The following is a 71,960-nucleotide window of genomic DNA, read 5'->3' as shown; positions in this document are numbered from 1 at the left end:
GTGTTTTTTCACAACATTTCTTTTGTCGCCGCTGGATTTTGAAATGTTCAAAATCTTTTGGCGATCCTGACATAACGTTTGGTGCAAACCAGTCGCCGAAAATAATCGCCAAGTGTGACAGGCCCTTAATAGCCCTGTCCCACGGTACGAGTTCATTCCAAGAGCTCTACCTGCCACAGAAGGTAGTTGAGGCCAGTTCATTGGCTATATTTAAGAGGGAGTTAGATGTGGCCCTTGTGGCTAAGGGGATTAGGGGGTATGGAGAGAAGGCAGGTACAGGATACTGAGTTGGATGATCAGCCATGATCATATTGAATGGCGGTGCAGGCTTGAAGGGCCGAATGGCCTACTCCTGCACCTATTTTCTATGTTTCTATGTTTCTATGCAGAGTAGTGGAATCGTGAACCATTGATTTAAGGTGAGGGGGGAAAGATTTAATAGGAACCTGAGGAGTAACTTTTTTACACAGAGGGTGGCGGGTGTATGGAACGAACTGCCAAGGGAGGTAGTTGAGGCAGGTATTATTGCAATATTTAAGAAACATTTAGATAGGTACATGGATAGGGTAGATTTAGAGGGATATGGGCCAAATTTAGGCAGGTGGAACTAGTGTAGATGGGACATAGGTTATACGTTATATGCGCAGAAGTAAGCCGCAGTAGCATTTAAGAGACTTTTGGATTGTCCAGTTAAGTTTAGTTTAGTTTATTGTCATGTGTACCATAGGTACAGATAAAAGATCTTTTCATAAGTTCATGTAATAGTGGCTGAATTAGGCCATTCGGCCCATCAAGTCTACTCCATCATTCATTCATGGCTGATCTATCTCTCCCTCTCAACCCCATTCTCCTGTCTTCTCCCCTTAACCCCTGACACTCGTACTAATCAAGAATCTGACGAATGGCCTACTCCTGCACCTATTGTCTATTGTCTATTGACCTCTGCCTTTAAAATATTGAATGACTTGGCCTCCACAGCCTTTTGCGGCAATGAATTCCATAGATTCACCACCCTCTGACTAAAGAATTTCCTCATGTTGGTCGGTGTGGGCGAGTTGGGCCGAAGGGCCTGTTTCCACACTGCACAACACTATGCTCTATGACTTTATGAAAAATAGTACACATACCAAAATTACCCAAAATTCCAGTGAACATATCTGAATCAGTGGGACCTTTACACATGGAAGGCAATAGGTTAGAGTCGCACCCTGGCCACTCCATCTTCTCCCCTCTCCCATCAGGCAAAAGGTACAGAAGTATGAAAATGCACACCTCCAGATTCAAGGACAGTTTCTTCCCAGCTGTTATCAGGCAACTGAAGCATCCTACCACAACCAGAGATCAGTGCTGAACTACTATCTACCTCATTGGTGACCCTCGGACTATCCTTGATCGGACTTTGCTGGCTTTACCTTGCGCTAAACGTTATTCCCTTATCATGTATCTGTACATTGTAAACGGCTCGATTGTAATCATGTATTGTCTTTGTGCTGACTGGTTAGCACGCAACAAAAGCTTTTCACTGTACCTCGGTACAGGTGACAATAAACCAAACTGAATTTTAACGAAATATTTTGGATGAAAACCCGGAAATTATTTTCAACGGTGCTGCAATTAAAGTCAATTATTCCTATTGCTGCAGCTGCTGTAATTAATATCAATTATTCCTATTACTCCGAGCTGCAGAAAATTGGACATCGCCTCCTAGTGAGAAGATAATTGCATGAAAACAGAGACATGATCATTTCTTGTCTAGCCCTGTTGTGCCTTTGTTCGGTCTGCCTTCACCAATTCCCCCCCATGGTTTTTTTCAGTAGATCTTCAACAGGAACAGATCGGAGCATCAGCAGAAAGATTTAAATATAGCAGGGTTAACGTTTCATAGAACATCTCATTTCCTAACTCCATGGGTGTTATCTGATCTGCACAATGTTATGTGGAAAATCCGTTTACAATGTGCGGGGAAATTACATCATTAATTTACACAGAGGGTGGTGGGTGCCTGGAACGCACTGCTGGAGGTGGTGGTGGAGGCAGATACGATAGTGGCGTTTAAGAGACTTTTGGATAGTCAGGTTTATGCCCCTGTCCCACTTAGGCGATTTTTGTTTAGGCGACTAGGCTGTCACCACATGGTCGCCGGGGTGTCACCTGTAGGGTCGTGAGTCGTCTCCTCAGTCGCCCAAAGAATTGTAGCGTTTTCCTGGTTGTCGCTGGATTTTGAAATGTTCAAAACTCTTCGGCGACAGTTGGCTTGACGCCAATGAGCGTAGCTCGACTTCTCCTGACGTAGGTGCTGTTGTAGGTTGTCGCCAGGATGACGTAGGTTGTCGCCGGGTGCTGACTTTGGTGAATTCCATTGACAACTACCTACGTCAACCAGCGACTGAATTGTCTTACTTGTCGTAGCTTGTCGCGGGTGGACGTAGGTTGTCGTGGGTGTGGTCGTAGGTGGACGTCCTAATGGGTCGCCGGTTGTCGGTAGCTTGCCGTAGCTTGACGTCGACTAGGTGGTAGGTTGTTGTAGACATTGTCGTAGATATTGTCATAGGGAGGGTCCAGGCACCGGTTTTTCGGCGACCTGCTACGACCATGATAGTCACCGGTAGTCGCTGAAAAAATCGCCTAAGTGGGACAGCCCATTAGATTACTTTAGTTTAGTGTCATGAGTGGAGCGAAATGCTTTTTTCCATGTGATAGGAGCAGAATTAGGCCATTCGGCCCATCAAGTCTACTCTGCCATTCAATCATGGCTGATCTATCTTTCCCTCTCAACCCCATTCTCTTGCCTTCTCCCCATAACCCCTGACACCCGTACTAATCAAATATCTGTCAATCTCTGCCTTAAAAATACCCATTGACCTGGCCTCCACAGCCATCTGTGGCAATTAATTCACTGCCCTTTGACTAAAGAAATTCCTCCTCATCTCCTTTCTCAAGGAATTGTCCTTTTAATCGGAGGCTATGGCCTCTGTTCCTAGACTCTCCCACTAGTGTAAACATCCTCTCCACATCCACTCTGTTATCAGGCAACTGAAGCAAGCAAGCAAGCAAGTTTATTTACATAGCACATTTCAGCAACAAGGAAATTCAAAGTGCTTTACACAAAGCACTAAAAATCAATCAAAAGCAATTAAAAACAGTCATTAAAAAGAATAGAAAATAAAAACAAGCTAAAATAGAATAAGACAAGCATAAAATACAAGAATAAAAGTTACGTTCAAGAAGGAACTGCAGATGCTGGAAAAATCGACGGTAGACAAAAATGCTGGAGAAACTCAGTGGGTGAGGCAGCAACTATGGAGCGAGGGACTAGGTGACGTTTCGGGCTGAAACCCTTTTCAGACTCGAATAGGTAACCTTTCAGGTATGAAACCCTTCTTCAGACTGAAGAAGGGTCTCGACCCGAAACGTCACCCATTCCTTCGCCCCGTAGATGCTGCCTCACCCACTGAGTTCTTCCAACATTTTTGTCTACCTTAGAACAAAAGTGACAGTGCAGTGTAAGAAATGAATAATTATTTAATTAAATTAAACGCAGCATCAAACAGAAAAGTCTTCAGCCCCGATTTAAACGAACTGAGAGTTGGAGCGGGACCTGCATTTTTCTGGAAGTTTGTTCCATATATGTGGTGCGTAAACACTAAACGCTGCTTGTCCATATTTAGTTCTGACTCAGGGGACAGAAAGCAGACCTGTCCCAGACCACCTAAGAGTAGGTATGTTGCAAAGCCTACCTGAAGCGTCCCTGAAAATCTGTCGCTGCGGGTGTGCGCGATTTTGGCGCCGTTTAGAGGGGGGCGGGTTTAAAACGCGATTTTCTCTAGTCTGTTCCAATCGAAGATGTTCAGCCTAGTTAATTATTAACGAAAAATCGCTGAAAGACCCCGTCACAAAAGCTATTATTAGTTTTAAAGGCCTTGAATAATAGTTATAGTAGTTTAAAAATCAATCTCTAAACCCGCGACCACCAGCAACCGCAGGGTCTCATAAAGCAGACAATTGAAGGTAAGCTGTATATTTTTACATTAAAAAGGGCTTCTAAAGATCCCTTTATACAAAGTTTAATATTGCGAGTAGCTCATTTTGGGCCCATTATATCCCGCAGTATTTTTCTCGGCATTTGGGGCACAAATCTACCGCAATGTGAACGTTCTAAACCAGCGCGTTCACAGGAACCCACTGGAAAGCTGATTTAAATGGGCATTTATTTACAGCAATTGAACACTAAATTCCTTCCATTTGGTCTATAAATTAATGTAAATGAGATTTAAAAATCATGTTTTATTGTGAATTATTTGTGAATATTATTTGGACATTTAGGCTATTTAAAAATGTTAATCATTTATTAAGAAATGGATAGATGTTTAGATCTAGTAATTGAAGTCTGAAATTAGCTACAATTAGGTAACTAACTAATTATATGCTTTAATTTCAGGTCATCCAAGTAAGATAATTTTATATTTGTTTCAGAATGCTTCAATCTATGATAACTGAAATTTCATTCAGTTCTCTTAATTTTTAAGAAAGTTATGGGCTTTTGACTGTTCACGATCACAGCTTTTTTGTTATGTCCATAGAAAATCAATAGGGAACAAGATGCTCATTTCCGAGTATGAAAATGGCCATAACTTTTTAAATACTTGAGATATGAAAGTGAATTAGGTGTCAAATTAAACTTATTTTTATGCTTTATCTGATGGGATAAATTGCAGACTTGATTTTTAAAATCTCAAAATTTTGTAACATTGCTACTAAGAGGTCTGGGTGGTTCATAATGTAGCAGAAGATCAGAAATGTATTTTGGCCCCCGAATTTAGTGCTTTATAAACCAACAGTAAAGTGGGTAAAGATACGAAGTAGGTATATCCCTTTCAATTTCTCTTTTTTCTTCTCTTTTTTTCTTCTCTATTCCTTTTCTTTCTTATTTCACATCACCCTCTTTTCTCTTTCAGGCTATAAGGCCTTATGAGTTCTTTTTTTTCTTCTCTATTTTCTCACAAATTAACAATATTATTACTTTATATAACATTCTCTTCCTCTCTATTTCTTGCTTTTCTTTTTTACTATTAAATTTAAAATAATAAGTTGTACATTAAATGTAATATGTTATTCATGTCTTATATTATTGTACACTGCTTCTAATAAAAATATTTTTTAAATAAATAAATAAATAAACCAACAGTAATATTTTGAAATCAATTGAACCATCCAACCAACAACTGGAGAGCAGTTACTGAACTGCGATCCACCTCATTGGAGACCCTCAGACTGCGTTTGATCGAACTTTACTGGTTTTATCTTGCACTATACGTTATTCAATTTATTCCCTTGATCTTGAATCTGTGCGCTGGTTAGCACGCAACAAAAACTTTTCATTGTACCTGATTGCTCGTGGCAATAAACTAAACTCAACTCCATCCAGGCCTTCCACTATGTGGTAAGTCTCAATCGAGGTCCCCCTCTTTTGTTGCATGCTAACCAGTCAGTGGAAAGAATATACTTCATACTTTATACATTATTAGCCAAGTATGTTTTGCATCATATACGAGGAATTAGATTTGCCACACAGTCGTATCAATAAAAAACAACAAGACACACAAAATACATTTTAACATAAACATCCACCACAGTGACTCCTCCACATTCCTCACTGTGATGGAAGGCCAAAAAAAGTTCAATCTCTTCCCTTAGCTCTCACGCGGTCGGGGAACTCGAGCCTTCCGATTACAAGCGAGCCAGGGTACAGGGCAGCATTTCCTACTTTCCAAAGTAGAGGTTTAAATGAGTGGAGTGATTGTAATGAGGGATTTCAGCTCTACCTCTGGGACCAGCATGCAGAGACTCGTCTGGGTTGAATGTCATACCTTATAAGCAGGGGATGGATCAATATGGATTATGTGTACGCTGATAAGAATTGGTCTTGGGATTATGTTTGACACAGACATAGAGTGATACAGCGTGGAAACTGGCCCCCCTGGGTGCTGGCTCGAAGGGCCGAATGGCCTACTTCAGCTACTATCGTCTATTGTCACCCACGCCGACCAACATGCCCCATCTAGACTAGTCTCACCTGCCCACATGGCAAGGATATGGAACTTATTCTTACACATTCTAAAAATGTAAACAATTTCAACATCTTTAGCAGAGTATTTAATATAACAGGATTAGGAGCAAAGAGGTCCTTCTGCAGTTCTACAGAGCCCTAGTGAGACCACACCTGGAGTATTGTATGCAGTTTTGGTCCCCTAATTTGGGGAAGGACATTCTTGCTATTGAGGGAGTGCAGCGTAGGTTTACAAGGTTAATTCCCGGGATGGCGGGGCTGTCATATGCTGAGAGAATGGAGCAGCTGGGCTTGTATACTCTGGAGTTTAGAAGGATGAGAGGTTATCTCATTGAAACATATAAGATTGTTAAGGGCTTGGACACGCTAGAGGCAGGAAACATGTTCCCGATGTTGGGGGAGTCCAGAACCAGGGGCCACAGTTTAAGAATAAGGAGTAAGCCATTTAGAATGGAGACGAGGAAACACTTTTTCTCACAGAGAGTTGTGAGTCTGTGGAATTCTCTGCCTCAGAGGGCGCTGGAGGCAGGTTCTCTGGATGCTTTCAAGAGAGAGCTAGATAGGGCTCTTAAAATAGCGGAGCCAGGGGATATGGGGAGAAGGCAGGAACAGGGTACTGATTGGTGATGATGATCAGCCATGATCACATTGAATGGCGGTGCTGGCTCGAAGGGCCGAATGGCCTACTCCTGCACCTATTGTCTATTGTCTATTATCTATTGATTTACATACAGTAGCAGTCAAAATGTAGAAATAAGGAAATGCAGGTTTACATAAAAGGATATAAAGTGCTGGAGTAACTCAGTGGGTGGGGAAGCATCTCTGGAGGACATGGACTGGTGATATTTCAGGTCAGAACCTTCTTCAGACATCAGACCTGAAACGTCACCTATCTTTGTTCTCCAGAGAGGCTACACTAGTTTCACCAGCCCACGTTTGGCCCTTATCCCTCTAAACCTGTCCTATCCATGTACCTGTCCAAATGATTTTTAAATGTCATGATAGTCCCAGCCTCAACTACCTCCTCCGGCAGCCTGCTTCATACATCCACCACCCTTTGTGTAAAAACGTTGCCCCTCAGGTTCCTATGAAATCTTTCCCCCTTCACCTTGAACTTAAGTCCTCTGGTTCTAGATTCCCCACTCTGGGTAAAAGACTCTGTGCATTCACCCGATCTATTCCTCTCATGATCTTATAATAATAATAATAATAATGGATGGGATTTATATAGCGCCTTTCTAATACTCAAGGCGCTTTACATCGCATTATTCATTCACTCCTCAGTCACACTCGGTGGTGGTAAGCTACTTCTGTAGCCACAGCTGCCCTGGGGCAGACTGACGGAAGCGTGGCTGCCAATCTGCGCCTACGGCCCCTCCGACCACCACCAATCACTCACACACATTCACACACATTCACACACAGGCAAAGGTGGGTGAAGTGTCTTGCCCAAGGACACAACGACAGTATGCACTCCAAGCGGGATTCGAACCGGCTACCTTCCGGTTGCCAGCCGAACACTTAGCCCATTGTGCCATCTGTCGTCCCATATACACCTCTATATGTTCACCCCTCACAACTCCTGCTGTCCGAGGAATAGAGTCCTAGCCTGCTCAAACAGGCTAACCTGGCCCACTCCCTATAGCTCAGGTCCTCGAGTTCCTGGCAACATCCTCGCAAATCTCCTCTGCACCCATCCCAGCTTATCCCAAGTTCCTAACTCCAAATCCGTTCAAACAACTGCGAATAAATACCATTTGTTTTACCTGTAATTCTCCGAGTTAGATTGAAGGGGAAAACTCGAGAGAGAGTTTGTGAATGACTCGGGAAAGTGGGACAGGGCCTTTACTGCACTATTGAGGTTTGAAGGAGAACACAAGACTGGAGAAGTTTCGTTAAAGGAAGAAAACACAAGGTTGCTGCTTGAAGGGCGGGGGAAATATTGTTTCAGTTAGCTGAGGCCTGCTGCTTTTGGCCCGAGGGGAGGCAGCGTGAGAGTTGTCCGAGCTGCTGCCCCCTGGACAAAGCAATGCAATTCCCCCCCCCCCCCCTCATTCCAAGAGTGGAATATTGTGAGCGGTTTTTGGCCCCATTTCTGAGGAAGGATGTGCTGGTGGACACAAAATGCTGGAACAAATCAGCGGGTCAGGCAGCATCTCTGGAGAGAAGGAATGGGTGCCGTTTCTGGTCGAGACCCTTCATCAGGCTGAAGAAGGTTCTGCTGCTAGAATTTACGAAGTTAGGGGCCTGTCCCACGTACGAGGTAATTCAACACCTCTCCCGAGTTAAAAAAAAAAAATCAAACTCGTGGTAAGCACGTAGAATGTAAGTTGCGGGTATGTCTTAGCTCGGGACGTCTCTTAGCGGCTCGTAACGCTAACGGCAGGTACTCGGGAAGACTTGTGAAGATTTTTCTTCATGTTGAAAAATGTCCATGAGAGCCCCGAGTACCTACGAGCGGCTATTACCGTAATTCCCCGAGTTCGAATCAGGGGAAACTCGGGAGAACTCTTGAATTAGCTCGTACAGTGGGACAGGCCCTTTACGCTCAGTTTTCACTCCAGCCCAGTCACAGATACCGGTGACTCCAGATTTTTCTGGCCTCAGCCAACTCTCATCATACGATAATCCACTCATTCCTGGAATCATTCTTGTAAACTCCTCTGGACCCTCTCCAGAACCTGCACATCCGTCGTATGAAAGAACTGCAGATGCTGGTTTAAATCGAAGGTAGACACAAAATGCTGGAGTAACTCAGTGGGTCAGGCAGCATCTCTGGAGAGAAGGAATGGGTGACGTCTTGGGTCGAGAAACGTCTTCAGACTTACTCCAGCATTTTGTGTCTACCTTCGATTTAAACCAGCAGTTGCAGTTCTTTTCTATGAAGGATGTGCTGGCTCTGGAGAGGGTCCAGAGGATATTTACAAGAATGATTCCAGGAATAAATGGTTTAGCTGAGGCTAGATAAATCTGGAGTCACTGGAATCTGTGACTGGGCTGGGGTGAAAACTGAGCATAACTTTGTAAATTCTAGCAGCACAATTAGGCCATTCGGCCCATCAAGTCTACTCCACCATTCAATAATGGCTGATCTATCTCTCCATCACAACCCCATTCTCCTGCCTTCTCCCCATAACCCCTGACACCCGTACTAATCAAGAATCTATCTATCTCTGCCTTATCCATTGACTTGGCCTCGCACAGATTCACCACCCTCTGACCAAAAGAAATACCTCCACATCTTCTGTCTGAAGGTACGTCCTTTTATTCTGTGGCTGTGGGCTCTAGTCCTAGACTCTCCCACTGGTGGAAACATCCTCTCTACATCCACTCTATCCAGGCCATTCACTATTCGGTAAGTTTCAATGAGGTACCCCCTCATCCTTCTAAACTGAAAGCATAGATCAGTACAGCATCACTGCAGGTGCTGGTTTACCCATAAGGACACAGTGGCACGTTGGTGCAGCAGTAGAGTTGCTGCTTTACGACACCAGAGACCCAGGAATGATCCTGACTATGGGTGCTGTCTGTCCCTTCTCCCCGTGACCACGTGGGTTTTCTCCGGGTGCTCCGGTTTCCTCCCACACTCCAAACACGTACAAGTCTTGTAGGATCATTGGCTTCTGTAAATTGTTCCTAGTGTGTAGGATAGTGCTGGTGGACGGGGTGATCGCTGGTCAGTGCAGACATGGTGGGCTGAAGGGCCTGTTTCTACGCTGTATATCTAAAACTAAATATACAAAGTGCGGGAGTAACTCAGCGGGTCAGGCAGCATCTGTGGAGAACATGGATAGGTGACGTTTCACAGAGTGCTGGAGTAACTCAGCGGGTCAGGCAGCATCTGTGGAGAACATGGATAGGTGACGTTTCGGGTCGAGACCCTTCTTCAGACTGACTCATCAGACTGAAGGATGGTCCCCCACTCACACACGCGCTCACACACGCGCTCACACACGCGCTCACACACACGCACTCACTCACACGCACTCACTCACACGCACTCACACACGCACTCACACACGCACTCACTCACACGCACTCACTCACACGCACTCACTCACACGCACTCACACACGCACTCACTCACACGCTCACACACACACACTCACTCACGCGCACTCACACACTCACTCACACGTATTCACACACACGCGCTCACACACGTACTCATACACGCGCTCACATGCGCTCACACACACGCTCACATACACACTCACTCTCACACACACGCACTCACTCACACGCTCACTATTTATGAATGATCCACAGCAACACCCATATGGTGAAGATCAATCTTTGTTCCATAGGCAAACAGGACCATTCAAACTGCCAGCTGCTCGCATCTAGCTCCGCTGGCTTGTGAGAGAGAGCGAGAGCGAGTTAGCTGACCTTGTGTAGTACCGTAATACCATGTAAAGGGTGGCGTGCACATATGTGTAGTGGAGATTATAAATGGCATGTAGTAGAGATTATAAATGGCAAAGCATATAAATATATTGGTTAGTGGAGCATATTGTAAAACACCAGTATAAGGTGCAACATTTATTACTTTACTGCATATGTGAGCACATAAAACTAAAGCACATGCACAGTTCAAGTGCAGCCGGTAAATATTCCAATCAGCGGGTTTGGCTTGCAGACACGACCTGCATGTGTACGGTAATAACCCTCAAACACCTCATCCTTCGCTGCTGAAGCAACCCCCTTATCGGGTTAACACGGAGGAGAAGACACCGGTGGAGAAGGGGGCACCGGGGGATGCAAGGATGGCGCTGACACCGGCTGAGGAATCCCTGGAGTAGTCTTCACGGAGCGTGAGGGAAGACTGGCGGGCTGGTCCGGGTAAGGACGTGGAGGTGCCGGTTCATTAACTCCCACTGCTGACACCATGTTTATGAATGATCCACAGTAACACACACATGGTGAAGATCAATCTTTGTTCCATAGGCAAACAGGAACATTCAAACTGCCAGCTGCTCGCATCTAGCTCCGCTGGCTTGTGAGAGAGAGAGAGTTAGCTGACCTTGTGTAGTACTGTAATACCATGTAAAGGGTGGCATGCACATATGTGTAGTGGAGATTATAAATGGCATGAATTAATAAGGGTTAATCTACACTCACATGCTCACTCACACGCACACAAACACACGCACACACACACTCACACACACACACACTCTCACACACACACAAACACACGCACACACACACACACACTCACACACACACACTCACACACACACACTCACACACACACACTCACACACACACACACACACGCACACACACACACTCACACACACACGCACTCTCACACACACACAAACACACGCACACACACACACTCACACACACACACTCACACACACACACTCACACACACACACTCACACACACACGCACACACACACACGCACTCACTCACATGCGCACACACTCACACGCAATCTCACACACACATTCAAATTGACAAAAATTACATCCTAGATTTCACATTCTTGTTACCACTGTAAACGATGAGTTGACCATTGCTTCTGATTAATAACTGTGGGAAACAAGGCTTTGAGATAATAGATCCATTCAAATCTAATTCGATTTTTAAAAATGTTAGAGATACAGGCCCTTGGGCTCACCAAGACCGCACCGACCAGCGATCCTCGCACACTAACACTATCCTACACACGAGGGGCAATTTACAATTTTAACCAAAGCCAATTAACCGTCAATCCTGTCTCGACCCTTCTTAAACATTTTGTTTACTCCACTGCGAAATCTCCTCAAGGTATGTCTACTTTGAAGAAGTTCTCCTCCTCTATCCGAAGAGTTTAGGGAGGAAGGGTCCCGATCCAAAACGTCGCCTATTCCTTCGCTCCATAGATGCTGCCTCACCCGCTGAGTTTCTCCAGCATTTTTGTCTACCTTCGATTTTTCCAGCATCTGCAGTTCTTTCTTAAACAATACATTCCACCGTTTTTTTAATTCCAAAGTCTAAATTGTTATTTAAATTTGTGAATAAGTGTGTCCCAGTAGTGAACCTCAAGAGATTCCATTCGCCACCTACACCACATTAAACCGCAACCTTTCACATTATTCTTTGTGACTTTTAGTGAAGCCAGCTAGCTATCCATGCTGAAGGAAGATAGAACTGCAGATGCTGGTTAATGCACAAAAGGACACAAAGTGCTGGAGTAACTCGGCATAGCAGGTCCCATCTCTGGAGGACAGGGACAGGAGACTGGAAGGAACTGCAGATGCTGGTTTACCCTGAACATAAACACAAAATGCTGAAGTAACTCAGCGGGTCAGACAGCATCTCTGGAGAAAATGGATAGGTCTGAAGAAGGGTTCCAACCTGAAATGTCACCTCTTCCTTTTCTCCAGAGATGCTGCCTGACCCATGGAGTTACTCCAGCATTTTGTGTCTATTTTAGGGATCTGATCAGTCTGAAGATGTGTCCCGACCCAAAACGTCGCCTCCTCATGTTCCCCAGAGATGCGGCCTAACCCACTGAGTTATTCAAACACCTCGTGTCATTTTTTAGTTCTCCAATTTACTATATATTGTCCGTTCATAAGTCCACAGGTTATAGGAGTAGAATTAGGGCATTCGGCTCAACAAGTCTACTCTGCCATTCAATCCTGGCTGATCTATCTCTCCCTCCCAACCCCATCCTCCTGCCTTCTCCCCATAACCCCTGACACCCGTGCTAATCAAGAATCTATCTATTTCCGCCTAAAAAATATCCATTGACTTGGCCTCCACAACCTTCTGCGGCAATGAATTCTACAGATTCACCCTCTGGCTAAAGAAATTCCTCCTCATTTCCTTTCTGAGGCTGTAACCTCTGGTCCTAGACTCTCCCACGAGTTGAAACATCCTCTCCGTATCCACCTTATCCAAGCCTTCTGACTCTGATCTGATTTATCACCTTTGTCAAAGATGCATCGGAAATCGACTCCATTTATCTTGCCTACACCTTAAACAAAAATTAATCAACACAAGTTTAAGTATCATTGTTGGTGACACAAGGAATTGCAGATGCTTGGATATGTAGCTGATGCTTCGGGTTGAGACCGTCTGAAGAAAGGTTGCGACTCAAAAAATCGTCTGTCCATTCCCTCCACAGGTGTTGCCTGACCCGCTGAGTTCTTCCAGCATTTTGTGTTTTACCTCTAGGTTGAACTGGATCTAGTTTAGTTTAGTTTTAGTTTAGAGATACAGCGCGGAAACAGGCCCTTCGGACCACCCAGTCCGCAGCGACCAGTGATCCCCCCGCTCACTAACACAACTCTACACACACTCGGGATAATTTTACATTTATACCAAGCCAATTTACCTACAAATCTCATCATCATCAGCGGTCATTCGAAACGAGTTAGACTGTCCCCTCATGGAGGACGCCTGTGCGAGACTTTGTTTAACGTGGGGAGACTGGTGCACAGACAGCCACCCCACGGTCCTTGACAGATCTGGGTCAGGATCCAGTGGCATGGAGTCCAAGACGACCGGAGACCCTTTTCTGCTGCAGCCTTCATCCGCCTTCCCAGCCATTGTGACGCTCCACTAAGGTCAGCCATCATCCTCCGCCTGTTCCACTGTTGAGGTCTCGGTTGGATTGCTCTTTGTCAGAGACCTCCCCCTCGACCTTACTGCCATGGGTGGCCCTACCAGGAGCATAGCTCCATAAGGCATCGCTCTCAGGATCTCAGGACCACACAAGCTTCTCCACCACGACAAGGTGACAATCCACGGAGAACTACAAATCTATACGTCTTTGGAGTGCGGGAGGATACCGAAGATCTCGGAGAAAGCCCATGCAGGTCACGGGGAGAACGTACAAAATCCATCCAGACAGCACCCGTAGTCAGGATCGAACCCGGGTCTCTGGCGCCGTGAGGCAGCAACTCTACCGCTGCGCCACCTTGACGCCCAATACACAGCTGAAGATGAATTTTCCATTATATTCTGTTGGACAGGTACGTGGATACGACAGGTATAGAGGGATATGGGCCAAACACAGGTAGGTGGGACTAGTGTAGATGGGACATGTTGGTCGGTGTGGGCAAGTTGGGCCAAAGGGCCTGTCTCCACGCTGTGTCACTCTATGACTCTAATCAGTGTCCCGTTCTCCAAATGTAAGTGACCCAATTTTAAGTAACTTAAAATAACTTTAAGTTAGAATCTCTCGACACTTACATCCCGGTTACTTTGATGGAACTACGCCACCAGCACATTTGATTTACTGACTAAATATTTGTGAGATAAGCTAATTTTTGAGGGGCTTTTAAAACACAAGCAGAAATAATGACTACAGCTCCCCCATGTGAAAACGACAACAGACCAACACCAGTGATTTTTGATCTATTTAATTCGTGCTTCACAGATTATTAAGGATCATTTGCATGTGGTGAGTGAACACATTTGATGACACTGCAAGCCAGAAGAACGGTCCCGACCCGAAACGTCACTCCACAGATGGGGAGGCATGGTGGCGCAGCGGTAGAGTTACTGCCTCACAGCGCCAGAGACCTGGGTTCGATCCTGACATCGGGTGCTTGTCTGTACGGAGTTTGTATGTTCTCCCCGTGACCTGCGTGGGTTTTCTCCGAGATCTTCGGTTTCCTCCCACACTCCAAAGACGTACAGGTTTGTAGGTTAATTGGCTTGGTAAAAATGTAAACTGTCCCTAGTGTGTGTAGGAGAGTGTTAATGTACAGGGATCACTGGTCGGTGTGGACTTGGTGGGCCGAAGGGCCTGTTTCGAGGGAGAGGAGATTAGTTTAGATTGGCATCATGTTTGGCCCAGATATTGTTGTTTTAAGAGCCTGTTGCTGGGCTGTACTATGCTATGTGTCATGTTAAATGTCACTATGCCCTTTGAGTTTATCTTAAGTAGAAAATGCTGACCCAAAGTAATTGTTTTCATTTTTATAAATATCAAATTATCAGTTTCTCAATGGTCCTTCCATAATAGACAATAGACAATAGGTGCAGGGTAGGCCATTCGGCCCTTCGAGCCAGCACCGCCATTCAATGTGATCATGGCTGATCATCCACAATCAGTACCCCGTTCCTGCCTTCTCCCCATATCCCCTGACTCCGCTATCTTTAAGTGCCCTATTTAGCTCTCTCTTGAAAGTATCCAAAGAACCGGCCTCCACCGCCCTCTGAGACAGAAAATTCCATAGACTCACAACTCTCTGCATGGAAAAGCATAAGCTAGGGTACTGTCCGATTCACCTCTACCACATTGCGGACATTGGACTTTGTCCATGGGACTAATGCGCTACAATGCTGAGAACTATATTCTGTACTCTGTATCTTCCCCTTTGCTCTACCTATTGTACTTGGTAAAGTTAGAGCTATTAGAGATAGCAGAGTCAGGGGATATGGCGGGAAGGCAGGAACGGGGTACTGATTGTGGATGATCAACCATGAACACATTGAATGGCGGTGCTGGCTCGAAGGGCCGAATGGCCTACTCCTGCACCTGTTGTCTATTGTCTATTGTCTATTAGTTCTCATGTACAGCACTTTGTGGCAACTGCGGTTGTTTAAAGTGCTTTATAAATAAAGTTATTATTATTATTATATTATTATTATTATGGAAGGACCATTGAGAAACCTGAGGGGGAGCGGAGGGGGAGTAAGATGGCCAAAAATCACAGCCATAAGTGGCAACGTTTTTTTTCTAAAATCAATATACAGAACAACAGGAAGTGGTCAAGATCAGACTTTTAGTAATATAGATGTTTACACATTCTATTGTGCTGATGCAAGTAAGAATTTAATTGTTCTATCTAATCTGTGACATATGACAATAAAACACTTAACTAAACCTGTGTAATCTGGTTATCAGTCCCCTTTCTCTGGGTGAAAATTTCCCTTATCGTCACAAAATGCTGGAGTAATGCTCAGCAGTAAAGGCAGCATCTTTAGATTGAAGAAATGGATGACGTTTTGGGTCGAGACCCTTCTTCTGGAGATTTTGTGTCTGTCTTCGGTGCAAACCAGCAACTGCAGTTCCTTCCTGCACAATTTACCATAGCTATTCCTTTCATGATCTTGCACACACACACACTTCTCTGTAAGATCACCCCTCATCCTCCTGAGTTTAATGTCCCTGGCTGCAGCACGTCTATGTTCAGTGTGGGATCGCCACTCCATTATTTCCCGATGAGTTTTCCGGTTGAGTTCATGTTTGTGAGATTGGTGCGCGGCTGCTTATTGTGTTGTCTCTGGGTTGTGGTGTGTGTCACCCCACCCCCACCCCACCCCTTGCAGACAGTGAAACTGTCCGCTTCACATCAGCAGTGACCCAGTGCCAGTGTGGGAATCGCGGACCATGGACACACACAGAGCACTTGGTGCTGTCGCCCTCGCCTCCCTTCTCCTCCTCTCTTCATGCTCCGCCAGCAGAAAGCTGCTCGTTTTCCTCATCGACGGCTTTCGCTATGACTACATCGGCGACAAGGCGCTGCAGAGTTTGCCGGGGATGCGAGAGATGGTGCAAATGGGCGCCAGGGTCCAACACCTAACCCCCGATTTCCCCACCTTATCCTATCCCAATTATTACTCCCTCATGACCGGTAAGTGATTTGCTAAACAAAAAGACGGAACGAATTTAATGTTTTAATTCACAATTGAACTTGAATTTAATGTTTTAATTCACAATTCAACTTGAATTTTTTTTTTTTATTCACAATTGAACTTTTAAAAAATTAAAGTGTTAATCAAACTTTAACATTGTCCAGTGGGTTATTAAACATATTAAACCACTTAAATTTAAGGGTCTTTTACATTAAATATTAAATTACTTAAATCCGTTTTTTTTTTAAATTCAATGACTTAAATTTAAGGTTTTTAATTTAATATTAAATCACTTAAATGTTTTTTTTAATGAAATATTAAATGACTTAAATTAAAGGCTTTTTTAATTAAACATTAAATGACAAATTAAAGTTAACAAAAATTAAATAGTAAATTACTTAAATTGTTTTTTTTAATTACATAGTGAATTACTTAAATTAAGAGTTTTTAAAATTAAATATTAAAAGGCAAATTAAGGGTTTTTTAATTAAATAGTAAATGACAAATTGTTTTTTTTAAATTTACTATTCAATGACATAAATTAAGAGTTAAAAAATTAAATATTAAATGTATTAAAGTAAAGGAGAGATCTGTGAAAATACGAAACAATCATGCAATCTGTTAATAAAACGGTTTAAATGTAATATGTAGTTCAGCTGACAACTAATTTACCAGAATGATTTAGGAAAGAACTGCAGATGCTGGTTTATACCAAAGATAGACACAAAGTGCTGGAGTATCTGAGCGGGTCAGGCAGCATCTGTGGAGAACATGGATAGGTGACGTTTCACAGAGTGCTGGAGTAACTCAGCGGGTCAGGCAGCATCTGTGGAGAACATGGATAGGTGACGTTTCACAGAGTGCTGGAGTTACTCAGCGGGTCAGGCAGCATCTGTGGAGAACATGGATAGGTGGCGTTTCACAGAGTCCTGGAGTAACTCAACGGGTCAGGCAGCATCTCTGGAGGACGTGGATAGGTGACGTTCTCGGTAGTGACCTTCTTCGGAATGAATATCATACTAGACTGCTAGCCACCATGAGAGAGATTGGACAAACTTGGATTGGTTTCTCTGGAAGTTGGTAGGATAGACATAAAGTGGTGGAGTAACTCAGTGGGTCAGGCAGCATCTCTGGGGGAAAAGGGATGGGTGACGTTTCAGGTCGGGACCCTTCTTCAGGCAACTAGTAGTTCCACTGTTCACAACCTTCGGGCTGCACGGTGGAGCAGCAGTGGAACTACTGCCTCCCAGTGCCAGAGACCCAGGTTCAATACTGACTACGGGTGCTGTCTGTGCGGAGTTTGTATGTTCTCCCCGTACGCACAGGTTTGTAGGTTAATTGGCTTGGGTATGAATGTAAAATTGCCCCTAGTGTGTAGTGTAGAGTTAATGTGCGGGGATCGCTGGTCGGTGCGGACTCGGTGGGCCGAAGGGCCTGTTTGCGCACTGTATAATAATAATAATAATACATTTTATTTATGGGCGCCTTTCAAGAGTCTCAAGGACACCTTACAAAAATTGAGCATGTATAGGAAAAACATGTAAGGGGAATGAAATAAATAGTAGAGACATGACTAGTACACAAAGTAAAGACAGAATTCAATACAAAACACAGCATGAGGCAATTAATGCACAGATGAAAAGGGACGGGGACGTGGGGCTAAGGATAGGCAGAGGTGAAGAGTTGGGTCTTGAGGCGGGACTGGAAGATGGGGAGGGACACGGAATTGCGGATCAGTTGGGGGAGGGAGTTCCAGAGCCTGGGAGCTGCCCTGGAGAAGGCTCTGTCCCCAAAACTGCGGAGGTTGGACTTGTGGATGGAGAGGAGACCGGCTGATGTGGATCTGAGGGACCGTGAGGGTTGGTAGGGGGAGAGGAGGTCAATGAGATATGTGGGGGCCAGATCTCTAAACTATCTCTAAACTAAACTAAACCCAGTGCTCCTACTAGTTCCACGGTTGGAATCTTTGTATCCGGCCAACAATGGACCATTGTGGGCTCCTCCACTCCTGAGGTCATCTTTTGCCGGCCCTGATTTGTTCTAGCATTTCCTCACCTATAGATTACCCCCCCCCCCCCAAATCCACCATTTATCTTTCAGTCTGATGAAGGGTTCTAACCCAAAACGTCACCTACCCATGTTTTCCAGAGATGCTGCCTGACCCGCTAAGTTACTCCAGCACTCTGTGTCTATCTTTGGCATAAACCAGCATCTGCAGTTCCTTCCTATAGCTATAAAGAGAGGTTGGACATACTTGGATTCTTTTAAGACAATAGGACCACAAGGAATTGGAGCAAAATTAGGCCACTCAGCCCATCGAGTCAACTCCGCCATTCATTCAATCGACAATAGACAATAGGTGCAGGAGTAGACCATTCGGCCCTTCGAGCCAGCACCGCCATTCAATGTGATCATTGCTGATCATCCACAATCAGTACCCCGTTCCTGCCTTCTCCCCATATCCCCTGACTCTATCTTTAAGAGCCCTATCTAGCTCTCTCTTGAAAGTATCCAGAGAACCGGCCTCCACCGCCCTCTGAGGCAGAGAATTCCACAGACTCAAACTCTTGGTGAGAAAAAGTGTTTCCTCGTCTCATTTCTAAATGGCTTACCCCTTATTCTTAAACTCTTGCCCCTGATTCTGGACTCCCCAACATCGGGAACATGTTTCCTGCCTCTAGCGTGTCTAAACCCTTAATCTATATTACTAAAAGTCTGATCTTGACCACTTCCTGTTGTTCTGTATATTGATTTTAGAAAAAAACACTGCCACTTACGGCTGTGGTTTTTGGCCATCTTACTCAGAGTACCCCTCCGCTGCGCAGGATAAGAGGATTTTTCCCATCGACAAAAAATAAAAGAGTTATAGAGAGTTATAAAAGAGAAATAAAAGGGGAAGTACAACGGAATCTGGGGGTCCTTGTTCATCAGTCTATGAAAGTAAGCATGCAGGTACAGCAGGCAATGAAGAAAGCAAATGGCATGTTGGCCTTTATAACTAGAGGAATCGAATATAGGAGCAAAGTGGCCCTTCTGCAGTTGTACTGAGCCCTAATGAGACCATACCTGGAGTATTGTATACAGTTATGGTCCCCTAATTTGAGGAAGGACATTCTTGCTATTGAGGGAGTGCAGCGTAGGTTTACAAGGTTAATTCCCGGGATGGCGGGACTGTCATATGCTGAGAGAATGGGGCAGCTGGGCTTGTACACTCAGGAGTTTAGAAAGATGAGAGGGAATATAATTGAAACATATAAGATTGTTAAGGGTTTGGACACGCTAGAGGCAGGAAACATGTTCCCGATGTTGGGGGAGTCCAGAATCAGGGACCACAGTTTAAGAATAAGGAGTAAGCCATTTGGAACGGAGACAAGGAAACACTTTTTCTCACAGAGAGTGGTGAGTCTGTGGAATTCTCTGCCTCAGAGGATGGTGGAGGCAGATTCTCTGGATGCTTTCAAGAGAGAGCTAGATAGGGCTCTTAAAAATAGAGTCAGGGGATATGGGGAGAAGGCAAGAACGGGGTACTATTGTCTATTGTCTATTATTAGTGTTTAAAAAATGTTGAGATTCTCCCTCCTGAAGGCAACGCCTCTTCCTGAGGGACTATAAAACCAGAAGTGTTGAGTGCCTTAGTCACTCTGCAAGATGGGGGAGTGAGAGGGTTACGTCTCTCAGTCTGAGCTGTGAATAACACTGCACACATGTCAACTAAACTGTAAGTGATTTTACAGACCTGTCAGTGCCCTTAATGTGGTTTGAAAATATAGTTTGGAAATGCTAAAGCTGTGTTGCCTTTGGTTTGGAAATGCTAAAGTTGTGTTGCCTTTGGTTTGGAAATGCTAAAGCTGTGTTGCCTTTGGTTTTGAAATGTTAAAGTTGCCTTGCCCAATTAAAGTTGCCTTGCCTAATTAAAGTTGCCTTGCTTTAATTAAAGTTGCCTTGCCTAATTAATGTTGCCTTGCCTTCTATATAATTAAAAGTCTAATCTTGACCACTCTCTGTTTGCGCTTTATATTGATTTTAGAAAAAATGCTACCATGTACGGCTGTGATTTTTGGCCATCTTACTCAGAGTCCCCCTCCGCTCATCAGGTGCCGAGGACTTTTCCCATTGATGAAAAATAAAAGAGTTATCTGTGTTTAAAAAATGTTGAGATTCTCTCTCCTGTCATTCACGCCATGAAGGCCATGCCCCTTCAGGTGGGAGGGACTATAAAACCCAGAAATGTGGGCATGGCTCAGTCTCTGCAAGATGGAGGAGGGAAAGGTCGCGACTCGCTTCCTTTAGTGCCTTGCACCCTGCTCAAAATGGTATGAAACTGCACTTGAATTTGGTGGCCTTGCACCCTGCTTGAAATGGTAAGAAACTGCGCTTGAATTTGGTGGCCTTGCACCCTGTTTGAAGTGGTAAGAAACTGCACTTGAATTTGGTGGCCTTGCACCCTGCTTGAAATGGAATTTCAAGGAATAGCCGTGAGTCAACTGCCAGCCCACCAGCCGTGAGTGAGTGAGCTACCAGCACAACAGGCTTGAGTGACTGAGCCGCCTGCCCAAGAATCCATTTGGTCCACAATGTCCGTACTCGTCCTCTGGAAACCAGTCCCTTCAGCCCACAACACTCATACTAGCGCTCCTGAAAGCCCCTCCTCCCCCGCCCCCCCGCCCCCCCCCCCCCCCCCCCCCCCCCCCCCCACTGGCCACCAATATTGGAATTGGTGGAGAGGTGGAATATTGCGTTGGGGGACCAGTCCTCCACTTAGTCTAGTTACCTTATATGTTTCAATAAGATATCCTCTCATCCTTCTAAATTCCAGAGTATACAAGCCCAGCTGCTCCATTCCCTCAGCATATGAAAGTCCCGCCATCCGGGGAATTAACCTTCTGAACCTACGCTGCATTCCCTCAATAGCAAGAATGTCCTTCCTCAAATTCAACTTTCCCTCTCAACCCTATTCTCTGCCTTCTACCCGCAACCTTTGACACCTTTTTCCTCCAAAACGCTGGAGGTTGAGGATCTGATGGAGGTATATAAAATAATGAGACATAGAGAGGATAGACTGTCAGAACCAATTTTCCCAGATGAAAATATCAAAGAGACCTGGGTGTCATGGTACACCAGTCATTGAAAGTAGGCATGCAGGTGCAGCAGGCAGTAAAGAAAGCGAATGGTATGTTAGCATTCATAGCAAAAGGATTTGAGTATGGGAGCAGGGAGGTTCTACTGCAGTTGTACTGGGCCTTGGTGAGACCACACCAGGGGTATTGAGTACAGTTTTGGTCTCCTAATCTGAGGAAAGACTTTCTTGCCATAGAGGGAGTACAGAGAAGGTTCACCAGACTGATTCCTGGGGTAGCAGGACTTTCATATGAAGAAAGACTGGATAGACTCGGCTTGTACTCGATAAAATTTAGAAGATTGAGGGGGGATCTTGTAGAAACTTACAAAATTCTTATGGGGTTGGTCAGGCTAGATGCAGGAAGATTGTTCCTGATGTTTGGGGAAGTCCAGAACAAGGGGCCACAGTTTAAGGATATGGGGGGAAGTCTTTTTGGACCAAGATGAGAAAAAAAAATTCACACAAAGAGTGGTGAATCTGTGGAATTCTCTGCCACAGAAAGTAGTTGAGGCCAGTTCATTGGCTATATTTAAGAGGGAGTTAGATGTGGCCCTTGTGGCTAAAGGGATCAGGGGGTATGGAGAGAAGGCAGGTACAGGATACTGAGTTGGATGATCAGCCATGATCATATTGAATGGCGGTGCAGGCTCGAAGGGCCGAATGGCCTACTCCTGCACCTATTTTCTATGTTACTAAGACTAGCGGACATCGCTTCAAGGCAAGGGTTTCCAACCTGGGGTATGTTTACCCACCGGGGATAAATTTTGCCTACCCAGGGGGTAAATTTGTTGATTCTGTACATATTTTTTCTCATTGACTGACTGTTTGATTCTGGTATACTGGTATCTGTTCTTCCTTAGTTGTTCATAAATAAGTGAAATAACATTGTTATGTGCTATTAAAGTTGAAAAATGTTGGGAACCCTTGCTTTAAGGTGAGGGGGAAACATAGAAACATAGAAAATAGGTGCAGCAGTAGGCCATTCGGCCCTTTGAACCAGCACTGCAAATCAATATGATCATGACTGCTCATCCAATATCAGTACCCCGTTCCTGCTTTTCCCCCATAATCCCTTGATTCTGTTAGCCCTAAGCGCTAAATCTAACTCTATCTTGAAAGCCTCTAGTGAATTGGCCTCCACTGCCTTCTGTGGCAGAGAATTCCACAGATTCACAACTCTCTGGGTGTAAAAGTTTTTCCTCATCTCAGTCCAGAAAAGGGGATGTGCGGGGCAAATATTTTACTCAGGGGGTGGTGGGTGCCTGGTGCGTGTTGCCAGAGGTGGTGGTGGTGGAGGCAGATGCGATAATGCCATATATGAGACTTTCGGATAGGCGCATGGATATACAGGGAATGGAGGGATATGGATCACGTGCAGGCAGAGGAGATTAGTTTAGATTGCCGTCATGTTGGGCACATACAATGTGGGCTATAAGCCTGTTTCTCTGCTGTATTGTTCCATGTTCTACAGTGACCTCCATTTGAGATTTGTAATAGAAAAAAATCACATGTGGTTAAAGTGCACATTGTCACATTTTATTAAGAGGTATTTTTTATACATTTTGGTTTCACCACGTAGGATTACAGCAGTGTTTACACATAGCCCCCCCCCCCCCCCCCCCCCCCCCCCCCCCCCATTTCAGGGCACCATAATGTTTGGGACACATGGCTTCACAGGTTTGTAATTGCTCAGGTGCCACCTTAATGCAGGTATAAGAGAGCTCTCAGCACCTAGTCTTTCCTCCAGTCTTTCCATCACCTTTGGAAACTTTTATTACTGTTTATCAACATGAGGACCAAAGTTGTGCCAATGAAAGTCAAAGAAGCCATTATGAGACTGAGAAACAAGAATAAAACTGTTAGAGACATCAGCCAAACCTTGGGTTTACCAAAATCAACTGTTTGGAACATCATTAAGAAGAAAGAGAGCACTGGTGAGCTTACTAATCGCAAAGGGACTGGCAGGCCAAGGAAGACCTCCACAACTGATGACAGAAGAATTATCTCTATAATAAAGAAAAAAACCCAAACCCCTGTCCGACAGATCAGAAACACTCTTCAGGAGTGGGGCGCGGATTTGTCAATGACCACTGTCCGCAGAAGACTTCATGAACAGAAATACAGAGGCTACACTGCAAGATGCAAACCACTGGTTAGCTGCAAAAAAAGGATACAGTTTGCCAAGAAGTACTTAAAAGAGCAACCACAGTTCTGGTAAAGGGTCTTGTGGACAGATGAGACGAAGATTAACTTGTATCCGAGTGATGGCAAGAGTAAAGTATGGAGGAGAGAAAGAACTGCTCAAAATCCAAAGCATACCACCTCATCTGCGTACAGTATTGCGTACAGTTTTGGTCTCCAAATCTGAGGAAATACATTCTTGCCATAGAGGGAGTACAGAGAAGGTTCACCAGACTGATTGCTGGGATGTCAGGACTTTCATATGAAGAAAGACTGGATAGACTCGGCTTGTACTCGCTAGAATTTAGAAGGTTGAGGGGGGATCTTATAGAAACTTACAAAATTCTTAAGGGGTTGACAGGCTAGATGCAGGAAGATTGTTCCCGATGTTGGGGAAGTCCAGAACACGGGGTCACAGTTTAAGGATAAGGGGGAAATCTTTTAGGACTGAGGTGAGAAAAACATTTTTCACACAGAGAGTGGTGAATCTCTAGAATTCTCTGCCACAGAAGGTAGTTGAGGCCAGTTCATTGGCTATATTTAAGAGGGAGTTAGATGTGGCCCTTGTGGCTAAAGGGATCAGGGGGTATGGAGAGAAGGCAGGTACAGGATACTGAGTTGGATGATCAGCCATGATCATACTGAATGGCGGTGCAGGCTCGAAGGGCCGAATGGCCTACTCCTGCACCTATTTTCTATGTTTCTATGTTTCTATCTGTGAAACATGGTGGTGGGGGTGTTATGGCCTGGGCATGTATGGCTGCTGAAGGTACTGGCTCACTTATCTTCATTGATCATACAACTGCTGATGGTAGTAGCATAATGAATTCTGAAGTGTATAGACATATCCTATCTGCTGAAGTTCAAACAAATGCCTCAAAACTCATTTGCCCGTAGTGCATTCTACAGCAAGACAATGATCCGAAACATACTGCTAAACATAGAAACATAGAAACATAGAAATTAGGTGCAGGAGTAGGCCATTCGGCCCTTCGAGCCTGCACCGCCATTCAATATGATCATGGCTGATCATCCAACTCAGTATCCCGTACCTGCCTTCTCTCCATACCCTCTGATCCCCTTAGCCACAAGGGCCACATCTAACTCCCTCTTAAATATAGCCAATGAACTGGCCTCGACTACCTTCTGTGGCAGGGAGTTCCAGAGATTCACTACTCTCTGTGTGAAAAAAGTTCTTCTCATCTCGGTTTTAAAGGATTTCCCCCTTATCCTTAAGCTGTGACCCCTTGTCCTGGACTTCCCCAACATCGGGAGCAATCTTCCTGCATCTAGCCTGTCCAACCCCTTAAGAAACAGCAAATAAAGCAACAAAGGAGTTTTTCAAAGCTAAAAAATGGTAAATCCTTGAGTAGCCAAGTCAATCACCCAATCTGAACCCAATTGAGCATCCCTTTTATATGCTGAAGAGAAAGCTGAAGGGGACTAGCCCCCAAAACAAGCATAAGCTAAAGATGGTTGCAATACAGGCCTGGCAGAGCATCACCAGAGAAGACACCCAGCAACTGGTGATGTCCATGAATCACAGACTTCAAGCAGTCATTGCATGTAAAGGATATGCAACAAAATACTAAACATGACTACTTTCATTTACATGGGGGGGGGGGGGGGGGGGGTAAACACTGCTGTAATTTCTACATGGTGAAAGCAAAATGTATAAAAATGGCCTTCATTAAAATCAGACAATGTGCACCTTAACCACATGTGATTTTTTTCTTTTACAAATCTCAAATTGTGGAGTACAGAGGCAAATAAATAAATGATGGATCTTTGTCCCAAACATTATGGAGGGTACTGTATGTTCTATCACTGACAGTTAACACATCTCTATAGAAATAGTGCTCTAATGGCCCCTTTAAGCCCTGATTCTGCCAGCACTCATTCCTTGGAATGCATTGTTAGTATTAAACATGGCACCAGCATAAGATTATCATGAGTGTTCATAGTTGAAACACGAAGTACTGGTGTAACTCAGCTGGTCAGGCAGCGTGTTTACAATTTAGACTTTAGAGATACAGTGTGGAAACAGGCCCCTGGGCTTGTTTGTTGACTAGTGATTAGTTTAACTAGCCATCATGTTCAGCACAGACATTATAGGCCGAAGGGCCTGTTCATTTTCCTCCACAATTTCCGTCTGACCAAAATACAAAATGGCGGAGGTGCTCAGTAGGTCAGGCAGCATTTATGCAGGTGACATCGGGTTGGGATCCTTGTTCAATTTGAAATGTCGCCTGTCCATTCCCTCCACAGATGCTGCCTGACCTGTTTAGATTAGAGATACAGCGCAGAAATTGTGGCACTGTGCCGCAGCGGTAGAGTTGCTGCTTCACAGCACCAGAGACCCGGGTTCGATCCTGACTACTGGTTCTGTCTGTACGGAGTTTGTATGTTCTACCTGTGACCGCGTGGGTTTTTCTCTGGGTGCTCCGGTTTCCCCCCTTAACCCCAAAGACATACAGGTTTGTAGGTTAATTGGCTTTGGCTCAATAGTTTTGGTTATGTGTTTACATAGACACACTGACCTGTTTTGTTCTCGTTTACTACATTGTTTAAAGTGTACCATGTTTACATATTCTGTTGTGCTGATGTTAATAAGAATTTCATTGTTTTATCTGGGACATGTCACAATAAACACTCTTGACTATTGACTGTTGGTTAAAAAAAATGTGTAAATTGTCCCGAATGGGTAGGATGGTGCTAGAGTATGAGGTCAGTGCAGATTAGGTGGGCCGAAAGGCCTGTTTCCGTGCTGTATCTCTAAAATCTAAGGTAAATTCCATGACAAATGTGATGTCAAGTTAAACGAATGTCCTCTGTTGGCACGTGATCCATTTCCCTCCATTCCTTGCATATCCATGTGCCTATCTTGAAGCTTCTTAACTCCTCTACTGGGAACAGTAGTAGGTGAGTTGGCCCGTTCAGCCTGACAAGATCTTTCCTGGTCTTCTACCTTTGCAGGTAGACACAAAATGCTGGAGTAACTCAGCGGGTCAGGCAACATCTCTGGAGGACATGGATAGGTGACGTTTCACAGAGTGCTGGAGTAACTCAGCGGGTCAGGCAGCATCTCTGGAGAACATGGATAGGTGACGTTTCACAAAGTGCTGGAGTAACTCAGCGGGTCAGGCAGCATCTCTGGAGAACACGGATAGGTGACATTTCACAGAGTGCTGGAGCATCTCAGCAGCAAAGATCTTAGTGTGGATCAAGATGGTCCACTCCTGCAAAATCCAATGGACTAACGTGTGGTACGGAACGGGGCGGGACGTCCGCCATTTTAGCAAACCCGACCCGACTTCCGTGGAATGTGTAATCAGCAAAGCTCATAGCGCGGAGTTGGGTTAGGTTGGTTCCTTTATTTGAAAATAGAAATGAGGAAGACTATTAAGGGAATGATTTGGCATGGTATTTGAAAAGTTTCTGAAATACTAAATTAGAATGGAATCGGAGCATGCAACCATTGTCTTTTTTGAGGAGGACGGATGAGAGCTTTGGCTTGCAGCCCAGGATGGAATTGATTTTAGCAAATGTTTGCTTGCTGTCAGAGCAATATTTCAATGGCCTGCAGTCCTGTTTGTTTTGTGTTTTTTGTGTTGTTTATTTTCGTTTTGGTTAGTCTAGTTTTGTTTTTTAGTTTCTGTTTTGGGGGGGGGGGTTGAAACGGGGCTTGCTGTCTCTCCCTGCGGGGGAATGCGACTTTTTTGTCGTATTCCCCTTCTCTGCCTCCGTCTGCGCTGAGGCCTAATGGCGGAGCTGGCGACCTCGAGGCTCAGGAGGCAGAGCCCGCCAGGACTCGCACTGGGCTCGCTCCCGTGAGGATGGAGCGGCACCCAGTCGGGGCGGCCCAGCCCGAGGGAGGAGCGGCGCCCATGTTGGGGCGGCCCAGCCCGAGGGAGAAGCGGTGCCCAGTCGGGGCGGCCCAGCCCGAGGGAGGAGCGGCGCCCATGTTGGGGCGGCCCAGCCCGAGGGAGAAGCGGTGCCCAGTCGGGGCGGCCCAGCCCGAGGGAGGAGCGGCACCCATGCCGGGGCGGCCCAGCCCGAGGGAGAAGCGGTGCCCATGTCGGGGCGGCCTGGCGCGAGGCTGAGACGGTAACGGCACTCACGTGAGGGTGATCCGTCTCGGGGCTGGAACGGTGCTCCAGTGGCTGGGACGGTGTTCTGGCGGTGGTGGACTGAGTCCGGGGTTCGGCCGCGGGCCAGCGGCTGCGTCAGCAGGACTGGTGGGCGGCAGCTTCGACCACCCCAGGGCGCGGTGATTGAGCCGCGGGACAGTTGTAACATCGCCCAGGGGGTATCACCTCAGCGCAGAGGGAGAAGAGGAGGGAAGAGACTGGAGACCAAAGACTTTTGCCTCCATCACAGTGAGGAGATGTTGGGTGGACTCACTGTGGTGGATGTTAATATGTGTTTATTGTTGTTTTTTATTGTATTGTATTGTATGTATGACTGCTTCAATTTCGTTCAGACTTCGGTCTGAATGACAATAAAGGCTATCTAATCTAATCTAATCTAATCTAATTATCTGCGATTCGAACATTAAAAATGGCATGAAGGAGGGGGCAATGCTTAGGAAGGAACTGCTGATGCTGGTTTAAACCAAAGATAGACACAAAATGCTCAGCGGTAACTCAGCGGGACAGGCAGCTCTGGAGAGAAGGAATGGGTGACGTTTTGGGTCGAGACCCTTCTTCAGGCTGAAAGTCCCTTTCCCATGAAAATCGGCACACACAATGCTTTGGGGCCCGTTTGAATGGGTGAAGAATACAGTGATTCCAAATCTCGATGCTCTTAGCCCAGTGGAGTTATTTTCTTTACTCGTTTCAATGCGTGTAAAAGCAAATGACAATACAACATGAAGATTCTTGCCACAAACAACCAAATAAGCTTGTAATGATTAGCATTTTATTAACATTTCGCCTTTTCATTTTGGATCGAATAAATAAAAGTGATAGACGTTTAGACGGAATTTGACTTTTTTTAAAATTGTGGGTCGAATTTTGGAGATTTGAAGAGCAATGGAACACTAAAGGGGCTGTCCCACTTGGGAGATCTAATTGGCGAGTTTAGAAGAGTTCAAAAAAATGACCTCCTTCGACTATGTGGAAGACCTCCTTCGACCTCCTTCGACTATGTTGAAGACCAGCTTCCACTAGCTACGACCAGCTATGACTAACTTCGGGAAAATTGGACACCGAATAGTGGAGAGCGAAGACGACCTCCTTCGACCTCCCTTCGACTATGATGAAGACTATCTGCGACTACCTTCGACTACCCTCGATTACCTACGACTAACATGCCGACCTACTACGTCCTACCACGACTAAACCTACGAGTAAAAAAAGTATCAATTTTTTCCATGGCAACCTTTATTTACTCGCGGGCATTTTTTAACATATTGAAAAAAACGCCGTGACCTAGATGAGGCCTCGAGTACGCGGAGACCACTCTCGAGCATGAAGAAGAGTTACAAAGACCTCCTACAACCTCGTGTCGACCATGCTGCGAGTATGAGTCGAGGGCAAACTCGACAGAACTCGCGGATTAAGTCGCCCAAGTGGGAAAGGCCCTTTAATGTTGAGGCACGTTACTGTAATCCAACGCTTAAAATGCCTGTGTTTTAAAATCTAAATATTTCTTTGCTGTAAAATAAATAGTTACACATGGTCATGGCTGGTTACCCTATATTCTGCTAATTGATATTCATATATTTTTTAAAAACGCGTAAATGATAAATTGCAGGAACAACGTGTTTTTAAAAGAGTTTACTTCAGCTGTGATTAGTTAACGGTGTAAACCATTTGAAATAGAAAACAATTATATTTTCCCAAAACAAAAATCGAGGAAAAATGTCCTGAGTGCATAAATTCCTAATTCACAATCAAGAAACTGCATCAAGAAACATCGGATTATAATTTGATTTTAAACTCCCAATACGATCCATTAGGAACTGCGACTGTTCTGCGTGCGGAACGCACTTGGGCAAATGAAATGCATCGGTCTTTAGCGATTCAGAACTGTGTTCTGCATTACAACAATTTTATACATATTGAGCTAGGAGCTGAAGCTAGCGTCTGCAGTTTTAGACCACGGCACAATTATAGGTAATCAAAGGATAAATAATTAACTTTATCTAGCACCTGGGTGAGCAGGGTCCAGATGAGACACCATGACCAAAGATCATAGATTGGAGCGGAGACGGAAGCCGGTTACGGAAATGGCGCTGAGGATTACCCAGGACCTACTACGGCTTTTTCGTACAACTTCTTTTTTTTTTTTCAAACTTTAAGCTATAATAGAAAAAGAGAAAGAAAAAAGAAGAAAAGAGTGAGGATAGTAGTGAATGTGGGAAGAAAAGAAGGAAAAAAAGGCCCCACAGAAAAAGGGGGCCTTAAGAGAAGAAAAAGAAAATAAGTAAGGAATCTAAAAAAGGTACGGCTAAGCAAGAAGGAAAGGGAATGTGCCTAATTCCTGACGATTCACACCCATCACCTAATTCTAAAAGAATTATTTTCCAGGGTTGTGTTGTACCATATTACACCCGTAACAAATCAATGAAAGGTGACCATATTCTTAAGAATTGCTCTTGTTTTCCTGCTAGAACAAGTCTCATTTCCTCAAGATGTAGTATTTCCGACATATTTGTAATCCACATTTTAAACGTTGGGATAGGCGCGTCTTTCCAAAATTTAAGTATAAGTTTTTTTTGCCGTTATCAAACCGTAGTTTAATAAACATCTTTGAAATGTAGTTAGTTCGGAACATGCTTTCATTGTTCCGAAAATAATCAATTCTGTATTCGGGTCCAATCTTAATTTAAATTATTTTGAAAAGCTTTCAAAAATTTCCTTCCAAAATTTCAGAAGTTTTGCACAGGAAACACATTGTTTGCACTATTGTTGCCTCTTTAGTTAGGCACTTATCACAGATAGGAGAGACATTTGGAAAAAAATTGTTTAATTATGTTTTTGAGTAAAATAATCTGTGTACAATTTTAAATTGGATCAATAGGTGTCTAATGTTGATCGAACATTTAAGTATATATAACAAGTAATCTTCCCATCTGTCCTTGGAGATTTCCAATAACAATTCTTGTTCCCATTCTTTTCTTATATGTCTATATTTAAAATAGTATTATAAAAATACGATGTTAAGTGATCCAATTCTGCCTGTCTATTCATGCTTTGTTCTAAAGGGTCCAGCTTCAAATTTTGATAATCTTTTGAGTGTTTTTACTACGGCTTTTTCAACGAGTGGACTATCTTGCTCCGCTGCAAGATCTTTGCTCAGCGGGTCAGGCAGCACCTCTGGAGAACGTGGATAGATGACGTTTCACAGAGTGCAGGAGTAACTCAGCGGGTCAGGCAGCATCTCTGGAGAAAAGGAATAGGTGGTGTTTTGTTTCGAGACCCTTCTACAGACCCAACTTCAATCTCTGCACTATTCACAGTGTTCTACCCAAGATGTCACCTACCTGATTTAGAGGGACACTTAGCCTTTTCGAGGAAGCGACTGCAATAGACCCCCTCTGAAGAAGAGTCTCGACCCGAAACGTCACCAATTCCTTCTCTCCAGAGATGCTGCCTGTTTCAACATTTAGTGTCTACCTGTGGGCTGACGGGCCTGTTTCCATCTTTCAATCAAAATCAATTCAATCAATTGATCAAAACATATGACAATTCTTGCCTCGCGTTCTTTGTTATTGTTCAGCATTGCGGCGGTCATTAAAATGCCAGCATTTTGTACTTTAAAAAAGTACCAACGGAGACACAAAGGTTTAATTCTGCTGACGAATCATTCCATGCAGGTATTTGTTGAGGCGGGTACTTGTTTCTGTGATGCAGAGCCAGCAGATCAGACATACACTGGCTATCCTGCATTGCTGTGCAAGCAGAAAACTGTGGATATTGCATGTGTGTATGCAGAGCTCAGAGTGTGCTGGCAGTCGGTAGCTCGTCAACTGGCATCCATTACCAAAATAAACATCAAGGTAATATCTAGATCCACATCCCGAGGTTACTACCCTGCCAGAAGGCAGCAGTTGGCCTTTATTTCAGATGCTGGTGAACTGTACACTGTATATCTTCAGTCCAGAACCAGGGGCCACCGTTTAAGAATAAGGGGTAAGCCATTTAGAACGGAGACGAGGAAACACTTTTTCACACAGAGAGTGGTGGGTCTGAGGTATTCTCTGCCTCAGAGGGTGGTGGAGGCCGGTTCTCTGGATGATTTCAAGAGAGAGTTAGATAGGGCTCTTAAAGATAGCGGAGTCAGGAGATATGGGGAGAAGGTATGAACGAGGTACTGATTGTGGATGATCAGCCATGATCACATTGAATGGTGGTGCTAGCTTGAAGCACCGAATGGCCTACTCCTGCACCTATTGTCTATTGTCTATCAGCCAATAACCACCCTTTAAAAATAACATAAAATTGATTAATTGGCCATTATCACAATGAATGAATGATTGAATTGATTGAAAGACACAACATGGAAACAGGTCCTTCGACCCATTGGCTGCATGCCGACCAACAACCACCCTGTACTTTAGTTCCATCCCACATGCTTGGGACAATTTGCAGGAGCCAATAAACCTGCATGTCTTTGGAGTGTGGGAGGAAACCGGAGCACCCGGAGAAAACCCACGCAGGTCACAGGGAGAACGTCCAAACTCTGTACAGACAACACCAGTAGTCAGGATTGAACCTGGGTCTCTGGCGCTGTGAGGCGGCAACTCTACCGCTGTGCCACAGTGCTGCCGTATTTAAGGGAGAGCTGGACAAATCCAGAACCCCCCCATCTCTAAGGAAGTAGAAGAGGCAGCTAAAGACTAAAGTCGGAAAAAACCCCACCCATAGCGCTGGAGTAACAGAGTGGGGTAGACCACAACTCATGAGAGCAGAAATAGGCCATTTCGCCCATCGAGTCTGCTCCGCCATTCAATTCTGGCTGATCTATCTCTACAAAAAGTAGTAACCACTGCCCAGTCCATCATCGGCTCTGACCTCCCTTCCATCGAGGCGATCTATCACAGTCGCTGTCTCAAAAAGGCTGGCAGTATCATCAAGGACCTACACCATCCTGGCCACTCACTCATCTCCCCACTACCTTCAGGTAGAAGGTACAGGATCCTAAAGACTGCAACATCCAGGTTCAGGAATAGCTACTTCCCCACAGCCATCAAGCTATTAAACTTGGCTCGGACAAAACTCTGAACATTAATAGCCCATTATTCAGATTCAGATTCAGATTCAAACTTTATTGTCATTGTGCAGTGTACAGCACAGAGACAACGAAATGCAGTTAGCATCTCCCTAGAAGAGCGACATAGAATATGAGCAATAAATAAATATATTTACGCGCATACAGTCATAGTAGTACAATTATTTTTTTCCTTGTGGAAGGGGGGGGGGGGTGATTGGCAATCACCGAGGTACAGTGTTGAGTAATGTAACAGCCGTTTATGTTTATTTGCACTTTATCAGTTTATTTATTCATGTGTGTATATATTTATATAATGGTATATGGACACACCGATCTGTTCTGTAGTCATGCCTACCATGTTCTGTTGTGCTGAAGCAAAGCAAGAATTTCATTGTCCTATCAGGGACACATGACAATAAACTCTCTTGAATCTTGAATCCCTCTTGACCCTTTCTCCTGCCTTCTCCCCGTAACCCCTGAACGCCCGTACTAATCAACGATCTATCTATCTCTGCTTTAAAAATACCCAATGACTTGGCCTCCAGCACCGTGCCGCCCCACCGCGCGGTGAGGCCTTTGACATCCATCTGAGGGCTCAACATATCACCTCTGTCTCTGCAACATTCCTCAATCCCTGCAGGAATTATTTTTGTTTCCTTTTCAACATTTTTGGAGTGCAACTTGAAGCCACAATTTCTTCCCATCTGACACCCATTAATGTGACAACCTCCAGCTAGGATTACGAGGTTAAGTGGAAATGAAAAAAGGATGTGTTGTGTAGAACGCAGAAATATTAAATCTCCACTAGGCTCCTGGGATGAAGGGAGGAAATTAGTCACGCTCGCTTGATATCTTTACAAGAGTCCACGGGTGGCGGATTCCTGAGTAGTGCTGAGTTAGCTGATCATAGTTCAAGTCGGATACAAAGTTCCACAATTGACCTGAACAAAATGAGTTCAGCAAGTATTTAAACAGAGACACACGTATCTCAACACAGACACAAAGGGCTGGGTTGGTGTTGGCGTAGGGTGGCACGGTGGCGCAGCTGTAGAGTTGCCGCCTGACGGCATCAGAGACCCGGGTTCGATCCTGACTACGGGTGCTTGTCTGTACGGAGTTTACACTTTCTCCCTGTGACCTGCGAGGGCTTTCTCCTTCTTCTTCTGTCGTATGTCTCTTAGACCTGCAGCTCCGTTGAGGCGAGCCAGGCCCACGTGTCATCGTCCAGGTCAATCAGACCTCGTTCACCATTCGGTGGCCGGTGTTTGGGGCAACTGGTGACTATGTGCTCCACTGTCTGTGTTGGGTCCCCACACTCACTGCCCACGAGGCCCCACCTCTTCATCACTACTCCATAGTGTCCAACGCCTGTCCTCAAGCGGTTGAGGGTTGTCCACTGCTTTCGGGGCAGGTCCTGGCCAGGGACGTCCATGGGGTCATTGATGTGATGGTGTAGCCTGGATGGTTCCGTTGACTTCCACTGGTCTCTCCATCTCGTCTTGACCCAGGCGGCCTTGGAAGCGTCAGCCAGTTTTCTCCGGGTGTTCCGGTTTCCTTTCATGTTAATTGGCTTGGTATAAATGTAAATTGTCCCTGATTGCCTCCAGTGTGTAGGATAGTGTTAAGGACCTGTCCCACTTGGCCATTTTTGCCGGAGTCATATAAAGAGTTGCCAAAAGATTTTGAACATTTCAAAATCCAGCGGCAACAAAAAAAATGTTGCAGTACTTGAGAAAACACACAGACGCCTGTGGAGGCCGTCAATGGATATTTTTAAGGCAGAGATAAATAGATTCTTGATTAGTATGGGTGTCAGGAGTTATGGGGAGAAGGCAGGAGAACAGGGTTTGGAGGTAGAGATAGATCAGCATTGATTGAATGGCGGAGTTGACTTGATGGGGCCGAATGGCCTAATTCTGCTCCTATCACTTATGAACATGAACTTTTGAAAAGCCTTTCACTGTACCTCGGTACACGTGACAATAATCTAAACTGAACTGAACGTGAGTGTGTTCTTTGCAGGACTTCATGTTGAGGTACATCAGATTACTGGAAATTTTATGTGGGATGAGAAGACAAACAAGTCCTTTCTGATCGGTGAGAATGATGACAGTCGACTACCGATGTGGTGGGATTCTTCTGAATCGATTTGGGTCACCATGATGAAGAATAACCGAAAGGTTTACATGTACTACTGGCCTGGTTAGTATGTCGCATCACACCAGCCATTCTATCCAACCTCATGGGTAATTTAACATAGCAGGGTGCGCGCTGCGGTGGAGTTGCTGCCTCACAGCGCAAGTGGTGAGTGAACACGATAATGAGTTTGCTAGTCTGAAGAAGGGTCCCGACCTTGAAACGTCATCTGTCCATTCCCTCCAGAGATGGGGCAGCACGGTGGCGCAGCGGTAGAGTTGCTGCCTCACAGGGCCAAGAGACCCGGGTTCGATCCCGACTATGGGTGCTGTCTGTACGGAGTTTGTACGCACGTGCTCCCCGTGACCTGCGCGGGTTTTCTCCGGGATCTCCGGTTTCCTCCCACACTCCAAAGACTTACACGTTTGTAGGTTAATTTGGCTTTGGTAAAAATTGTAAATTGTCCCTCGTCTGTTGGATAGCATTAGTGTAAGGGGTAATCGCTGGTCGGCGCAGACCCAGTGTGCCGAAGGGCCTGTTTCCGTGCTGTGTCTCTTAAGTCTAAACTGATTTACACTGTAGAAGCAAGGAACTGCAGATGCTGGTTAATACACAAAAATACACCAAGTGCTGGAGTAATCTAGCGGATCAGGCAGCATCTCTTGAGAACAGTAGGTGATTTTTCGGGTCGAGATTGAAGAAGGGTCACTTAGTCTAGTTTATTGCCAGGTGTACCGAGGTACAGAGAAAAAAATGCTTTGTTGCGTGCTAACCAGTCAGCGGAAAGACAATACATGATTATAGTCAAGCCGTCTACAATGAACAGATACTGGATAAAGGGTATAACATTTAGTGCAAGTTAAAGTCTGATTAAAGATAGTACGAGGGTTTTTAATGAGATAGATGGTAGTTCAGCACTGCTCTCTAGTTGGTCGTAGGATGGTTCAGTTGCCTGATAACAGCTGGGAAGAAACTGTCCCTGAATCTGGAGGTGTGCGTTTTCACACTTCTGTACGTTTTGCCCGATGGGAGAGGGGAGAAGAGGGAGTGGCCAGGGTGCGACTGGTCCTTGATTATGCTGCTGGCCTTGCCGAGGCAGCGTGAGGTGTAGATGGAATCAATGGAAGGGAGGTCGGTTTGTGTGATGGTCTGGGCTGTGTCCACAATTTGCTGCAATTTCTTGCGGTCTTGGATGGAGCTGTTCCCAAACCAAGCTGTGATGCATCCCGATAAAATGCTTTCTATGGCGCATCTGTAGAAGTTAGTTTCTGTAGAAGGTGTAGAAATGTTATGGTTGACACTGCATTGTTTCAAGCAACTGGCAAGGGCAAAGAAAGAAAAGACAATAGGTGCAGGAGCTGGCCATTTGTCCCTTCTAGCCACCATTGCCATTCACTGTGATCAGGGCTGATTATCTACAATCAGTACCTCGTTCCTGCCTTCTTCCCATATCCCCTGACTCCGCTATCTTTAAGAGCTTATCTAAATGTACAACTGGAACATAGTCTTTTTCACCCAGAGAGTTGTGAATCTGTGGAATTCTCTGCCATAGAGGCACTGGAGGCTTTCAAGAGAGGGTCAAATTCCACCGACCTTGGTTGTGTGGCAATTAAATTATATCTAATTAAATTATATCTAATCTATATCTAGTTGGGGCCAACGGAATCAAGGGATATGGGGGAAAAGCAGGAACGGGGGTACTGATTTTGGATGATCAGCCATGATCATATTGAATGGCAATGCTGGCTCGAAGGGCCAAATGGCCTACTCCTGCACCTATTTTCTATGTTTCCATGTCAGTGAATTGGCCAAGCAAGTTGACTGTAGTATATAAAATTATACTGAACACAGGCAGCTAGATGGCACTGCTTGTAAGGAAGTTGTGGAGGTACGTCTGGTGTATATGAATACACATAGAACATAGAACAGTACAGCACAGGAGCAGGCCCTTTGGCCCACAAAATCTGTGCTGAACATGATGGCGATACCAACAAGATAGTAACTTGTGTTCACCAAGCCCACAGCTAACAATGGCCTGTTTCCTTTACCCTTGTTACTTTTTTTGCATATCTTTCATTCATTTCACGTTCACAAGTTCGCACGTTATAGGAGTAGAGTGAGGCCATTTGGCCCATCGGGTCTACTCCGCCATTCAATCATGGCTCATCACTGCCTCCCAATCCCATTTTCCTGCCTTCTCCCCATAAGCCTTGACACCCGTTCTAATCAAGAACTTGTCTGTCTCTGCCTTAAAAATACCCACTGACTTGGCCTCCACAACCCTCTGTGCCAATGAGTCTCACAGATTAACTACCTTCTGACTGAAGAAGTTTCTCCTCACCTTTTTAAAAGAGCGCCCTTTAATTCTGAGGCTCTGGCCTCTGGTCCTGGACTCTCAGGCCAGTGGAAACATCCTCTCCACATCCACTCTATCTAGGTCTGTCATTGTTCTGTAAGTTTCAATGAGGTCCCCCCCCCCCCTCCCCTCAACCTTCAAAAGCTCCAGCGAGTACAGGCCCAGTGCTGTCAAACGCTCACCTTATGCTAGTGCACTCATTCCTGGAGTCATGGGCGGAATACCTGTGGGGGTGGGGCTGTCCCCCCATGTTTTGAGAGATGGAGGACAATCCCCCCCCCCCCCCCCATGTTGCAGCAAAACCTCCACCACAGCCTCCGAAGTCAGAGACCTCCGTGATGGTAAGTCCACGGGCTCTGCCTCGAGGTCGATTTCAGGTTGGAGGCCGCCAGCTCCTAGAATCTAGCAGCCCGGGGTCTAGCTGCAGTTCCCAGGTCGGCTCGCCTGCCCCACACTCCAAAGACGTGCAGGTTTGTAGGTTAAATGCTTTGGTAAATTGTAAATTGTCGGAAGGGGTCGGCGCGGACATGTTGGGCCAAAGGGCCTGCAGTTCCCAGGTTGCCTGCGCGGCCAGGTCGGCTACAGGGCAAGCTGGGCGAGCGTTGTCTAAAAGAATTCACACGGTGCAAAGCCAAGGTGAAACAGACACGCTCCGCGATGAACAGGAAGGTTGGCGCTGTAAAAAGATGGCTAAAGCACAGTGTACGGTAAGTCCTTTAAAGAAGGGGGGAGAAGGAGTGGAGACCATTTTTAAGAAGCCTGAGATACACGGCTGTGAAGCTCGGCGGACATTAACATTACCGGTGGGTTATCCTTGGTTCTGAAAACTACTGCTTATCATTTTTTTTCCCCAATGAGCCAATGAAATTCACCGGTCAGCACCGGCTACAACTTACGAGAACTTCCGAGAACCTTCGACCTCCTGGCGACCCACCTACGGCTCGGGAATTCTCGCTACTCTCCATGGCGGCTTCATTCCGGTCGCCGCTAATGTTGAAAAATTCACGGCGTACATAATGAAGCCGCGACCAGTTCCCAGAATGCGGGAACTCCTCACGGCCAAGAAGGCGACCCCCCGGCAACCACCCGCGACCATGTGGCGACTGCATAGTCTCCTGCAGTCACCTATAAAGTCGCCTAAGTGGGACAGGCCCATTAGCTTCTCATTCCAAATCAATACGCAAACAAGTCAAAAATAAATTTTACAGGATAATAACTCTTTAAATGTAGGTAGGCCTCTGAGGAACAAGTTGAATGATTAGTGGTATAGATTAGCAGATTATAAAAAAAATATGTTGGTAAAATATTATCACTTGGACTTCTGCAGTTGTACAGAGCCCTAGTGAGACCACACCTGGAGTATTGTGTGCAGTTTTGGTCCCCTAATTTGAGGAAGGACATTCTTGCTATTGAGGGAGTGCAGCGTAGGTTTACAAGGCTAATTCCCGGGATGGCGGGGCTGTCATATGCTGAGAGAATGGAACAGCTGGGCTTGTAAATTCTGGAGTTTAGAAGGATGAGAGGGTATCTCATTGAAACATATAAGATTGTTAGGGGCTTGGACTCGTTAGAGGCAGGAATCTTGTGAATCTACGCTGCACTGCCTCAATCACAAGGATGTCCTTCCGCAAATTAGGAGACCAAAACTGTACACAATACTCCAGATGTGGTCTTACCAGAGCCCTATACAGTCTATAATATCTATCCCTTAACTCTGCTACCCCTATCTAAGTCTCTCTTGGAAGCATCCAGAAAACCGGCCTCCACCGCCCTCTGAGGCAGAGAATGCCACACACTCACAACTCTCTGTGTGAAAACGTTTTTCCTCATCTCCGTTCTAAATGGCTTACCACGTATTCTTAAACTATGCCCCTCTGGTTTTGGACTCCCCCAACATTGAGAACATGTTTCCTACTAGCATGCCCAATGTTTACAAATACACAGGACTAGATATTCAAAGTCCAAAGTGCCAAATACCAACGTACTCCCGATGGTGATGGGAGCCTTCTGCACTCACCTTTGCTCCTCCGATGTTGAGAAAGGCTAGGCAGACATGTCATTGGGGTTATCAAGTGGGCACCTACTTTCATCAACGTTTCGTTGATGAACCCACGACGTCTCCAGTAGGCTCAGCGGTGCATTCTGGCGTCCCAGAACCAACCCGCTTTGCATCTGTCTAGTCGGCTATTTGGGATACCAAATGGGGTCTTTCCTCTTCAGCCAGAGCCACTAAATGTTTTAATAAGAAACCCTCTCATCCTTCTAAATTCCAGAGTATACAAGCCCAGCCGCTCCAATCCATCAACATATGACAGTCCCGCCATCCCGGGAATTAACCTGGTGAACCTACGTTGCACTCCCTCAATAGCAAGAATGTCCTTCATCAAGTTTGGAGAGCAAAACTGCGCACAATACTCCGGGTGTGGTCTCACTAGGGCCCTGTGCAATTGCAGAAGGACCTCTTTGCTCCTATACTCAACTCCTCGTGTATGAAGGCCAACATACCATTCGCTTTCTTCACTGCCTGCTGTAGATAGTTTAACGGAGATGTGTGGGGCATGTTTTTTTTGAGAGGCTGGTGGGTGCCTGGAACGCACCACCAGTGCCAGAGGCACGCTGTAGATACGATAGTGGTGTTTAGGAGGTTTTTGGATAGGCACATGGATTCAAGATTTAATTTAATTGTCACATGTACCAGTTATGGTACAGTGAAATTTGAGTTACCGTACAACCATACCAAGTAAAAAGCAAAAATACACACAGCAACAAAAAATAAAGTTTACCATAAACATCCACCACAGTGGAATCCACATTCCTCACTGTGATGGAAGGCAATAAAGTTCAGCCATCTTCCTCCTTTGTTCACCCGTGGTCGGGGCCTTTGAACGGGGTCGTTGCCGACGGGCCGCTGTTCAAGCCCTCTCGTCAGGATGAGGGAAACTCCAACATCGGGACGGATCTGAACATTCTGCGGCATGCAGCTCCCAAGTCGGCCGCTTCTTACCGGAGACCACGGGCTTCCCGGTGTTAAAGTCCACAGGCCCCGCGGTCGGAGCTCCAACAATGGCGATCCCTCGGCAAAAGATCCCTGGTTCCGCTATGGTTAGTCTGCGCCGCACATGCAGCTTGAAGCTCTGGGACGGTCTCCAGGAAAGGCCGCACCAATCCACGTTGTAGGCCGCAAAAGGGGGGGGGGGTGGGAGGGAGGAGATGCGACACGGAGAAAAATCGCATCTCTGTCGAGGTAAGTGACTGAAAAAGGTTTCCCCCGATCCCCCTGCCCCCCACATAAAACATACCAAGAGACATTAAAACAAATATTCAAGACATACTTAAAATAACAAAAACAGAGAAGGGGCAAGACAGACTGCTGGCGAGGTGGCCATTATGATGGTGATATGGATCACGTGCAGGCAGATGAGATCAGTTTAACTTGGCATCATGTGCTGCACAAACATTGTGGGCCGAAGGGCCTGTTATACTGTGCTGTGTATTCCAAGTTCAATATTCTACAACAAAGCTTTTCACTGTGAGGAATAGATCGAGTAAATGCACAGCGTCTATTTCCCAGAGTTGGGGGGATTTAGACGCAGAGGACATAGGTTTATGGTGAGAGGTGAAAGATTTAATGGGAACCTGAGGGGCCAACGTTTACACCCAGAGGGTGGTGGGTGCATGGAACGAACTTCCAGAGGAAGTAATTGAGGCAGGTACTATAACAGCATGTAAAAGGCATTTGCGCAGGAAACGTGTTCCTGATGTTGGGGGAGTCCAGAACCAGGGGCCACAGTTTAAGAATAAGGGGTAAAGGGCCTGTCCCACTTTCCCGAGTTATTCATAAATTCTCCCGAGTTTTCCCCTTGAATAAACCCGCAGGATGTTCGTAACGGGTCTGTAGGAGTCCGTAGATATATCGCCAGCCGTGGGCACTCGGGGCATCAGGTGAGTCGGTACGTTTTTTCTAGCCTGATAAAAAATGTCCACGAGTAAAAAAATAGTCGGGAGGATGCCCCGAGTACCTAGGGCTGGCATATCGAGCCGCTACAATATATCTAGTGTAGATGGGGCATGTTGGTCGGTGTGGGCAAGTTGGGTTGAAGGGCCTGTTTCCACGCTGTATGAATCTATGGGGGAAGAGAGCTGCAACTGGAGGAAGTGGTTGAGGCAGGGACTATCGCAACGTTTAAGAAACATTTGGAAAAGGTACATGGATAGGAAAGGTTTGGAAGGATATGGGCCAAACGCAGGCAGGTGGGACTAGTGTAGATGGGACATGTTGGTCGGTGTGAGCAAGTTGGGTTTACGGGCCAGTTTCCACACTGTATGACTCTATAACTCAGTAACTCGGTATGCGTGACTATAATGCACCTAATACTAAACCTAACCTTGTCTGAATCATTGGCTTTGTTTTAAACAGGTTGTGAAATAGAGATTCGGAAGGTGAAGCCAACATACTGTCAGCCGTACATCTACAATCCATCTGACAGCCTCTTCCAAGCCGCCGTCTCAGACGCTGTTGATGTGTTGAGGTACGACATTCCATTACACGGGCCCACCACCGATTTTGTGGTCCAATACCAACTGGTGGTTCCAGCATCTCCTTTAATCCGGACAAAATTAAGAGAGCGCGCTCGAAATCCCCCTCGGAGGTCCCCTCCCCCCACAAACGTGGCACCCAGGCGAGGCGAGTGCGAGGGGGCCGATCTCGACCTCATCGGGACTCCCGCGGCCGATCGGCGGGTGGAATCTTCCCCTCTGCGGCCAGGGCTCTGGAACCCCGGCCCGGCCAGAGCCGGCAGATCCGTTCCCATTGCCGACTTCCCAGGCTGGTATCTCGGCCCCCCCCCCTCATGGGCGTGATCTCTGTTGGTCCGGCAGATAGGATAATCTGGCAAGGCTCTGGAACCAAGGTTGCCGGAAAATCGTTTAGAAGGATGATAGGCGATCTTAATGAAACATATAAGATTATTAAGGTTTTTGGACACACTAGAGGCAGGAAACATGTTCCCGATGTTGGGGGAGTCCAGAACCAGGGGCCACAGTTTAGGAATAAGGGGTAAGCCATTTAGAACGGAGACGAGGAAACACCTTTTCACACAGAGAGTTGTGAGTCTGTGGAATTCTCTGCCTCGGGCGGCGGAGACCGTTACTCCGGATACTTTCAAGAGAGAGCTAGATCGGGCTCTTAAAGATAGCGGAGTCAGGGGATATGGGGAGAAGGCAGGAACGGGGTACTGATTGGGGATGATCACCAATGATCGCTTTGAATGGGGGTGCTGGCTCGAAGGGCCAAATGGCCTACTCCTGCACCTATTGTCTATTGTCTGTTGTGCCAGAAAATGGGTGATGGAGCCAGTACTACTTTGGGACTCCACTGTTCTTCTGTTTTGGCGTTGGGTGGTCTTTCGGAGGACGGACCTCCTGTTTTTTTCATTTCCTGTATGTTCTGATATTAGCCCCCCCATACTGTTGACACAGTGACATCATGAGGCTTAATTATTGGTCATCTCTGCTCCATTTATATTGAACTGAATACCATCTGTATAAATAGGCTTTCTACTTGGTGGCATAGGATGTAAAAGTGAATTTAAATGGCCACTGGTGGCTTGAAGCTGGATATTTCCTGCTGTTGAATGAACATTATTCTCCTGTTTTACCACTGCTGAATGCTTCCGCATGCTCGCGTTCATTGGTCTGCTTTTCCAGCTGCCTGTCTCATTCCACAATGCCAACCACAACAAGCTCACCGTTAAATTGGCTCAATGTTCATGCCTTCAGCGTGTATTTAGAAGGATGGGGGGGGGGGGGGGGACCTCATTGAAACTTACCGAATAAGGAAAGGCCTGGATAGAGTGGATGTGGAGAGGATGTTTCCACTAGTGGGAGAGTCTAGGACTAGAGATCGTAGCCTCAGAGTTAAAGGACATTCCTTTAGGAAGGAGATGAGGAGGAATTTCTTTAGTCGGAGGGTGGAGAATCTGTGGAATTCATTGCCACAGTTGGTTGTGGAGACCAAGTCAGTGGGTTATTCTAAGAGGTAGACAGGTTCTTGATTAGTAAGGGTGTCAAAGATTACAGGGGGAAGACAGGAGAATGGGGTTGAGAGTCCTTCTGCCGCGATCAGAGCAGTGCTGAACTACTATCTACCTCATTGGTGACACTCGGACAAGGAACCTCATCTATGGTATCCGCTGTTCCCAACCAAACCACCCCCTCCCCGGGTACTTTCCCCTGCAACCGCAGGAAATGCTACACTTGTCGCTTTAACCATATAATATAACCATATAACAATTATAGCACGGAAACAGGCCATCTCGGCCCTTCTAGTCCGTGCCGAACACTCATTCTCCCCTAGTCCCATCTACCTGCACTCAGACCATAACCCTCCATTCCTTTCCCGTCCATATAACTATCCAATTTATTTTTAAATTATAAAATCGAACCTGCCTCCACCACCTCCACTGGAAGCTCATTCCACACAGCTACCACTCTCTGAGTAAAGAAGTTCCCCCTCATGTTACCCCTAAACTTCTGTCCCTTAATTCTCCAGTCATGTCCTCTTGTTTGAATCTTCCCTACTCTCAGTGGGAAAAGCTTATCCACGTCACCTCTGTCTATCCCTCTCATCATTTTAAAGACCTCTATCAAATCCCCCCCTTAACCTTCTGTGCTCCAAAGAATAAAGACCTAACTTGTTCAACCTTTCTCTGTAATATAATAACCATATAACAATTACAGCATGGAAACAGGCCATCTCGGACCTTCTAGTCCGCTCCCCCCCCTCCCTGACTCCATCCAAGGACCCAACCAGTCTTTCCAGGTGAGGCAGAGGTTCACCTGCACCTCCTCCCACCTCATCTACTGTATCCGCACTTCCAGGTGTGGATTCCTGTATATCGGCGAGACCAAGAACAGGCTCGGCGACCGTTTCACTGAACACCTCCGCTCAGTCCGCCTAAACCTACCTGATCTCCCGGTTGCTAAACACTTTAACTCCCCCTCCCATTCCCACACTGACCTTTCTGTCCTGGGCCTCCTCCATTGTCAGCGCAAATTGGAGGAACAGCACCTCATATTTCGCTGATATCCTCCTGATATACTAGTGGCCAGAGGATCTGGGGTGACAGAGGAACTGAAGGAAATCCACATTAGGCAGGAAATGGTGTTGGGTAGATTGATGGGACTGAAGACTGATAAATCCCCAGGACCTGGTGGTCTGCATCCCAGGATACTTAAGGAAGTTGCTCTAGAAATCGTGGACGCATTGGTGATCATTTTCCAATGTACTATAGATTCAGGATCAGTTCCTGTGGATTGGAGGTTAACTAATGTTATCCCACTTTTTAAGAAAGGAGGGAGAGAGAAAACAGGCAATTATAGACCAGTTAGCCTGACATCGGTGGTGGGGAAGATGCTGGAGTCAATTATAAAAGATGAAACATTTGGATTGCATTAAGGATCGGTCCGAGTCAGCAGGGATTTACGAAGGGGAAATCATGCCTGACTGATCTTCTGGAATTTTTGGAGGATGTAATGAGGAAAATGGACAAGGGAGAGCCAGTGGATGTAGTGTACCTGGACTGTCAGAAGCATTTGATAAGGTCCCACATAGGAGATTAGTGGGTAAAATTAGGGCACATGGTATTGGGGGTAGAGTGCTGACATGGATAGAAAATAGTAAGATTAAACGAGAACTTACCAGTTTGAAGTTTGATCTGTATTTTATGAGGAGTTACGATGAGGGATTACGTGAAGAACCCGCTCAGTGCGCAGGCGCGGCATACTTCCAAGCAGCGGTGTGGAATCACAGATAGACACAGTTATTTTGAAGTAAACATAGTAAAGATAAGGAGACATTAGGGTCAGTGCTGGGACCCCAGCTATTTACAATATATATTAATGATCTGGATGAGGGAATTGAAGGCAATATCTCCAAGTTTGCGGATGACACGAAGCTGGGGGGCAGTGTTAGCTGTGAGGAGGGTGCTAGGAGACTGCAAGGTGACTTGGATAGGCTGGGTGAGTGGGCAAATGTTTGGCAGATGCAGTATAATGTGGATAAATGTGAGGTTATCCATTCTGGTGGCAAAAACAGGAAAGCAGACTATTATCTAAATGGTGGCCGACTAGGAAAAGGGGAGATGCAGCGAGACCTGGGTGTCATGGTACACCAGTCATTGAAAGTGGGCATGCAGGTGCAGCAGGCAGTGAAGAAAGCGAATGGTATGTTAGCTTTCATAGCAAAAGGATTTGAGTATAGGAGCAGGGAGGTTCTACTGCAGTTGTACAGGGTCTTGGTGAGACCACACCTGGAGTATTGCGTACAGTTTTGGTCTCCAAATCTGAGGAAGGACATTATTGCCATAGAGGGAGTGCAGAGAAGGTTCACCAGACTGATTCCTGGGATGTCAGGACTGTCTTATGAAGAAAGACTGGATAGACTTGGTTTATACTCTCTAGAATTTAGGAGATTGAGAGGGGATCTTATAGAAACTTACAAAATTCTTAAGGGGTTGGACAGGCTAGATGCAGGAAGATTGCTCCCGATGTTGGGGAAGTCCAGGACAAGGGGTCACAGCTTAAGGATAAGGGGGAAATCCTTTAAAACTGAGATGAGAAGAACTTTTTTCACACAGAGAGTGGTGAATCTCTGGAACTCCCTGCCACAGAGGGTAGTCGAGGCCAGTCCATTGGCTATATTTAAGAGGGAGTTAGATGTGGCCCTTGTGGCTAAGGGGATCAGAGGGTATGGAGAGAAGGCAGGTACGGGATACTGAGTTGGATGATCAGCCATGATCATATTGAATGGCGGTGCAGGCACGAAGGGCCGAATGGCCTACTCCTGCACCTAATTTCTATGTTTCTATGTTTCTACATCAATTTATTAGTTTGATCCATATAATGAGGGTGGGAGCGGAGGGCACGTAATCCCTCATCGTAACTCCTCATAAAATACAGATCAAACTTCAAACTGGTAAGTTCTCGTTTAATCTTACTATTTTACTTCGGAGTCACGTGAGTGACTACGTGAAGATTTCAAAGCTCTGTGATTTCAAACCGTGTAACAGTTTCATTTCACTCACTGCCGAAGTTCTTGAGGGAGGAAGTGTTATCGTAATCAACCAATGAGTCTATTTGTAGAAAAACACAATGGTATTTTTTTAAACAATAACAACAAAGAATTAAGTTGCTCCCCTGGGCTTAAATTAAATATTTGCAGTTCGTAAATCTTTACTGCAAATAAACCAGGTTTTGCCAACGGCTTATTATAAATTTTCTGAACGGTCTTTCCCCCCCCCCCACCATCCTGCTGTAGCCAGGATGTGGTCTATAGGCATGTCCATTCTTTAGCCGTCGACATGGATGCTGTCCTGGTGGAATAAAATTTGTACATGTTAGTGTTTATCCCAGCAGTTTCTAGCACCTGCTTGAGCCATCTCGCAATGGTTTGGCTCGTCACCTGACCATAAGGTTTTTGTGACTGACCCACAAGGCTTTTCATCTCCCTCGTATATTTTGGTTGTGTCTATGTAGGATAGTAGGTGGGTCATGGCACATAACCGTGGTTCTGGTGGGTAAGCCACGACTGGATTAGGTGTTCCTGGTCTGCTCTGTTTGATCAGTCGCTGGATAACAACAGATCTGGTCTGGAGCTGTGATCATGTTGTCCAGTCGCAATAGGTGTAGTGACTGGACCCTCTGAGCGGATACAAGTGCCATCAACATGAGCGTCTTTAGAGTAGCTTGCTCGAGGCCGGGGGATCTGGCTGGTGGCCATTCCCTGAGATATGTCAGGACCACACTGATATCCCAAATATGGGTATACCTGGGCTTAGGGCTTGATATTGTAAATGCCCTTCATCAGTTTTACCACCAGTGGATGGGATCCCATCGCCTGTTGTCCTGGCGCTGGTTTGAGATAAGCAGAAAGAGGACTCTGCGCTATGTTGATGGCACTGTAGCTGATCCCTACATCGTGGTGTAGATAGGCCAGGAACTCCAGTATGTTGGTGGCTGTAGCTGTTGCGTATGTTGTCCCTGTTTCCTGGCAGTACTTCTCCCTTTTTTGATGCTGGTTAAGTACTGCCTCTTGGTGGATATTCGAAGGGATGCCGACATGGTAATGGTTTGTTTGGACAATCCCAGTTCCAGGTAAGGTCTGTTCAAACTTGCAACCCAGGCGTTTAATTTTCTCATGGCATGGGTGTTTAGCTTACCTGGTAGGTAAGTAGCTGATAGCCAAATATGTATTTCGACACACCATTGCCAAATCATGTTGACCAATTTGTCGCATGACAATGATTTTATGCCACCCATATGGTTAATATAAGCCATCACCGTAGTATTTATCAATTTGTAACCGAACATGCAAGTGCTGCATATTAGATACATATGCTTTTAAACCATAAAAGGCGCCCAACATCTCTAGATAGTTAATTCCCAGTGTAAGTAGTAATGATGACTCTAGGTTAGTCCATCTACCACCTGTGCTGGATATGGAGTTAGTCGCTCCCCAGCCTTGAGCACTGGCATCTGTTTTAGTAACTAAAGTAGGGTTAGTGATAAAGATAGGGCTGAAACTATGCCAAACGTTTTCTGCCCACCACTGTAGCTCTGATATTGCTTCAGTGGTTAAGTTCATGACACGATCATAGTGACCTGTATGTCATTTTATTGCCTGTACCTTTGCTCTCTGTAAATTTTTTGATAGTGCAAAGGTCCGAATTGTGTAGCCGGAAATGCTGCTACCATTTTCCCAATTACTCTTGCTACTTGTCGAATATCCTTTGGAATTCAGTTGTTTGGCAGTAACATATGTCTCCATTTTGAAATGTATATACTTAACAAATTTGTTTAGTGATGTTAAGTCAATGATGATGCGACAGCCACCATTTTTTTTTTTTTTTTTTTTTTTTTTTTTTTGGTTTTAGTGAATATATTCGATACAAATTCCAAAGGTTCATGTTTGGTCTTTTCGATGACCCCCTTTGTGATAAGTCTCACCAGTTCAGCTTGTCCCTCACGTTTCTCTTTGACGGAGGGAGAAATACCCTTTGGGGCCATTGTTGAACTGGCAGCGTTTTTTCTGACATGAATTGTATTTTATATCCACTATGCTTCAAACCGGTGCAATCTACCTCCTGTTAGTATTAAGCCTCCACCTCCCAAAAGTTGATAGGAACCAGACCCACCTACCTCCATGGTTACGGGTATTTCCTCTGATTCCCTTTGGTCGGACGAGGCTTGCGAGGTGTCTGATGTGGCGTGTTTGTTGGGGGTTGGCGCATTTTCCATGGGGCCTGGTCTAAAAAAGACTTACGGTGAAAGTAAGCGGACCCCGAGCTTTCACCAGTGTTGAATGGCGGATGTTTACTGGTGGATGCGGCGGGGTGCTGCCACTTGGTGGTGTGTGTTTTCAGTTTGCTCGTTTTATACCCTGCCTTCCTGAAGAGCAGCCTGTCTGGCTTATCGGCTGGTGTTTTACACAGCCCGGCAAATCGAGGACTGATGGCAGGGTTGATGATTTCTTTCCGCAGATTATTAATTTCAAACTGCGTGTTACACAACAACGCGAGTGTATCCTGTTGATTGGTGGTCATCTCGGTGTTGTTTATAGAACGAGCAAACGAAGTGATGCCTGCTGTCAATAGTCGGAGTATCCGCTGCAGCTTTAGCTCGTGGTGCCGGATGTTTGCCCCAATGTGTCCCCAGATTTGGCTGTTCACCGCTGGTACTTTTTTTAGAGATTCACAGTTGTCCGGCACCGTATAGGTATCTAAAGCTTCATTAATCACCTGCCCCTGCAGAGCTCTGTTGGAAAGGTGATTGATACTTGCCGCTAGTTTGGCCTCTAGCGGTTCCCCTGCACGGGGTTATGACACGTAGCGGCCCACTGCACCAAGCAGCTGTTCCTGCTCCTGCACCCCCTGCATACTCCCGAAATCTTCAGCCATAACCCCTTGTTCTGGACCAGCCCAGTCCTGGGCCCCAAAGCTATCCTCTGGAAAGGAGGATGCAATGGACAGTGCAGGAGGCACTGTAGAGGGAGTGCCTGACCTCCCTCTGCAAGAGCTCCCCTCCCGGGGTGCACCTTGCTGGAGCACCTGCTCCAAGAGCCGCTCCATGCGGCTCAGGCGGCTGTCCCTCCCCCTCCTGGGTGGAGAGACGTCTTCGTCCGACGAGTCGGATGCCACCGGCCGGTTGCTCTTCCGTTTGGCTTTGCCTCCAGCCCGCTGTTCAGACATTAGCGGAGCTGGACTCGGCTCGGTGTCAGGGATAGCGGAGCGCCCGGATAGCGCTCCTACCGCCTGTTGCTGCCCCCCCTTCTACTCTTGCGGAGTTGGACGGGGGCAGATTTCTTCGAAAGTCTTGTTTTTTCTTTTCGCGAGAGCGCTCTTTCTGCGCATCTCGCTGGAGCTGCTCCAATAGCTGTTGGATGCAGCTCAGGCGGCTGTCTCTCCTCCATTTAGGTGGAGACATGTCCCCGTCCGACGAATCGGATGCCACCGGCCGGATGCCTGTTCGGATGGCTAGACATCCAGCCCGTAGTTCAGGCACTAGCGGGACTGGGCTCGGCGCGGTGATGGGGATAGCGGAGCGCCCGGAAATTGTTCCTACCGCCTTCTTCTGGAGCTTTTGCCTTGTAGATGCGAGAGCGCCCCTCAAGCAGCGCGTCTCGCAGGCACCTGCCCCGAGAGCCGCTCCAGCGGCTCAGGCGGCTCTCTCTCCCCCCGTGCGGGTGGAGAGACGTCCCGTCCGACATCGGGAACACCTGCCGGATGCCTCTTCGGGTGGCTATGCATCCAGCCCGCTGCTCAGGTGCTAGCGGGCTGGCCTCGGCACGGTGTCGGGGAATTACGGAACACCGGGTCGCTCCTACCGCCTGTTGCTGCCCCCCCCTTGAACGGGGGACAGTTTTGTTCCAGAGCCTTTTTCTCTGCCTGTAAAAAACACAAGCAGAAAAAAGGCTCACCTGTAAAAGAAAACCTCAGGATACTCACCTGACGGTCCGTTTCATTCTGTAGCGGAGAGCCTATCTCCCGTTGCAGCCGCTGTTGCACTGCTGGCGTAATGCCGCGCCTGCGCACTGAGCGGGTTCTTCACGTAGTCACTCACGTGACTCCGAAGTAAAATTGGTTGGCAGACAGGAGTAGGGATTAATTGGTCCCTTTCAGAATGGCAGGCAGTGACTAGTGGGGTACCGCAAGGCTTGGTGCTGGGACCGCAGCTATTTACAATATACTTCAATGATTTAGATGAAGGAATAAAAAATAACATTAACAAATTTGCAGATGACACAAAGCTGGGTGGCAGTGTGAACTGTGAGGTGGATGCTATGAGAATGCAGGGTGACTTGGACAGGTTCGGTGAGTAGGCAGATGCATGGCAGATGCAGTTTAATGCGGATAAATGTGAGGTTATCCACTTTGGTAGCAAAAACAGGAAGGCAGATTACTATCTAAATGGTGGCAAGTTGGGAAAAGGGGAAGTACAACGGGATCTGGGGGTCCTTGTTCATCAGTCAATGAAAGTAAGCATGCAGGTACAGCAGGCAGTGAAGAAAGTGAATGGCATGTTGACTTTTATTACACGAGGAGTTGAGTATAGGAGAAAAGAGGTCCTGCTGCAGTTGCATAGGGGCCTAGCGGGACCACACTTGGAGTATTGTGTGCAGTTTTGGTCCCCTAATTTGAGGAAGGACATTGTGCTATTATGGGAGTGCAGCGTAGTTTTACAAGGTTACTTCCCGGGATGGCAGGACTGTCATATGCTGAGAGAATGGAGCAGCTGGGCTTGTATACTCTGGAGTTTAGGATGAGAGGGGATCTTATTGAAACATATAAGATTATTAAGGGTTTGGACACGCTGGAGGCAGGAAACATGTTCCCGATGTTGGGGGAGTCCAGAACCAGGGGCCACAGTTTAAGAATAAGGGGTAAGCCATTTAGAACGGAGACGAGGAAACACTTTTTCTCACAGAGAGTTGTGAGTCTTTGGCATTCTCTGCCTCAGAGGGCGGTGGAGGCCTGTTCTCCGGATACTTTCAAGAGAGAGCTAGATAGAGCTCTTAAAGATCAGAGTCAGGGGATATGGGGAGAAGGCAGGAACGGGGTACTGATTGTGGATGATCAGCCATGATCACAGTGAATGGCGGTGCTGGCTCGAAGGGCCGAATGGCCTACCTCTGCACCTATTGTCTATTCTTTCTTTGCCCTAGCCAGTTACTTGAAACAATGCAGTGTCAACCACAAAACTTCAACGTCTACAGAAACCTACTTCTACAGATGCGCCAGAGAAGCCATTTTATCAGGATGTATCAAGGGCCTGTCCCACTTTCAGGCGACTGCCGGCGACTGTCAAGTTTGCGGCACTCGCCTGAAAAACCAGGAACTGGAATAGTGACTGTCAGATTGGAGCACACACAAACACATCGCAAAGGCGGGGGCCAGGGAAAGCGGGGGAGCGCTGTCTGAAATTCGCATAGTGAAAAGCCAAGGTGAAACAGACACACACCGCGATGAACAGGAAGGCTAAGACGGCTAGCACAGTGTACGGTAAGTCCTTTAAATGACAATGGAGGAGGGGATGGGAGAAGGGGGGAGAAAGGGGGGGAGAAGGAGTGGAGACACTTTTAAGAAGCCAGACAACTTTTAATAAGCCAGAGATACACAGCTGTGAAGTTTAGCGGACATTTAACATTACCGGTCGGTTAAACTTGGTTCTGAAAACTTGTGCTTATGTTTTTTTTCCCCCCCGATGAGCCAATGAAAATGACCAGTCAGCAAAGGCAATTAACTAAAACTACCTACGACTACCTCGACTACCCATAACTACATGGTGACCCCATGACCTCAGCACCTACGACTACAGGATTATCGATTTTCTCCATGGCGACCAATTTTTGGTCGCAGAAAGTTTTTCAACATGTTGAAAAATTTGTGACGACCATACTGAGGCCGCAACTAGCTCCCAGATTGCGGGAACTCCTCACGACCATGAAGGAGACTCAGCAGCGAACATGTGGCGATCATGAGGTGAGCGCAAAGTCTCCTGCACTTGCCTAAAAAGTCGTCTAAGTGGGACGGCCCTTCACAACTTGGTTTGGGAACAGCTCCATCCAATACCGCAAGAAATTGCAGAGTTGTGGACGCAGCCCAGACCATCACACAAACCAACCTCCCTTCCATTGACTCCATTTATACCTCGCGCGCTCGGCAAGGCCAGCAGCATCATCAGGGGCGAGTCTTCTTCAGACTGAAGAAGGGTCTTGACCCGAAGCGTCACCTATTCCATCGCTCCATAGATGCTGCCTAAAGGGCCGGTCCCACGAGCATGCGACTCCATGCGGCAAGCGCGACCTAAAGGGCCGGTCCCACCAGCATGCGCCTGCATGCGGCAAGCGCGATCTAACGTGGTCACTTGAGCCGTACGGCCTCGCGGGGCCGGTCCCAATTCGATCGCCGGAGCCGTATGGAGTTGTGCGGAACTGGTCCCGACATCGCGTGGGGCTCCGAAAAACTGACCGTGTTCAAAAATTCTGCGCGGCAGCGGCCTGCCGGCCCGCATCTGCCTCGACGCCGTACGTCACGTGCGAACTTCCCAGCGGACTTCGCTCAAACTTCATGTCACTCACTCGACCTCCGCGTGGCTCCCGCTTCTGGTTTGGTCGTGCTTGCCGCATGCAGGCGCATGTTGGTGGGACCGGCCCTTTAGGTCGCGTTTGCCGCATGGAGTCGCATGCTCGTGGGACAGGCCCTGTACCTGCTGAGTTTCTCCAGCATTTTTGTCTACCTTCGATTTTTCCAGCATCTGCAGTTCTTTCTTAAACATTTAATCGAAAGATTTTGAAAATTTCACAATCCAGCGGCGACAGAAAAATGTTGCGACACTTGGAAAAAACACCGCGCGTTAATACGTCGTCACCGCCGCATCATGCCGTGTCACGCTGCATCACGCCGCATCACGCCGCATCAATTTTTCGGTGACCTGATATGTCAGTCAATGATGCCGGCAATCGCCGAAAAAAATCGCCAATTGGGACAGGCCCTTTACAGCGCCAGAGTCCCGGGTTTGATCCAAACTGCCAGTGCTGTCTGTACGGAGTATGTCCACTCTCCCCGTGACCTGCGTGGGTTTCCTCCGGGTGCTCCGGTTTCCTCCCACGCTCCAAAGACGTACAGGTTTGTAGGTTAATTGGCTTTAGTAAAATTGTATATTGCCTCTACTGTGTGTAGGATAGTGTTAGTGTGTGATGATTGCTGGTGGGCATGGACCCGATGGGCCGAAGGGCCTGTTTCCGTGCTGTATCTCTACAGTAAAAGTGCAGTTCATTGGGCTTGTATAAATGTGAATTGGCCCTAGTGTGTGTAGGATAGTGTGCTTGTGTGCGGGGATCGCTGGTTGGCGCGGGCCGAAGGGCCTGTTTCCGTACTGTCTCTAAACTACATTGAACTGCCCATCTTTTCTTGGAAAAAGATTGTATATCAACAGCTGGTTTAGATTGCATCAAGTCTTGCCCTAGTCTTGATTCAAACAAATCTCTAACTAGGTCATCAGGCAGCACTGATTTAATCATCTACACAATGCCCAGATGTTTCTAAGTCGTTATGTAATTTCCCTGATGGCTTCTTCAACTTGCTATTTATGCTTTACAGTTATAGCATCTATTTTCACACCAGATCAATTTTTGTACATGGAATCACAGAGCGAAATGGCATAGAAACACATCCCCTCGGCCCAATTCGTCCATGCCGACCAGAGGACATAAGTTTGAGGTGAAGGGGAAAAGGTTTAATAGGAATCTGAGGGGTAACCCTTTTCCGGCATCCCGCCCACAGCAGGACAATAGACAATAGACGCAGGAGTAGGCCATTCGGCCCTTCGAGCCATTCAATGTGATCGTGGCTGATCATCCCCAATCAGTACCCCGTTCCTGCCTTCTCCCCATATCCCCTGACTCCGCTATTTTTAAGAGCGCTCTCTAGCTCTCTCTTGAAAGCATCCAGAGACCCGGCCTCCACCGCCCTCTGAGGCAGAGAATTCCACAGACGTTGGGTGACCAAGGGGCGACCAAAACTGAACACAGTACTCCAAACACGGCCTCTGACGTCGCCTTGCACAGCTTGTGTAGAATGCGGAGACGTGGTGGGAAAGCTGTGCAGATGACTATCCCTGCCTGTGCGCCGACAATTGTTCGTTTGTGTGCGGAGGAAGAGGTTGGCAGCTGAGCAAAGAACGAAACAAAGGCCAGTTGCTGCTGCCACTACCCAGTGCAGAGTTGCTGGGTCCTGCAGTCTGGCAATGCAAGCCAATAACACATCCGCTGCATTCAAACCACATTCTTCAAGGGATGCTCGGCACAGAAATCCCCCGAAGAATCTTTCTCTGCAAAAAAACCACAAAAAAACAACCCCCAATAATTAACTGTGAAATTATACTCTTGAGAAAAGCGCCATGTGCAGCTGATACGGTCATCTTTAAAAAGCACACAGTCTGAAGCAATGGGAATCTGTGCATGCGTTATAGGTGATTCTCTTTTCTCCAATGTAGCACCGATTGATGCAAAAAGCTTCTGTGGGAAAAACATAAGGCCTTCAAGCGATCGAAACTAGGTCCAATGATATGAGCAGTCCCCAAAGGCAATGACTCATACTTGCAGAAATGCAGTGATGACTCCAGCATCTTAATTAGTTCTCCGTCTTATTATTGCACAAGGCCAGACATCTAGTCCACAAGGGGCAGCATGGTGGCGCAGCAGTAGAGTTGCTGCCTCACAGCGCCAGAGACCCGGGTTCAAATCCTGACTGCGGGTGCTGTCTGTACGGAGTTTGCACCTTCTCCCCGTGACCTGCGTGGGTTTTCTCATGGTGCTCCGGTTTCCTCCCACACTCCAAACGCGCACAGGTTTGTGGGTTAATTGACCGGTAAATTGTGTAGGATATAGACAATAGACAATAGGTGCAGGAATAGGCCATTCGGCCCTTCGAGCCAGCATCGCCATTCAATGTGATCGTGGCTGATCATCCCAGTCAGTATCCCGTTCCTGCCTTCTCCCCATATCCCTTGACTCTGCTATCTTTCAGAGCCCTATCTAGCTCTCTCTTGAAAGCATCCAGAGAACCGGCCTCCACCGCCTGATGCAGATAATTCCAGACTCACTACTCTCTGTGTGAAAAAGTGTTTCCTCATCTCCGTTCTAAATGGCTTACTCCTTATTCTTAGTGCACAGTAGTGCACAGGTGATCGCAATGATTAAAAGAATCTTGATTAGTGCGGGTGTCAGGGGTAATGGGGAGAAGGCAGGGGAATGGGGTTGCGAGGGAAAGATAGATCAGCCATCATTGAATGGCGGAGCAGACTTGATGGGCTGAATGACCTAATTCTGCTAGTAGTACATATGAACATAAACTTATGAAGCCTAAAGTGATGGGTGGATACACTTGAGGGAGGGTAGCAACGGATTACCGGCCACACTTCGCCAGAGTCGGAGCTCCAACCAGCGCGGCCTGAGGACTTCGGGTGCCGCGGTCTCCGGGGAGGAAGCAGCCGCTCCAGATATCTCCAAGCCGCTGAGGAGTGTTCACCCGACGCCGGAGTTCCAGCTTCCCGGCAAGAGGGCCTGAAAACATCGGCCTGGCTGCGGAGGCCACAAATAGGCCCCGACCTCGGGTGGTCACAGAGGAAGAGGACTGAACTTTCTGGTGCTTCCCCACAGTGGAAAATGTTAATTCTATTGTGGGGGGATGTTCATGTTGAATTCTATAATGTGTTGTGTCATTTTTCTTTTATTAATTTTTTTATGGATGTACGGAAACTTATTTATTTTATGTAAAGCACTTTGGTTTCAACGCGAGTTGATTTAAACGTGCTATATAGATAAAATTTACTTACTTACTTACTTACATTTTGTGCTGCCCCCCTCTCTTCCACCTTTCCCCCACCTTCTCCCCCCCCCCCTCTCCCAATCAGTCAGAAGAAGGGTCCTGACCCGAAAAGTCACCTATCCATGTTCTCCAGAGGTGCCGCATCACCCGCTGAGTTACTCCAGCACTCTGTGAAACGTCACCTATCCACGTTCTCCAGAGATGCTGCCTGACCCGCTGAGTTATTCCAGCATTCTGTGAAACGTCACGTCACGTATAGTATATCTTTATTGTCATTTTCCTGGGTACTCGCATACCCAGAGGAAACAAAAAAACGTTGCTCAACCAGTGTGCAGTAAAAAATAAATAAAAATACATATATCATGAACAAATTAAACACTCTACTCTCTACTAAACATCAACAGGCGTTCCGATCGGCAGCGGCACGACAGTGGCTCTGCTGCAGTGTGTCCAGGTTGGTGGTTGGTGCGCGATACTTTGGCAGGGGGCAAAGTCCGTTTATCAGTCTTATAGCCTGCGGGAAGAAGCTGAGGAGCATCCTGCTGGTTTTGCATGTTCTATCCATGTTCTACAGAGGTGCTGCCTGACCCGCTGAGTTCAATTTAGTGGAGAAAAACAGCTCGGAAACAGGCCTTTCGGCCCACTGAGTCAGCACATTAACACACACTAGGAACAGTTTACATTTATACCAGGTCAACCTTCAAACCTGTCTGTCTTTGGAGTGTGGGAGGAAACCGACGATCTTGGGGAAAATCCACAGGGAGAATGTACAAACTCCGTACAGACAAGCGCTCGTAGTCAGGATCGAACTTACAGCTCAAGTTAAGTCAGGAGTCAAGTGAGTTTTATTGTCATGTGTCCCAGATAGGACAATGAAATTCGTGCTTGCTGCTGCACAACAGAATATTGTGAGCATAATACAGAACAGTTCAGTGTGTCTATATACCATAGACCATGGTGCTGTAAGGCAGTAGCTCTCCCACTAGGCCACCGTGCCACCCTAAAGTTACGGAGTTACTCAACACTTTGTGTCTTACCTCGTTAAACCAGCATCTGCAGTTCCTTGTTTAAGAAAGAACTGCAGATGCTGGAAAAATGGAAGGTAGACAAAAATGCTGGAGAAACTCAGCGGGTGAGGCAGCATCTATGGAGCGAAGGAATAGGTGACGTTTCGGGTCGAGACCATTTCTTCAGTCATTTTTATCTAACCGCAGTTCTTTGCTGCGGCCTTCATATGATGGTGATTTGTTGTCTGATTAGGCAGGGGAAAGCAGATATGGCCGCAGTGTACTATGAAAACGTCGACGTGGAAGGCCACCACCATGGGCCCTGGTCCACGCAGAGGATTGAGGCCACCAAAGTGTTGGATGAGACTTTAAAACAGATGAACAAGAAAATTAAGGTCAGAAAAATGTGTGGCTTGTTCATTAATGCTTACTGTCCTTGGTTCGCCCAACCCTTTTACAGACTGATGTGAGGGTGAGCAGTGCCGGATTTACGTATAAGCTAAACAAGCTATAGCTTAGGACCCCCACTTTCTAGGGGGCCCCCGAAAAAATTGATGGGCCTCGAGGTCTAGGGGGGCCTCCGGCCAAGGCAGAACACCTACCGTTCAACTCTGGGCAGCCCCCTCTCTATCTCTCTCTCTCTCTCTCCATCTCCCCCCGCTATCCGTGTCCGGGCCGCCGGGCTCCGCTCGCTCCTCATCCGCCGGCACGGCAGGCCGCCTTGCACATGCGCACAACCACGGCCAGCACATCATCGGCCGCCCTGCGCATGCGCACTGCAACGGCAACTGGTCGGCGCTGGGCACTTTCTCCCTCGCTTTGAATTGTGGGAGATTTGGCCGCCATGGCTGTCCGGTCGTTGGGGGCCTCACAAGTGGAACAGCTTAGGGCCTCTCTTCATCTAAATCCGGCACTGAGGGTGGGGGGGGGGGGCGGGAAGAAGAAAGGAAGAGGTGGAGACAGTGGGCTGAGGGAGAGCTCAGAGGGGGAGGAGAAAGTAAGGACTACCTAAAATTGGAGAAGTCAATGTTCATACCGCTGGGCTGCTAATGGCCCAAGCGAAATATGAGGTGCTGCTCCTCCAATTTCCGGTGATCCTCACTCTGGCCATGGAGGAGGCCCTGGACAGAAAGGTCGGATTCGGAATGGGAAGGGGAGTTGAAGTGCTGAGCCACCGGGTTGGTTATTGCGAACCGAGCGGAGGTGTTCGGCGAAGCGATTGCCAAGCCTGCGCTTTGTCTCACTGACGTAGAACAGCTGACATCTAGAGCAGCGGATGCAATAGATGAGGTTGTACCATAGCCTACAAACCTGGGTGTCTTTGGAGTGTGGGAGGAAACCGGAGGGTTGGTGGTGGAGGCAGATATGATAGTGGTGTTTAAGAGGCTTTAAAGATAGGCTCATGGACGTGCAGGGAATGGAGGGATATGGATCACGTGCAGGCAGAGGAGTTTAGTTTGAACTGGCATCATGTTCAGCACAAACATTGTGGGCCGAAGGGCCTGTTGCTGTGCTGTACTGTTCTATGTTCTGTGTACTTAGTGAAGGAAAATGTTAAAACCGACTTGTTTGCATTTGAGTATGGATTTGCAGAGTGCTGAATTTTCACCATCATCTTCAGTACTATCAGACACAGCAAAATAAAGTGTCACACTTTGATATAGAATGTAGAACATAGAACAGCACAGCTCAGGAACACGCCCTTCTGCCCACAATGTCTGTGCTGAACATGATGCCAAGACCAGATGTGTAGGAAGGAACTTGCAGATGCTGGTTTATTCCAAAGATAGATACAAAGTGCTGGAGTAATTCAGCGGTCAGTCAGCGTCTCTGGAGAAAGAGGATGAGTGATGTTTCGAGTCAGAACTCTTCTTCAGGCTGACCTGCACTTTGATTAGTACGGATGTCAGGGGCTATGGGGAGAAGGCAGGAGAATGGGGTTGAGAGGGAGAAATAGATCAGCCATGATTGAATGGCGTAGATGTCGAAGTGCCGAATGGCCTAAGTTTGCTCCTAAAACTTATGAACCTATGAACTTAGATGCTGCCTGACCCGCTCAGTTACTCCAGCACTTTGTGTCAATAATGCCAAGATCTTCACTTATCTACCTGCTCATAATCCATATCCCTCCATCCCCTGCACATCCATGTGCCTACCCAAAATGCTGTTGTTACATTGTTACATTGTTTAATAGAATTAAGTGTGGATGAAGCAATCGCTTGTCAATTTCACTGCATCGTCAATTTCAATGCATCGTCAATTTCAATGCATTGTCAATTTCAATGATTTGCCGATTTCTATGACCTCCTTGGGTAACTAGCAGAAGATAGACGCAAAAAAGCTGGAGTAACTCAGCGGGACAGGCAGCATCTCTGGAGAGAAGGAATTGGTGACGTATTAGGTGGTAACCCTTCTTCACTCAGAGTCAGGGGAGAGAGGGACACAGCACTAGGGAAGGGCAAAGTGGAGTAGCAGCCTGCGTTCCTAAAGAGACAGTCCACTATAACCAAAACCTGTTATAAAGAGGTCGGGAATAACAAAGGTTTTATGTACTACAAGCTACACAGTGACTCATTCATTCATACTCACTCCGTTAAAAAATCCTTCCCCTGTGAAAACATATCCTATGATTCCGACATTTGTACAATAACCGCTTATCAGTTATCAGTTTAGTTTATTGGCACATTTACCGAGGTACATTGAAAAGCCTTTGTTGCGTGCTAACCAGCCAGCAGAAAGGCAATACATGATTACAATCGAGCCATCCACAGTGTGCAGGTACACGATAAGGGAATAACATTTAGTGCAAGGTCTTGTGTGGTGTCAAAGACCACAAATGCCTCAAAAGGAAAGTTTGCAGTTTGTATTGTGGAAAGCAAAGATTAAAGAGGTGTAAATAGCTCGTTCTAAGCTTCCCCCCCAGTCTAGTTTAAGTCAAAAATCAGAGTCAAGCACTTGCGCATCTAAATTTTATTTTGACAAAACACAATTATAGTTCCACTACTATACCTAACCATCACGGGTTCGATCCTCGTATCTGCCTGATCGAGCCCTCTAGGCCTCGCTCAAACAGAGACACTCCAGAAGGCCACGCAGTCCCAAGCGCTCTCCCAGAAGATCGATGCAGGACCTCAAGGCAGCGGGCTTTTATAGGTCCCCAGAACTCGAGGAGCCGAAGCACTTGGGGGTGGTCTCTTTACAATCCAATTACAGATATCGATTAACCCCATACATGACAGACATTTACCTAACCCAATAATACAGTGGCTAATACATTGTATTTGAAAGAAAGTTCTAGAAGGAAACAAAAAATAATAAACATTGAAACATGTGCCCTGAGATTCAAACAGTTTCTCCAAGGCTCAATAGTTCGACCAACCATCGATTAACAGGATGACTGTCTCGCAACATTATTTATACTATTTACAATGCTTTTGCAGTGATTTAATCGAAATGATGCATTTAAGGTTCATTTGCAAAATTGCTATACATGTTATCAATTTATGAGAAACAGGGAGAACACCTGGACCCCTCACCATCCTGCATACCAGTCTGAGCCTAGACTGTTGGCGCCAATCAAAGCCTGTCGAGTTCAGTTGCCAAGGGTTAAGCAATTCTGACAAGTGCAGGGATCCTCCATTTTATGGCGTCTTTAAGTTGGCCAATATTATCATTCCCCCATTTTATCATTCATGATAACCCTCATCGTAAATGATAACTCCAGAATACAATGATGACTGCTTATACTAACAAGAAGATGTTGATCTAGCTTCTCAGAATTTCATTGAGCTTCCCAAGTGTTCGTGGGCGTAGCTCCACGATTGCTGGATGGATCCTCCATTTTACGGTGTCTGTAATTTGGCCAATATTAACAGAGACCGTCCACGATCACTGAAATGTGTTATATAATAACGGGGGTTATTGTAGATGGAATGTTAAACTGCACTCTGAGGGTGTCGACTCGAAACGTCACCCATTCTTTCTCTCCAGAGATGCTGCCTGTCCTGCTGAGTTACTCCAGTGTGTTGTGTACATCACTGATCTTACTCTTTTGTTCTTCGCAGGAGGTGGGCCTCCAGAATGACTTGAACGTCATTCTGTTTTCAGATCACGGAATGACAGACATTTTCTGGATGGAGAAGGTAATCGAACTGGATCAACACATAGACATGAGGGACATATTGGTCATGATGGATCGAGGCGCCGTGGTGAGCATGTGGCCTCACGAAGGCAAGCTGAACAAGGTGAGCATTAAGAGATTGGAACGTATCATCACAAGGATTTTGAGGTCAAATGTTTTAACATTAGCCATGTTTTTAACATTAGCCGTGTGCGTGTGTGTCCGCCTGTACTTTTTGCGAAGGCTCCACGCCATCATCGTCGGCAGTAAGATGCTGCAGATGTCCTACCAATCGGTGGTCGCCAGTGGCATCATCTTCGGGTGCCACCAAGATGCAGCACAGAACGCCGCAGGAGATCCTTCTTCCCTGTGGCTATCAAATTCTACAACTCCTCCCCCCTCTGCCGTGGGGTAGACAGAAGGCCCTGTCCCACTTTCCCGAGTTACTCACAAACTCTCCCGAGTTTTCCCCTTAATTCGAACTCGGAGAATTACGGTAATAGCTGTTCGTAGGTACGCGGGGCTATTTTTTTTAACTCGTGGACATTTTTCAACATGTTGAAAAAACGTCCCGACTTACCCGATGCTCCGAGTTCCTACGGCTGGCATTACGAGCCGCTACGAAACAGCTACGGACTCCTACGAGCTCGCTACCGACATTCCCCGAGTTCGAATCAAGGGGAAAACTCGGGAGAGTTCGTGAGTAACTCGGGAAAGTGGGACAGGGTCTTGAGACTGACTCCTCTCCCCCCCCCCACCCCCCTCCCCAATCTTTGCACATCCCCAATCGTTTCCACTCGTCACTTTAATTTCATGTTTCTTTTTTTTATATAAATATTTTTGTTAGAAGCAATGTACAGTAGTATAAACCGTGTATAATTTAAAACAAGATGTTGTATACATTCCGTGTACAACTTCTTGTTTTTAATTTATTAATAGAAAAGTAGCAGAAGCAAAAAAGAGAAGGAAAGAGAGAGTTAAGTAAAGTAGTAATATTGATAGTTCGTGAAAGAATGGATAGAAAGAGAGAGAAAGAAAAACGAGAAAAAACTGAAAATAAGTAATAAATAAATAAATAAATAAATAAAATAATAAGAAAACAAAACAGAAAAAAAATAAAAGGGAAAAGGGATATACCTACTTCATATCTTTCCACACCCCACACCCAGTTATGAAACAGTTAATTTCCAGGGTTAAGTTGCACCATATATTTGGAATTTCATGTTTCACGTATCTATTGTGTTTTATGAATGTTGGCAGATCAATTTCCCTCCTGGGATAAATAAAGTTCTATCGTATCGTATGATATATTCTCATCTCTGTATCTTCCCCTTTGCTCTACCTATTGTACGTGAGTTTGGCTTGATTGCATTACCTGATCTGATCAGACAGCAGGCAAAACAAAGGGATTTGTTGTACCTCAATGCAGGTGGCAATAATAAGCCTCAACCTAAATAAAACATGAAAGACGTGCTCTTAGAACTGAAAAGGGACTATCCCACAAATATACCAGTTTTGAAATGAAACTTTAAATTTTGTTGATCATGTATCATGTTTCTTTAACACAATAGTTTGTTGAAGGTGTTATAAAGTCAACCAACGGGTCTATGATCAATATTATCATAGTTTAAGAATAAGGAGTATGCCATTTAGCATGGAAACGAGGAAACACTTTTTCTCACAGAGAGTTGTGAGTCAGTGGAATTCTCTGCCCCAGAGGGCGGTGGAGGCCGGTTCTTTGGATACTTTCAAGAGAGAGCTAGATAGAGCTCTTAAAGATAGCGGAGTCAGGGGATATGGGGAGAAGACAGGAACAGGATACTGATTGGGGTTGATCAGTAATGATCACATTGAATGGCGGTGCTGGCTCGAAGGCCCGAATGGCCTACTCCTGCACCTATTGTCTATTGTCTATTATCTGCCTGGATGCAGCAACGACCATCGCCGCTACTTCCAGGTTAGGAAGTTCGGCATATCCCCGACAACTCTCACCAACTTCTACAGATGCACCGTAGAGAGCATTTTATCGGGATGCATCACAGCTCGCTTTGGAAACAGCTCCATCCAAGACCGCAAGAAATGGCTGCGAATTGTGGACGCAGCCCAGACCATCTCACAAACCACCCTCCCTTCCATTGACTCCATTTATACCTCACACTGCCTCGGCAAGGCCAGCAGCATAATCAAGGACCAGTCACACCCCACCCACTCGCTCTTCTCCCCTCTCCCATCAGGCAAAAGGTACAGAAGTGTGAAAACACACACCTCCAGATTCAGAGACAGTTTCTTCCCAGCTGTTATCAGGCAGCTGAATCATCCTAACATAACTATAGTACAGTCCTGAGCTGCTATCTACCTCTTATCTTTGATCAAACTTTACTGGACTTTATCTTGCACTAAACCAGTGGTGGGGAACCTGCAGCATTAAGGCCGCATGCGGCCTTCTAGGCCATTAGGTGCGGCAATAGACAATAGACAATAGGTGCAGGAGTAGGCCATTCGGCCCTTCGAGCCAGCACCGCCATTCGCTGTGATCATGGCTGATCATCCACAATCAGTACCCTGTTCCTGCCTTCTCCCCATATCCCCTGACTCCGCTGCCTATTGAATAAATCCAAATTTTGTAGAACAAATCCTTTTATTAATATGTTTCTGTTCGTTTTTTATTAGTTTTATTTTAATCTTAAAATGATCGCATTTAAAATACCAAAGAGTAAAAGAAGATTCAACAAAATAATCTTCCCTGACTGATGGCCACAATTAAAACATTAGTAAGTCATGAGGGCTATCTATCGTGTTTTAAAACGGCCACATACCACATGTTATGTTCATGATTTAGTTCTAATGCGACTCTAGACTCCAGAAAGCAGTCACAACAAAGTCATTAAAAGGTTAGTTAACTTTAGAATGAACAATTTTTTTTCATTTTCTTGAAGTTAGTACATAGTAGTTAGATTTTAACAAAAATTTATTTTTATTTATTTATTTATTTAAAAAAAAAAAAAAAAAAAAAAAAAAATGTTTTAGTGTGTGAAAAAGAAAAAGGAAGAAAGAGAGAAAGTGAGGAAAAGAAGTAAAAAAAAAGAAGAGAGAAAGTGTAGAAAATAGGAGATAGGAGATGAGTATTTATATTCTTGACCATCTTTCACGCAGTCCTGAAACAATTGGTTTTTACGATTCTGTTGCACCATATAATAATAATAAATTTTATATTTAATGGGCGCCTTTCATACAAAATCTCAAGGACACCTTACATAGTAATCGGAATAAAAACATATAATCGGAGTAAAACAAGTAATTAAAGACATCACAATGACACAAATTAAAAACAGAATTCAATCCAAAAACAGAAAATCAAAAACACAGTGTGAAGAGAGAGCAGCGGCAACCAAATCGTGCCAGCGTCCACTCTCTCTTCACGGCAGCCATCTTGGACACAGACCTACAAGACTACAGTTAGACAAAAAAAATCATCCCCCCACAGTGGGTAGCACTGTGGAGGAAGGCACAATGTCCAGTCCCCACCCCATGTTCACCCCAAAGTCAGGCCTATTGAGGCCACCGCAGTTGCCTCTACGGAGGCCCGATGTCCCTGGCCGTTCTCACCGGGTGGTCTTGCCCCGGCGTCGGGAGAGTCCTTTCGGCGGCTGGGCCACCTGGAACGGCCGCTTCTTGGTTGGAGCCCGCAGCTGCCGAAGCCGACAAGGCCGCGCCGGTTTGGAGCTCCTAGGCTCCAGATGAAAAAGTCGGCGCCCCGCTCTCCTCACTGCCGCCTTGCCGCCTCTACGCACGCCGTCTCTCCGCTCCGCAAACCCGCAGCCCGGAGATGTTGCTCACGGCGGTCCAGCTCGCCAGAGCTCCAGCGCGGCGACCCAGGCAAGGCATCGCCCGCTCCGCTCCGCTCCAGTGCTCCAGCGCTCCAATGCAGTGCCGCCACGCAGGCCGAGGTGCTGGGTGGTTCCCGCCAAGAAACGGCGCTCCAAGCCCGCTGGTAGGCCACGACGACGGGTCGACGGGCAGCCCGGAAAAAAGGCTGCCACACCGACCAGGTAGGGACCTATAAATAAAGTAACACCTACCCCCCCACATTAAAAGACCATATCCCCCTACAAACAAAAAAACAGGACTCACTAAAAACTAAAATAAAACGAATTTAAGACGGACGGCTGCTGCTAGCAGCCGTTCACCAAGATGGCTCCTCACCATATGCTTCCAAGAAGTCAATAAATGGAGACCAACTCGTTAAGAATTGGTCTGGTTTATCTGTTAGGAGGAATCGCATTTCTTCAAGATGTGCAAAATAATGTAAATTTTGAAGTATATCTAATTGATGCGGATGCGGCCTTATTCGATTACAGCTAACTTAATAATAATAATAATGGATGGGATTTATATAGCGCCTTTCTAATACTCAAGGCGCTTTACATCGCATTATTAATTCACTCCTCAGTCACACTCGGTGGTGGTAAGCTACTTCTGTAGCCACAGCTGCCCTGGGGCAGACTGACGGAAGCGTGGCTGCCATTCTGCGCCTACGGCCCCTCCGACCACCACCAATCACTCACACACATTCACACACATTCACACACCGGCAAAGGTGAGTGAAGTGTCTTGCCCAAGGACACAACGACAGTATGCATTCCAAGCGGGATTCGAACCGGCTACCTTCCGGTTGCCAGCCGAACACTTAGCCCATTGCGTCATCTGTCGTCCCAATGCGGCATTCCAACATGAAAAGGTTCCCCACCCCTGCACGAAACATTATTCACGTTCTTCCCTGTATCCTGTGTCTGTACACTGTGGACAGCGCGATTGTAATTGTGTATAGTCTTTCTGCTGACTGGTTAGCACGCAACTAAAGCTTTTCATTGTACCTCGGTACACGTGACAGTAAGCTCAACTTAAATTCAAACTCAAACTCCATGATCTCTCCAGGTTTACAAAGGCTTGACGAAAGTAAAGGAGATGAACGTATACAAGAAGGATGAAATTCCAGACCGATTTCATTATAAAGGTGGAAAGTTTGTTGCTCCGCTTACCCTCGTTGCTCAACCTGGGTGGTTTATTGTTGAGGTAAGAGGTGATATTATTTCATGGTTTTATAAAATTCATTTATGGTAAGTAATAATGAAAAATAATGAAGGCTCAACAGTATTCGTAGTTTTCATCCTACACACGAAGGAGCATTTACAGAAGCCAATTAACCTACAAACCTGCACGTCTTTGGAGTGTGGGAGGAAACCGGAGCACCCGGAGAAAACCCACGCAGGTCACGGGGAGAACATACAACTGCAAGCACGATTTTTCGTTGTACCGTTCATGTGCATTTCGTTTAGTTTGGTCTAGAGATTCAGCACGGAAACATGCCCTTTGGCCCACTGAGTCGGCACCGACCAGCGATCCCCGTACACTAAAGGGGCTGTCCTACTTGGGCGACCTAATTGGCGAGTTTACAAGAGTTGAGGAGAGTTTGAAAAAAATGACATGTTGAAGACCTCCTTCGACTATGTTGAAGACCTCCTTCGACTATGTAGAAGACCAGCTTCGACCTTCTTCGATTATGTTGGAGTCCAGCTTCAACTAGCTATGACTAACTTCGGGAAAATTGGTCACCGAATAGTGGAGAGTGAAGACAACCTCCTTCGACCTCCCTTCGACTATGATGAAGACTATCTACGACTACCTTTGACTACCCTCGATTACCTATGACTAACATGCCGACCTACTACGACTAAACCTACGAGTAAAAAAGTATCCCGGGGGCGTCCCCTGCAGCCGACCTTGGAGCCTGCAGCTGGGGGCATTACCCCGGTTCACCCTCCCTACTGACCCCTCGCGTCCCTCGTCTCCAGCTCCCTTCACATTACGACTGACAAGCCTTCAGGCGGGTTCCCGGTCCCATCGACCGTCAGGCCTTCATGTGAGGTCCCGCTGACCGCTATATATTTATTTACATTTAAGAAAGAACTGTGGATGCTGGAAAAATCGATGGTAGACAAAAATGCTGGAGAAACTCAGCGGGTGCGACAACATCTATGGAGCGAAGGAAATAGGTGACGTTTGGGGTCAAGACCCTTCAGACCGAAGAAGGGTCTCGACCCGAAACATCACCTATTCCTTCGCTCCATAGATGCTGCCTCACCCGCTGAGTTTCCCCAGCATTTTTGTCTACCTTCTGCTATATATTTATCCGTGTTTTATGGCGTTAACGGGACTTTAAAGCTGCAGCAGGTAAGGGCCTGTCCCACTTGGGCACCATTTGCGCGTCACGCAGAGGGCGCGCGAAGATTTTGTACATCCCAAAATCCTGGGGCACCTTGCGCGACCGCGCATCACTGCCTACGTCACCACGCACCATGCGCGCGTAATGCACACATCACGTGCATGTCATGACGCGCGTAAATGATGTCACGTAAACGACGCGCAAATGACGCCCAAATGGGACAGGCTCTGTACTAGTTACATTGTTCCGTTGCTGGTATATATGAGAATGAAATGTTTATTTTCTTTCAGAATATACAGAAGTTGCCGTACTGGGGCAATGAAACAGGGAGTAAACAAGGTTGGCAACATGGTTGGCATGGCTATGACAACGAGCACATGGACATGAAGGGATTCTTTCTGGCATACGGCCCAGGTAACATCGCATTTGTTTTTGTTACAGCTGTACAAGACATTAGTGAGGCCGCATTTAGACTTTAGAGGTACAGCAGGGAAACAGCAGACACTCCAGCCCACCGGGTCCATGCCGCCCAGCGATCATCCCGTTCACCACCTGTATCCACACACTAGGGACAAATTTACCAAAGCCAATTAACCTACAAACCTGTACGTCTTTGGAGTGTGGGAGGAAACTTGAGCACCCGGAGAAAACCCACATGCTCGTGGGGAGACGCACAAACTCTGTACAGACAGCACCCGCAGTCAGGATCAAACCTGGATCTCAGGGCCTAATTGGTTGTATTTAGGTACAGTTTCTCCCTGCACATATTGTCTGCTCCACTGCAAAATCTCTTCAAGGTATGCGTACTTTGAAGACGTTCTCCTCCTCTAAGGGTCTCGACCCGAAACGTCATCTAATCCTTTTCTCCAGAGATGCTGCCTGACTCGCTGAGTTACTCCAGCACTCTGTGAAACATCACCTATCCATGTTCTCCAGAAATGCTGCCTGACCCGCTGAGTTACTCCAGCACTCTGTGAAACGTCACCTATCCATGTTCTCCAGAAATGCTGCATGACCCGCTGAGTTACTCCAGCACTATGTGAAACGTCACCGGTCCATGTTCTCCAGAGATGCTGCCCTACACGCCGAGTTACTCCAGCACTCTGTGAAACGTCACCGATCCATGTTCTCCAGAAATGTTGCCTGACCCGCTGAGTTACTCCAGCACTCTGTGAAACGTCACCTAACCATGTTCTCCAGAGATGCTGCCTGACCCACTGAGTTACTCCAGCATTGTGTGTCTAAGGCTTAAACCAGCATCTGCAGTTCTCCCTACACATGGTATTATCTGATCTGTTTGGATCACAGGCAAAACAAAGCTGTACCTCGGTACAGAAAATACCTAAACCTAAACCATTGATTCAAAATGGGATATTGCTAATTGTTACTGTTTTGGATCAACCTACAGTAAATGTACACCTAGAATTATAGCATGTGGCCCTGACATGGTTTGTATACATGTGGAGAGGTTTGGATGCTTGGGGATTAAAGTGAAATACTTAACACGCTCAAAAACTATCACACTTTGGCACAGGTCTAATAGATAATATATATATTTATTAATATTTTAAACTAATTTGACAAGTTTCAAATTAAATCTGTGTCGGGTAAATTAAGCCTGTTATGGTGCGGCATGGTGGCGCAGCGGTAGAGTTGCTGCCTCACGGCGCCAGAGACCCGGGTTTGATCCTGACTACGGGTGCTGTCTGTACGGAGTTTGTACGTTCTCCTTGTTTCCGTGTTGAATCTCTGAACAAAACGCACCACATTCCAAACCATGGTAGATAAAAATGCTGGAGAAACTCAGCGGGTGAGGCAGCATCTATGGAGCGAAGGAATAGGTGACTTTTCCGGGTCAAGACCCTTCTTCAGACTGATCTGGGATTGGGGTGAGGGGGGGGGGGGGGCGGGGAGAAGAAAGGAAGAGGTGGGGGCAGTAGGTTTGGGTGGGAAACCACCCTCTCCCCTGGTGCTTTCCCTTGCAACCGCAGGAAATGCTACACTTGTTGCTTTACCTCCCCCCCCCCCCCCTCCACCCCCCCTTGACTCCATCCAAGGACCCAAGCAGTCTTTCCAGGTGCGGCAGAGGTTCACCTGCACCTCCTCCAACACGCCTATCACACACACACACATCATGCACAGACAACTAACACACACAAGTAAGTTAGGATGGGGTAGAAGCCCAAAGGGTAGGATGGGGCTGAAGCCCAAAATGTAATGCCTGGACTGGTTTTTCACCAATAGGTATTGGTTTCCCAGGATCTATTTAATAAAATCACTTTTTTTTCCTTTTCACATTCACTAAAACAAGTGGTATTGTAACTATGTACTTTTCAGAGGTGATCTACACATTTTGTTTGTTACTTGAGACTTACATGTATGCAATTTTATATTAAAATGTAGCTTAGATCTGTTTGGTCCATTAAGTTGCAGGCACTTTTTAAGCACACATTTTGATTACTTTCCATTCTACCACAGAGATCTTTATATCTTAATAGACTTTAATTGTAATTCTATGAATCTGCAGACCCTGGCTGGGAACCTGGGGCTCACCAAAATTGTTCCCAATTGGGCCCCGCACCTCCTAAGGCCGGCCCTGGTCTGAAGAAGGGTCTCGACCCAAAGCATCGCCCATTCCCTTCTCTCCAGAGATGCTGCCCCACCCACAGTCACTCCAGCATTTTGTGTCTCCCTTGAATCTGGAGGTGTGCATTTTCACACTTCTGTACCTTTTGCCTGAAGGGAGAGGGGGGAAGAAGAGGGAGTGGCCAGTGTGCGACTGGTCATCGATTATGCTGCTGGCCTTGCCGAGGCAGCGTGAGGTGTAGATGGAGTCAATGGAAGGGAGGTTGGTTTGTGTGATGGTCTGGGCTGCGTCCACAATTCTCTGCAGTTTCTTGCGGTCTTGGATGGAGCTGTTCCCAAACCGAGCTGCGATGCCTCCCGATACAATGCTTTCTACGGCGCATCTGTAGAAGTTGGGGTGCGTGTGCGGAGGTTGTAGAAATCTGTAGACGTTAACTTCTTTAGAGTGATGGCAGTAGAGGGGGGGGGTGGGGATTGGGTAAAGCAGGAAATGAGAGGTGAGAGGTGGGACACGCCTGTGGTTGCTCGCGTCACTAAGTGCGTGTCGCCGTTCAGATTTCAGAAGGAGTTTCGAGGCACCACCGATGAGGGTGGTTGACGTGTACAACGTCATGTGCCACGTTGCTGGAATGAAGCCGCTGCCGAACAATGGTTCCTGGTCCAATGTGGCGTCAATGCTGAACAACGAGGCCGCTCTGCCCCTCGACACCACCACCGCCGTCACCGTGGCGACAGGAACGCTCGCCTGGCTGCTTCTCCAACACGTGTAGGATGGAACTGCAGGTGCTGGTTTACACCGGAGACAAACACAAAACGCTGGAGTAACTATCTTTGACCGGACTTTGCTGGCTTTACCTTGCACTAAACGATATTCCCACATCATGTATCTGTACACTGTGAATGGATCAATTGTAATCATGTATTGTCTTTCTGCTGATTGGATAGCACGCAACAAAAAGCTTGTTGCTCTACCTCGGTACACGTGACAATAAACTAAACTAAACCTGCAATATCCATGTACCTGTCCAAATGTTTTTTTAAACGCTGTGATGGTCCCTGCTTGAAAGTTGCAACAGTGCCTTTCAGTTTAGTTTATTGTCAAATGATGCTGCCTGACCCGCTGAGTTACTCCAGCACTCTGTGAAACGTCACCTATCCATGTTCTCCACAGATGCTGCCTGACCCGCTGAGTTACTCCAGCACTCTGTGAAACGTCACCTATCCATGTTTTCCAGAGATGCTGCCTGACCCGCTGAGTTACTCCAGCATTTTGTGTTTGTAATTTTGCATAAGCGATTGGAGTAGAATTAGGCCATTCGGCCCTTCAAGTCTACCCCGCCATTCAATCATGGCTGATCTATCTCTCCTAATACCCATTCTCCTGTCTTCTCCCCTTAACTCCTGACACCCATACTAAATAAAATATGTCAATCTCCACCTTAAAAATATCCATTGACAGCCTTCTGTGGCA

General features: G+C 46.4%; 1 protein-coding gene across 1 annotated transcript; it reads left to right on the top strand.

Moving 5' to 3' along the window:
• Positions 1-16,329: 16,329 nt before the first annotated feature.
• Positions 16,330-71,396, top strand: enpp6 (ectonucleotide pyrophosphatase/phosphodiesterase 6). Its single transcript, XM_033018535.1, has 8 exons — positions 16,330-16,657; positions 35,200-35,379; positions 42,087-42,198; positions 57,814-57,955; positions 61,625-61,804; positions 66,616-66,753; positions 68,194-68,317; positions 71,045-71,396. Exons 1-8 carry the CDS (start codon positions 16,414-16,416, stop codon positions 71,257-71,259), a joined length of 1,335 nt encoding a protein of 444 aa, XP_032874426.1. The 5' UTR covers positions 16,330-16,413; the 3' UTR covers positions 71,260-71,396.
• Positions 71,397-71,960: the final 564 nt, after the last annotated feature.

The sequence above is a fragment of the Amblyraja radiata genome, chromosome 3 (genome assembly GCF_010909765.2).
Source record: "Amblyraja radiata isolate CabotCenter1 chromosome 3, sAmbRad1.1.pri, whole genome shotgun sequence".
In the NCBI taxonomy this organism is placed as follows: Eukaryota; Metazoa; Chordata; class Chondrichthyes; order Rajiformes; family Rajidae; genus Amblyraja; species Amblyraja radiata.
The sequence above is the reverse complement of the archived record's forward strand: the minus strand, read 5'-3'. Positions and strand labels throughout refer to the sequence as shown.

Coding starts and splice junctions, on each gene's coding strand:
- enpp6 (XM_033018535.1), top strand. CDS start 16,414: ATGGACACACACAGAGCACTTGGTGCTGTCGCCCTCGCCTCCCTTCTC. Junction 61,805..66,615: donor ACGAAGGCAAGCTGAACAAG/GTGAGCATTAAG, acceptor TGATCTCTCCAG/GTTTACAAAGGCTTGACGAA. Junction 68,318..71,044: donor CTTTCTGGCATACGGCCCAG/GTAACATCGCAT, acceptor GTCGCCGTTCAG/ATTTCAGAAGGAGTTTCGAG.